General features: G+C 43.6%; 3 protein-coding genes across 22 annotated transcripts; 1 reads left to right on the forward strand and 2 right to left on the reverse strand.

The window, feature by feature from the left end:
• Positions 1–19,710: 19,710 nt before the first annotated feature.
• Positions 19,711–25,002, reverse strand: LOC103633197 (uncharacterized). 16 transcript variants are annotated; one of them, XM_020546337.3, is made up of 7 exons: positions 23,926–24,486; positions 23,710–23,850; positions 23,471–23,588; positions 23,312–23,368; positions 23,116–23,205; positions 20,676–22,668; positions 19,711–20,077 (listed from the first exon to the last, which is right to left on the reverse strand). In XM_020546337.3, the coding sequence occupies exon 6, from the start codon at positions 22,525–22,527 to the stop codon at positions 21,127–21,129; it is 1,401 nt and encodes a 466-aa protein (XP_020401926.1). In that variant the 5' UTR covers positions 22,528–22,668; positions 23,116–23,205; positions 23,312–23,368; positions 23,471–23,588; positions 23,710–23,850; positions 23,926–24,486; the 3' UTR covers positions 19,711–20,077; positions 20,676–21,126. The 16 variants fall into 16 exon arrangements, with proteins under 16 accessions (XP_020401926.1, XP_008653108.2, XP_035816622.1 ...); XM_008654886.4 differs by having other exon boundaries at positions 23,471–23,516; positions 23,926–24,445; XM_035960729.1 differs by having other exon boundaries at positions 19,711–20,461; positions 23,471–23,516; positions 23,926–24,445.
• LOC118471881 (transmembrane protein 135) lies at positions 24,506–38,128 on the forward strand. Of its 5 annotated transcripts, none has more exons than XM_035961089.1 (8): positions 24,506–25,079; positions 32,349–32,488; positions 32,669–32,768; positions 32,871–32,969; positions 33,072–33,419; positions 33,773–33,865; positions 33,944–34,150; positions 37,362–38,118. In XM_035961089.1, the coding sequence occupies exons 1-8, from the start codon at positions 24,675–24,677 to the stop codon at positions 37,626–37,628; spliced, it is 1,659 nt and encodes a 552-aa protein (XP_035816982.1). In that variant the 5' UTR covers positions 24,506–24,674; the 3' UTR covers positions 37,629–38,118. The 5 variants fall into 5 exon arrangements, with proteins under 5 accessions (XP_035816982.1, XP_035816983.1, XP_035816984.1 ...); XM_035961091.1 differs by having other exon boundaries at positions 24,887–25,079; positions 32,680–32,768; positions 37,362–38,128; XM_035961093.1 differs by having other exon boundaries at positions 24,943–25,079; positions 32,596–32,768.
• An 8,296-nt stretch (positions 38,129–46,424) lies between these two features.
• On the reverse strand, positions 46,425–48,448 carry LOC109940988 (bisdemethoxycurcumin synthase-like). The gene is made up of 2 exons (XM_035961094.1): positions 48,024–48,448; positions 46,425–47,889 (listed from the first exon to the last, which is right to left on the reverse strand). Exons 1-2 carry the CDS (start codon positions 48,211–48,213, stop codon positions 46,871–46,873), a joined length of 1,209 nt encoding a protein of 402 aa, XP_035816987.1. The 5' UTR covers positions 48,214–48,448; the 3' UTR covers positions 46,425–46,870.
• Between the last annotated feature and the right edge of the window lie 23,325 nt (positions 48,449–71,773).

A 71,773-nucleotide genomic window follows, 5' to 3' on the forward strand; every position in this document is an offset into this window, starting at 1 on the left:
AAGTATATTTAGCTCATTCCTAAGTTTGCTAAAGGTTTTCTCATCTAATGGCTTGGTAAAGATATCGGCTAATTGTTCTTTGGTGCTAACATAAGTAATCTCGATATCCCCCCTTTGTTGGTGATCCCTCAAAAAGTGATACCGAATGTCTATATGCTTAGTGCGGCTGTGTTCAACGGGATTATCCGCCATGCAGATTGCACTCTCATTGTCACATAGGAGAGGAACTTTGCTCAATTTATAGCCATAGTCCCTGAGGGTTTGCCTCATCCAAAATAATTGCGCACAGCAATGGCCTACGGCAATATACTCGGCTTCAGCGGTAGAAAGAGCTACTGAGTTTTGTTTCTTTGAAGCCCAAGACACCAGGGATCTTCCCAAAAACTGAAAAGTCCCTGATGTGCTCTTCCTATCAATTTTACACCCTACCCAATCATCATATGAATATCCTATTAAATCAAAGGTGGATCCCTTGGGGTACCAAAGTCCAAACTTAGGAGTATAAACTAAATATCTCATGATTCTTTTCACGGCCCTAAGGTGAACATCCTTAGGATCGGCTTGGAACCTTGCACACATGCATACGGAAAGCATAATATCCGGTCGAGATGCACATAAATAGAGTAGAGATCCTATCATCGACCGGTATACCTTTTGATCTACGGACTTACCTCCCGTGTCAAGGTCGAGGTGCCCATTTGTTCCCATGGGTGTCTTGATGGGCTTGACATCCTTCATTCCAAACTTGTTAAGTATGTCTTGAATGTACTTTGTTTGGCTGATGAAGGTGCCCTCTTGGAGTTGTTTGACTTGAAATCCTAGAAAGTACTTCAACTCCCCCATCATAGACATCTCGAATTTCTGAATCATGATCCTACTAAACACTTCACAAGTAGATTTGTTAGTAGACCCAAATATGATATCATCAACATAGATTTGGCAAACAAACAAATCTTTTGTAATGGTTTTAGTAAAGAGAGTAGGATCGACTTTTCCGACTTTGAAGCCATTAGTGATAAGAAAGTCTCGCAGGCATTCATACCATGCTCTTGGGGCTTGCTTGAGCCCATAAAGCGCCTTTGAGAGTTTATACACATGGTTAGGGTACTCACTATCTTCAAAGCTGGGAGGTTGCTCATCATAGACCTCTTCCTTGATTGGTCCATTGAGGAAGGCACTTTTTACGTCCATTTGATAAAGCTTAAAGCCATGGTAAGTAGCATAGACAAGTAATATACGCATTGACTCAAGCCTAGCTACGGGTGCATAGGTTTCACCGAAATCCAAACCTTCGACTTGTGAATAGCCCTTTGTGACACCCTAGGTGTCAGTTTTGGGTTATGACGGGAGATTTATCCTAATCTCGGATGCTCAGTGGAAATTTCTATTTCTCGCTCGCGTATGTCTCTGATTATCCAGACCATTCGTACACATATCACCGAATTCAGAGTTATTCAGTCTCACAGAAGACCGAATTCGGAGCCTGCTAAAACTTTTATTCTCGGAACGAATGCAAACTCGATAGTCAACCTCGAATTATAAATCTCATCTGAAGCTCATTAAATCAAACTCTTGACGGCTTTTATTTGATCTGAGCCCGAGTCTAATTCCTCGAACTTTGATCTATGTTCGACTATTTTATCCGGGTCCGTATTCTCAAACGGGATACTCAGTATGTCGTCCTCTAATCAATTCCTATCCGACTCGGCTTAATACCTCTGTGTCTGATCCGATTTCAAAAATCAACATCGGCGATGATTTTTAAATGTCGCGGTTTGTTACTTTCAATCATAAATCCGAAAGTCGGTCGTATCCCGAGACAATTTAATTTCGAATCATGCATAGTGAATTATTTTCGAGCAAAATCGAATTAGACTCTCGGCCGAATTAATCGCTCAATCTCCCGTTCGTCTTAACTCTAATTCGCTCTGTTCTCCGTAAAAACGAATTCCGCATGAGCATTTTTATTTCGGAAAATATTTAGCGCGGCTCGTTTGAGTGTTTTAGGCCAGCCCAGCCCAGTCCATTTGGCCCATTTGAAACCCTAACCCTAGGATTTCTTCTATAAATATGAGCCCTATCCCTTGCAAATTTGGAATTTTTTACTCCCATCCCTCAAATTTTTCTGCCGCCAACAGCAGCCTTCTCTTCCTCCCCACGCTCTCCTTCCTCCTCCTGCCGTGCAGCAGCAAGCACCTCCCTGGCTTCCCTTGCGCAGGGGCTTTCTTCTCCATGGGCGCTGGCCAAGATCACCCCATGGCGCTTGGCTCCCTGGAACACAGCAGCACGCTCTGCGCAGGGCCTTCCCATGGCTGTGAGCTCCCTTCTCCAGCTGCTCGGCGCCCCTCCCTGCGCAGCTCCTCCTAGCTAAGCGCCCTACCTGCTTCTTCTCCCGGCGAGTGGCTGCAGTAGGGGGCCGTCTCCTCCATGGCGCGGACGAACTCCCTCCCTGTTTGCAAGCAACAGCCCCTCCAGCTCCTTCCGTGGCGCCCAGTCTGCATGCACGACCGAGATCCATCGGTTCCTGTGTTCCCCATGGCTGAGCTCGCCCCATGGCCTTCGCTCCTTGGTTCTTCTTTCACGTACGCACCCTCTCCAACCTGCAGCACGTCCCCAAGCTCCATGTCGAGCCCCTTCTTCCACCTCTGGTTGGCCTCCTCTGCGCAGGGCGCCCCTATTCCCCTGCTCCATGCCAAAGCCTCTGCTCCTCTTCGCTCTACTGCGCAGTGCCCATGGTGCTTGCTAGGTGCTCGACGAAATGTGCAGCAACCCCGACGTCTTCGCGCGCTGCCGGCTCGCTGTTTTGTGGAGCCAATGGACAGCACGCCATGATGCCCGCCAGGTGTTTGCTGTTTTTGTGCAGCCCCAAACATCGACGTCGTTCACCCCGGTGAGACCGCGACGCTCCTTGTTCGATTCCGCATCGGGGTTATTTTCATATGATTAATTGTGTATGTGTGTTGTTTTGTTTTTGTTTGTGGAGGAGGGGAACCCGTGTTTTGTGAGAAGAAGGCAAGCCGCTCAACGCTCGTCGATGTGCGGAGCTATGCACAAATCGGAATCGCCATCGTTCGTGCAAACACCGATTGGGTTTGTTTATGGTGAGCCGATGCATGTCGCTCTCGATTGACTTGATTAATAAATTATATAGATGTGGTTAAAATGTTTTGGCGGTAGGTCGTAGTATGGTTGTGTTCATGATTTCGAGTTAGAGATTGGTGGTTGATGATTCGTATAAATTGGTCGATGTGGTGCATGTGTAAAAAATTGTATTGGTACGGATTGAAGTTTGTGTAGAGAAGAAAATGAAGTAGAAAAGAACTCGGATGTTTTTATATTTTGATAGGAAAAATATGCGATGCGTTGTTTAATGCAAAAACTAAGTTACAAAATGCGAATTATGTTTTGGGAAAGGCATCGATATGTGTCTATGTGAAAAGTGTATTCATTTTATGCAATGTGATGGGATTCATTATTTTATAGGGGGTATATTTATTGATGTGGGGAGTAGTTTAGAGAATGCTAGTTTGCGTGGAGGATGTATTGTTAAGACATGAGTGTCGGAGTTTATATACTAGTAGGTTACGCTACGTTGATCGGAGTGTCTCGAGTGCACGCCACAATATGGTTGTATGCGAGACTGGGTAAAATAAAGTGTGCTCGACATGAATGTTTAGTCGTAATAGTTAATAATTGGATTGGCTTAATTAGAGAGGTGGTGACATGCCAAAGTAGTCATCGCTTTCTCTATATTTATAAGTCGAGTTGTGTCGATGCGCATTGGGCGTTTGTTAAATTATGCTTCGCATATAGTGTATGGTTGTGCTCACAATTTCGAGTAGACACTTCAAGTAAATCAAGTAGGATCGTGATACAAGTTGTGTAATGGAGTTAGTTGTTTTAGGATAATCTTTGAAATGCTCTGTTCCCCTGATAAATATGTATGTGTTCATGATTTGGTAAGTAAGCACGTAATAGTTTTGAATTGGAGATTGGTGGTTTACGATTCGTACGATTTAGTCGGTGTGCGAATATACGTGCAAACATGTATGTTTACAAAAATGTTGTAGTGAATGATATGTCTCGGATTCCGATAATAATGGGCAAGCCGACGTGTATGTTGTATAGCGACCTAGGTTATTGCTCTGGTTAATCAACTTGTTAGATGGCTTTGGTTATGTTCGTAGTCACGATGATTTGATTGTTGTAGTCTTAATGCGTATGGTTATGGTCGCGGATGAAAAGTAATAGTGCTCATGTGATGTCTAAGTGAAATGCAAATTATTGGGTGAAAAGCGTTTCAATATTTATTATCGTAGAGAATGCGTTGTTAATTAAGTATGGTACTTCTAGTGCTCGAAATGACACGGATAAAAATTTAGTAAGTCTACTTGTTAGTTCTACCTTGGTTATGTTAACTCTAACAAATGGTAAAGCGTTAGAATAATCCAAGTCTCTAGAACGCGACAATTCTTGAATTGTATAGAAGCTGAAATTTATTGATTATTGTTTTAGACTGCACACACTGTTTTCGTTGTTCTGTTTGTTTGATGAATTAAATCATGTGTTATGTATAAAAGTCATATAGAAGAGTTCTAGATAACCTTAATATCTTGCTTATACTAAAATTTGACAGCCATAAACCTGATCGTTTAGGAGTTATGCTTTTTACAAATTCAGTAACTCAATCTGTCCAAATTCTGTACAGATTTTAGAAACTACATTGTTTGCCTAATTTAATGTTACAATTAGTTCATGGTCGTTATAAGAAAGTTGTATATAACCTTATTATCTTACTTGTGTTAAAATTGGACAGCCATAAGTCTGATCGTTTAGAAGTTGTGCTTTTCATAAATTCAGTAACTGAATCTGTCCAATTTCTGTATAAATTTCAGAGTTTGAATTGTTTGCTTACGTTAATGTTACAATCTGTTCATAGTCATTATAAGAAAGTTGTAGATGCTTTTCTTATCTTGCTTGTGTTAAAATTTCATAACCATAGGTCTGATAGTGTGAGAGTCATGAATTTTACAAACTGGTTGCTGTGTTCTGTCCACTGTCAGAATAGATTTTGAAAACTGTAATGTTTGATTTGATTAAACCTAGAATCACTTCTTGGTGATTATTAAAGTTGTGTAGTGCTTTTTCCAAGCTTTCCAAAAAGTCTTTGATCACTCTTTTCGGTGGTCTGAAGATTAAGTTATGGATGTTTAAAGTGTGAAGACTGAATCTGTCCAGTTCTGGACAGCACAGCCTTCATAGTGTATTTTACACTTGATACATATTAAACCAGCTATGAATGATTATAAATAATTTGTAGAACATTTAACTAGCTTTCCATAAAGTCTAAGATAACTTTGTTTGGATGTCTGAATCTTTAGTTGTGAATTTTTGAAGTTGCAAGTCTGAATCTGTCCAAATCTGGACAGAGCTGTTGTATTAGCACGTTTTGACATTGCTAAGTGTTGAATCATATTGTGATGACAATACCAAAGTTGTAGAGCACTTTTTAAGCTTTCCAGAAAGTTCTAGTTTGCTATTTTTGGATTAATATTTGAAAAGTTATGATTAAAACAAGTAACTGTTGTATTGCTGTCCAAAAATCTGCAAGTGCTCATTTGATGGTTGAGTTCACCCTTTTGGCTAAAAATGCTTAGTTAGCACTTAACAGACATAGACTTGTAATGTCTAAACTTAGGTTAACATGCGTTCCATGATTAATGTGCTTGCTTGAGTAGTTGGTTGTGGATAGGAATTCCTCCTCTGTTAAACTTGTGCTTGGGATGCTTTTGTGTGATAAATAGAAGAACAAATGAAAAGTCGTAGCAAATTAAATAAATGCTCGTACTTATGGGGTCGTATTTGCATTGCGTAAATATACAAAATGTTTGTCGTCTTTTAGTGGTGTTAATGTTGTGCGCTCGATGATATGTAGTTAGCTAACGCTAGTGTGTGTGGTTGCTTATGATGTCTCGCTACTTAGTGTTTAATTCGCTGACATGTACTTAAAGTATCTTGTGCTATTTCATTATATTCATACATATGCATCTTGCATCTCATTTAGCACCAAGAGATGAAGATCGTGCAAATGATGTGGTGCCAACCACAGGATGCAGTTGGTGGATGACCTGAAGAATGATGGACATGACCAGTGGATGCTCGCCAAGCGAGTACCCCCCAGCAAACACTATCTAAGTGTTAAATTGAAGGCAAGCCCCGGTTTTATGCATAACCGTTATATATGCTATTTTACTGCACTTAATGTTTGTAGGCTTGTATTGTGCACTTAAGTATAGGAGTTGCCTGAAACCCTAGTTGCATGAACTCAGGATTCCTTTTGAGATGGATACTAGTATGCTAGGTCGAGTAGCTGCTTTACTAATTAGGGATCTCGGTAGAAGTCGAGTGATTTTTCTAGCACTCGCGTGAGGTCGGGAATTGGTTGTATCCATTTTTTATAACAGAATGATGATAGTCTGTGGACATGGATCCATGGGGATGCGTGGTCTACGAGATGAAATTGGAATGAGGATTAACGTGCAGATACCTGTGTCAAGCGTTTGAACGTACTAAGCACATGCCGAGAAATATGGTAAATCGATAAGCCTAGTACCTGAGTGAACCTGGCAGCAGACTTTACCCCTCACGCGACCTGAGATGTGGTCTCCCATTCCGGTTATGGTGGGTACAAGTGCGGTCACTGCACGACGACAGTCGGGGTCAGTGAGGCATTGTACGCCAAGGCGATGAGCTCTGTTTTGTTGACGGGGAATCGATGGGTACGATTGATATGTGTGGGGACGGAGTGCCTCGCCACGTCGTGTGTTTAGATTTACCTTGCAAGGATAAAAACTCGATTCGAATCGTCTGCTTCTCGCAGCTAATGAGACTGCTTGATCCATTGTACTGCATTGAGTAATAAGTGGAAATGAGTTGATTGGCAAAATATGTTGGTTGCTAAAATGCTTGATATCATGTATGATTAGCTAGATACACATTTAGTCTTAAGAGAATCACACTAAAACTTGAAAAGCTAAAACTTGATTTTAGACTCAGCTAGTGCTTTTGGCAAACCAAACCCCCTCAGCCAAACAGTTGCATGTCTATAGGTAGAGGAGTAGACTCCTCACACCGGGTAAGTCTAGCTGAGTATTAGTATACTCAGCCTTGCTTGTGGCATAATTTTGCAGGTACCTCCTTGTTTTGGTTGACGGTGTGACTTGGCCTCCATCCCTGCCACCGGGATAGACGGTCGAGTGGGTTACTGCTTCCGCAGGAGAGGACCAGGAGGAGTAGCGTGGCCAGGCTTCACCATGTTACTCGGTTTTCTCCGTTAGTTATTTTCGCTGCCTTAAAATTTATGATTAATATTTCTGAAACTCCGATAATGTAATCATTACTAATACTTATTAAAATTGTGGTATTATGCTTTATTGTATTTCTCTGTGCCTCACCTTCGAGTGAGCTAGTGGTATTCGATCCTGGATAAGTGGCTTTATCGGACTAGATCCGAGTGACTGACGTGTTATTCCTATTTAAGTGTGGTTTTGCCTTCAAGGCGGGACTCGGGCACTTAAGTTGGAATAATTCGGGCAGTTCCGCCACACCCTTGGCCACAAGTCAGGCTTTGTTCCTTGTCACCACACCATGCTTATCTTGCTTGTTGCGGAATACCCATTTGGTACCTACAACATTTTGGTTAGGACGTGGAGCAAAATGCCATACCTCATTCCTCGTGAAGTTGTTGAGCTCCTCTTGCATTTCCAACACACATTCCGAGTTTCTTAGTGCATCCTCCACCCTGTATGGCTCAATAGAGGACACAAAAGAGTAATGTTCACAAAAATGAGCGACTCGAGATCGAGTGGTTAGCCCCTTATGAATGTCACCGAGAATTGAGTTCACGGGGTGATCTCTTTGAATCGCTTGGTGGACTCTTGGGTGTGGCGGTCTTTGAGCCTGATCATCTTCCTTGTCTTGATTAACTTCATCTCCCCCTTGATCATTGTCCTCCTCTTGAGGTGGCTCATTGAAGCGCCCCAATCCTCTGGGACTCAAATGTGATACAATTACTAGTCCAGGAAGCTAGTAAACACATTTATACATCAGATGATTACAGATCTGCTTAAACAAGACAAGCCTATAAAGGTGGCGATCAACTTTAAGAGTTGGTCCACAACTCGGGACATATCATCAGAGTGGGGCTGAAGCAGCCCGATATACGCAGCGAAGCAATTCAGCGGTCCAACAGCCACATGCAAGGTTGGGAACAGTCGTAACTCTTACCCGATCTCCTTTTTCTGAAAAACAACAAATAAGCAAGGGTGAGTACAAACGTACTCAGCACCCCACCTTCACCCGCGGAATAGGGAAATCAGATATAATGCATGGAATATGTGAAGCTCAGGATATTTTACAGAAACAACAATATTTTATGCAGGGTTGTTTTGTAAAACATTTTGTATTTTTTCAAAGCGCATCCTCTCCCAAAGGAGCAGGAAGTTTTTCAATATTAGAACAATATCCCCTGGACTAAACCATCCAGGTATCTTAGCAGTTTCCCACTGGTTTTCATTTTCAAAAACAGCTACTGGACTTCCTGTCCACCATAGCTCACGGCTCAACCGCCGGACCTTTTAAAAAACCATTTTTCTCAAACGCACCCTTTTTTGAAAACAAAACACTAATTGCCATACCACACCAGACTCGTCCATTCCTGTGAACACGGACTATTCGAATAGGTTTTCAAACTCTGCGCAGAGGTGTACACTTTACCCACTAGTCCGGTTTCTGCGATCTCACCGTTGTGAGACCCGAATGCCGAATCTCTTTCTTTCCTCGCACGTCCTAACCTTAACGGTTATACCGGAAGGAGTCAGGCCACCGCCATGTCCAAACCGGACAAAACATTCCCCCTCCTTATCCTCCCGGTGCTCCCCAGCCTTCATAACCCTGGGGTTGGACCGTACGAGTTCAGATTGAGTGACTGCCCACACAGTCTCGAGTGGTTGTACTTATCATGAGTACAGGTTACCCTTGAAGCCTGGAACCAGCTACAGAAGAAACCAGTCCAGCCGCTCAGTCAAAAGGACCGACCGTGAGAATCAAAGCACTGCCCCTGAGTCAAAGTAAACAGGAAAAGAGGACAGAAGGAGTTATTACCATACAGAGAGGCAAAGATTCTTGGAACCAGAGACCACAAATATCAGGGTCATTGACCCCACCACTCACCCGTGCCCCCGCACGCGTGCCCGCCTCCATGCGCACTACCACCACGGCACCGCCCCACGCCCCCTTTGCAGCGCACTACCACCGCCCCCACACCCCCTTTGCAGCGCACTACCGCCGCCCACCCCCTTTTGCAACGCACCCACCACCATTACCGCCAGAAACACCATCCCCCTCCATCGCACCTGCTGCCTCGTGTCATCTGCTCCGTCACTGCCACTCCACACCCGAGCACCACCTCGCATACCACTCGCCTATAAACCCCCCCACCAGCTCCCTCAATCCCGACGTAGCTCAAAGCAAAACACACTCCAGATAAATCCCCTCTGCCAATTCGCAAGCAACTCCATTTTCCACTCCCTCGCCCCTAAGATCACAATGCTTGGTGATTCTTGGGTTGAAGACTGTTGCACATGGTTCATAGTCTTCGGTTTCCTCCTTTGTATGATGGTAATACTCTTTGATAGAATCCTCCAGTGGAAAGAGCAAAGAGAAAGAAAGGGTCAGTGAAAAGAAGATAGTGAAGAGAAGATGAGAAGAAGGTTGCCCCAGAATCAACCCTGTGTCAGTCATCTCTCCGCAGCCTGCTCAAGCAGCAACAGCAGAAGAAGGCCCCGTAACACCCTTGTTATGAGGTACTTGAAGGAGTTCAACTCCCCAAGATTCAAGAGTTCCACCCTCATTCTTTTTAAGTGGGGTAGTATTCGAGTAAGGTTCCTGTTGTGGAGAAAAAGAAGAAGGCCTACAACAAGCTTGTCGAGGACCAGATCACCGAAGCTTATAAGTTTCTGGATGAGAAGTGGTCACCCAAGTTTTGTTGATGAAGCACCAGAAGACCAATCAAGGAAGGAATCCATGTGGGAGTTCGCAAGAGAAAGGTTTGCGTGTTGGCATTGATGCTTCTTCAATAAGCTAGCTGCCAAGCGAAACCTAGAAGCCTGAAGATGATCTTGAGTAGCCAAAACCAGCGTTTGCAATCAGCAACCGGATGCCCCTCAAAGGCCAAATTTTGTTGAAGCTCTATCTCCTCGAAGAGTCTGCAAAGTGAAGATATGTAGTTGAAGTAAAGCTATACCCATAACCCTTCTAAGCCAAATCTCGAGGACGAGATTCCTTTTAAGTGGGGTAGATTTGTAGCATCCCAAAAATTCAAATCCTGAAATTTTCTCAAACTTGCTCTAAATTCAAAATGAATTTCAAATTTAATTTCAAAATGTTTGTTTGCGAGTTGATATCAACAAATAAAGTATAGTGGTCTATATTCTCTCTAAAATCCTCCTCAAAATATCCTACAAATATTTCCCCAGTGATCCCCCTCAAATTGTTTACAGAAATACTGCCCAGATATTTCCCTAGTGATCCTCTTCAAGTTCTTTCCAGAAATACTGCCCAAATATTCCACCGATATATCTCCGGGTATTTTCCTCTTGAGAAATACCTTCAGAATCATTTTTCAAGTCCCCACAAATATTTTCTTCATAACTTTCCTCATGCTCATACGTATATGTATGCCTCCGGTGTCATACAGTGAGCTCTACAAGCTAATCTCACTTATACAAGACAAATACATGCTAATCTCCCACTAATCATCTCATCCTCCCACTAATCCTCTCATCCCTCCCCCTAATCCCCCACCATGGCTATAAATAGAGGGGCAAGGGCCTCCTCTCATCCCACCCCAAGCCATTTCATGGCAACTCTCTTCCCCCCCACACACACACCCACTCCATGTTCCACACACGCACACACTAGCACAAGGATCGTTCGATCGTTCGTCCCCTGTTCTTAGTTTGTTCGTTCGTTCGTCCGATCGTTCGATCGTTCGTCCGATCGTTCATGGTTCGTTCGTCCGTTCGTTCGATCGTTCGTTCGTTCGTTCGTCCAAATAATCTTTTTCCTACCGTTATGCTGCCGAAATTCCGATCGTTCGTTCGTTCGATCATTCGATCGTTCATCGTTCGTTCATAGTTCCTATTCATCGTTCGTTCATAGTCCCTATTCATCGTTCTTCCAGATAATCTTTGTCCTGCCGTTATGCTGCCGAAATTCCGATCGTTCGTTCGTCCGATCACTCGATCGTTCGTCCGTTCGTTCATCCAAATAATCTTTTTCCTACCGTTATGCTGCCAAAATTCTGATCGTTCGTTCGTTCGATCATTCGATCGTTCATCGTTCGTTCATAGTTCCTATTCATCGTTCATACGACTATTCACCATCACTATTCACCGTTACTATTCATCATTACTATTCACTAACACTATTTACCATCGTTACTATTCAGCGTTACTATTCGTCATTGTTACTATTCATCATCGTTACTGCTCATCGATGATATCTAGTAACTTTTTCGTCGTCACTATTCATCGTTACTATTCATCGTTACTATTCAGCGATTAGCCGATCACCCCAAATTTCAACTACTCATACATCATGTTGTCCAGTCCACCTAAGACTAGCCAGACCCATATTCCAGTCATACGAACTCCGGTAACTGTGATTTTCCTTCCAGTGGGAACTTCCCATCTGGTCACCCATCCTAGGTTTCTCCAAGTTGAGCACGCTTAACTTTAAGATTCCTTCGAACCAGGCTTCCAAACTCTGATTCCAATAATTCTTGTTTCTAGATTTTTATCAAACTATTCCCTATCCAACCATGTCATCCCTTAACCATGGTCCATATTCCAGAAAACTCCCAAAATACTCTTGTCCCGTATTCTGCCTATAACTCTCCTATTCATACTAAGTCAGACGATTCATTTCGTCACTATTCTCACCAACAGTGAACTTCACTGTGCTACACCACATACACCCAGCTATAAATACACCCAGCTACCCTCTCCCTCTCCACACACACTCAACACCCTCAGCCAAGAAAAACACCCCACCCACTCAATTACTCCGCTCTGCCGGCTACACGCATAGTGTCGCCTCGCCTCCAGTCCACCCTCCTGGTAAGCACCTCCGCTCCACCACCAGTAATATCACAACACCATATGACACAGATTCTACTCAAGACTCTACCCATCCATATATCGCTATTCTGATCACTATACTAAATATTTGTTGGTATACTTGCTGGTTTGTATGTTTGCTTGTTCATGTTACATAGTTATCGGAGCGTTCGTGTCGTCTCGTGGAGGCCAGATCCGCAAGTCTACGCTAGGCGGTGGAGCCAGAAGCCAGTTCCGCGAGCTCCCCTTCCCCCTTCGCCGAATAAGCACGGCAAGCTCACTGGATCCCTTTGATGCATAAATTACCTATGATTTTTCAACCACAACCCTCAGCCTGTTATTTTATGCATGATATGATTTTGAGACAAGTTATTATAGCCACCCAGCCGCTTGCCGCAATCAATCCCTAAGATATATGTTCCAAATGATTTGAGAACAGGTGTGAGTTTTCAAAAGAAAATGCTTTTAAAAATGTGTGTGATGAAGGGTTTTCACCCTTATCACCTTGTGAGTGGGATAATCAGGGACTCCCTGGTTTAGGGGAGGGCCTAAGGTGTTGGCTCAGCTGGTTTAGGCGTGAGCAGAAGGATTGTCCCCTCATATAAGGACCGATTTGTCATCTTCACTACCTGTACTCTTTAATAGTACAACCACTCGAGACTGTGTGGGCAGTCACTCAATCTGAACTCGTACGGTCCAACCCTAGGGTTATGAAGGCTGGGGAGCACCGGGAGGATAAGGAGGGGGAAAGTTTTGTCCGGTTTGGACATGGTGGTGGCCTGACTCCTTCCGGATAACCGTTAAGGTTAGGACGTGCGGGGAAAGAAAGAGAGTCGGATTCGGGTCTCATTGGCCATGGGATCGCAGAGCCGAACTAGTGGGTAAAGTGTACCCCTCTGCGCAGAGTTCAAACCTATTCGAATAGTCTGTGTCCACAGGAATGGACGAGTCTGGTATGGTATGGCAATTAATGTTTTGTTTTCCAAAAAAAGAGATGGTTTTGAGAAAAGTGGTTTTTAAAAGATTCGGCGGTTGAGCCGTGAGCTATGGTGGACGGGAAGTCCAGTAGCTGTTTTTGAAAATGAAAACCAGTGAGAACTGCTGAGATACCTGGATGGTTTAGTCTAGGGGATTTTATTATAATACTGAAAAACTTCCTGCTCCTTTTGGAGAGGATGCGCTTTGCAAAAATACAAAAAGTTTTTCAAAACAACTCTTCATAAAATATTGTTGTTTCTGCAAAATATCCTGAGCTCCACATATTCCATGCATTATATCTGATTTCCCCATTCCGCGGGTGAAGGTGGGCTGCTGAGTACGTTTGTACTCACCCTTGCTTATTTGTTGTTTTTCAGAAAAAGGAGATCGGGTAAGAGTTACGACTGTTCCCAACCTTGCCTGTGGCTGTTGGACCGCTGATTTGCTTCGCTGCGTATATCGGGCTGCTTCAGCCCCACTCTGATGATATGTCCCGAGTTGTGGACCAACTCTTAAAGTTGTTCGCCACCTTTATAGGTTTGTCTCGTTTAAGCAGATCTGGAACTATCTGATGTATAAATGTGTTTACTAGCCTCCTGGGACTAGTAATTGTATCACATTTGAGTCCCAGAGGATTGGGGACGCTTCAGATATGAATTGGCTTATATGTTCGTGTGTGCTTTTCCCACCTTCACTAGAAAAATTAGAGAAGTCTGGTATTCTAGTTCCCTGTGGATACGGCACGGTGTCGAATCGATGGCTATAAGGCTTCCGATACGATTGCCCTGTACCTGACACACTTACACCGAGTTTGTCCCTAAACACCCCATCTACTTCGTCTCTGATCCTCTCCGCCATGTCTGGCGACCATCCATTGAGTTTGTGGGTGGAAATCTCAGGTTGCCTGACATCACTATGTCGGCTTTCCTCCCAGGGATGTTTGAGGTGTGTGTTAGGTGTCCTATTAATGTCACCAGCTCCTGCCCTATACCTCTCAGGCTCTCTTGTGGCCGAACAGTATTCAACCCTATGTCCATGAGGTGGTATGGTATGATTATAATGCGTTGCTGGTGGGGCACCATAATGTTGCTGCGATGAATGTGGAAAATGTGCATATTGCGCAGCTCTCGGCTCTGCGTACGCATATCCAGACGGTCTAGCGTAAGAGGCCGGATGGTCCGCGACCTGTCCAAACGACCCGAAGGTATATCCGGATTGTCCAGCCGTATATGGTGCTACGTGGGTAGTCTCGTACCCAGACCGTCTATCGTAAAGAACTGGACGGTCTGCGATCGGTGCGAATGGTCCAGGGCTGTACCCGGATCAATCGGTCATATATGGTGCGACTTGGGCAGTCTGCGCGTGGACTCGTGTAGAGTCAGATGGTCCGGCATAATACGTCGACTGGTTCATGCCATATCCGGACGGTCCGACGTAAGATGGCGGACGGTCCGCAACATATCCGGATGGTCCAGCATGATGCACCGGACGGTCCGTGATGGGGCTGAATTGTTCGGGGTTGTACCTTGATGGTCCGGCCATGTACGGTGCGACCTGAGCATTTTGTGTGCGGGCCTGCATCGGGTCGGACGGTCCGGCAAAATACGCCGGACGGTCCGCGGTATAACCGGACTGTTTGAGATGATGCTCGGACGGTCCGGCCGCGTCCAGTACTTGTCGCGTGCCTAGTGGTTGCGGCTGTGATGGTGACACGAAAGCGTGCATCGGCATACCATATGATGGCTGGGTCAAGGGTGACCCGTTTATAGCCGATGTGTTTGATGCGGGTGGCTCTGTATTAGACTCTCGCGATGGAAAGCTAGGAGCAGCTGATTTCTCGTATTCACGTAGATGCATTTTAATAGATTCACCTACATATTGCTTTAACTGATCTCCTCGTTGATCCATGAAAGTCGTAAGAGATAGATCTGGAGTACTTACAGCGGGACCCTGAAGTGGAGGTAGGAGAGATTCCATATCGATGTCCCCTTGACGGATGATCTTCTGGTGGCGATCCACCGTGAAGTGTGACAAGTACTTTTTCGCCGCCTCCTTGCGCCGTTCGGAGAGTTTATGCAGCAGTTCCGCCTCTTCCTTGTCGCGTTGTTCGTTCAATTGCCGCATCACCTCCTTCTCATCGCGCATTACAAGGTCTTCAAAGGGTCTTTGGTCATCAGTCATGAAAGGGAATTAGGCTTACACCTAGTTCCTAAATAATTTTGGTGGTTGAATTGCCCAACACAAATAATTGGACTAACCAGTTTGCTCTAGATTATATGTTCTACAGGTGCCAAAGGTTCATCTACAACTATACTAAATCGACTGTCCGAAATACCGTAGATTATTCCGGACAGGAGAAGCTTTTTGGAAAAACAGACCAAGCGCGGACCGTCCGGGACCTTGCGGCGGACCGTCCGCAACACCAGGATGACCCTCAGACAGAACCAATGCAAAAATCCAAGTCTGCACTACGGACCGTCCGGCCTCAGGCGCGGACCGTCCGGTAGGTGAGGAACCGAAAACCCGAAGGTGACGGGTTCGGAAAAATGAATTATAGCGTCCTCGCGGACCGTCCGGGGTGCACGACCGGACCGTCCGGGGTGCACGACCGGACCGTCCGGGGTGCACGACCGGACCGTCCGCGACTGGCTTTATCTGACATCTGACGACGCATTAAATGCAATATAGCCGTTGATATAGCCGTTACTGCTAACCGTTGCGTTTTCAGCCGTTGATCTACAGGCGCGGACCGTCCGGGCCAGGCAGGCGGACCGTCCGCGGTCGACAGAATGGAGCAACGGCTAGGAAGTGGTTGGTGGCTATAAATACAACCCCAACCACCTCCATTCACTTAACCCAAGCATTCCAACCTTCAACATTCAATACAAGAGCTAGCAATCCATTCCAAGACACATTCAAAGCCTCCATCTCTCCAAGTTTCACAATTGAGAAAAGAGATCATTAGTGATTAGTGACTTGAGAGAGAAAGTGATCCGTGTGTTATTTGTCGCTCTTGTCGCTTGGCTTTTGCAATCGTGCTTTCTTTCAATCTTTCTTGCGATCAACTCAATCGTACCAAGGCAAGAGACACCAATTGTGTGGTGGTCCTTGCGGGGAAGTTTGTTCCCGTTTGATTGAGAAGAGAAAGCTCACTCGGTCCGAGGGACCGTTTGAGAGAGGGAAAGGGTTGAAAAAGACCCGGCCTTTGTGGCCTCCTCAACGGGGAGTAGGTTTGCGAGAACCGAACCTCGGTAAAACAAATCCGTGTGTCACACTTCTTATTTGCTTACGATTTGTTTTCCACCCTCTCTCGCGCACTCGATCATATTTCTAACACTAACCCGGCTTGTAGTTGTGATTAATTTTGTAAATTTCAGTTTCGCCCTATTCACCCCCCCTCTAGGCGACTATCAAGCCGGGAGCGCCTCCATGGCCGGTTTGATGATGTTGGTGGTGGAGATCTTGGTGTGATCCTTAGAACCGGCCATCTATGGGCCGATTTTTAGCAGGTCTAGACACCTAGTCCCCCGCGGAGTCGCCAAAAGTATATTGACACCTTTTTCGGGCGCCAAACACCCAACAAGAACCGGCGGCGGTGCTCTCTGTACAGGCACGGACGGTCCGCAGCCAGGGGCCGAACGGTCCGTGACCTGGCGCAGGGCTAGGGTTCCCTGCCTGACGGCCGGACGGTCCGCGCGTGCGCAGGGGCAGCAGAAGATCGCCGGCGGCGCCTGGATCTCGCTCCCGGGAGGGACCCCGTCGGGGAGGAGAGATCCTAGGAGTTGTCTAGGCTCGGGCAGACCGACCTAGACTCCTCTAATCGACGTAGAGTCGAAGAGAAGCGGAGAATTTGGGGATTGAGAGGCTAAACTAGAACTAGGCTAGAACTACTCCTAAGGATAAATGTAAATTGTATTGATTGAAGGTTCGATTGATGGGGGCTCAATCGACCGTAGCCCTTCATCTATATAAAGGAGGATGTCTGGATCCGCTTCGAACCGGTTTCCGAGTTAATTCCACGGTTTTAGGTAACAAATCTCGCGAGAAACTAGGAATCGTAACTGTCTCTACGCACGCGCGGACCGTCTGCGCCGCCACCGCGGACAGTCCGGACCGCGGACCGTCCGGCCTCAGGGCTGGACCGTCCGCAAGGCCTTTTTGGGCTTCCAACAATATTTTATAAAATCAATTCAATGGGATCATATTTTTGATGTGGTGTCTAGATAAATTAATGTTGTTTCTAGCGATAGGACCTCTCTTATGTCTTATTCTTGATTATCGTGGTTTCACCCAAACATACTTCCTCCTAACCAAAATATAATTCGATTTAGAAGAAACAAACATTAATTAATTAATATATAAATATAGTTTGTATGTATGAATATATTCATTATCATTCGAATAAATGAATAAATATGTACATAGAAAAGAACGCTAGAAATAACTATGTTTTGAAACTGAGAGAGTGGTACTTTAGCTTGTCACCGCACACTCAACACGAGATTACATTTAATGACCGATGACTAACAATCCACCACCAAAATCTACGGCATATTTGATTGTCTAGGACTAGTTGCTACCCCTCCGTTCCCAAATATAATTTATTTCAGATTAAATATAGAGCGATGCTATACATACGACCGAAACGTACGATTCATATACGACTCGGCTCCATAGACTACTCGATGGTTAAGATCACATTCAATCAATGGTAGATTTTTGCTGGTCGTACATCGGTCGGATTAATCTGGTCGTACACATAAATAAATGTGAACGAAAAAAAAGAGCTAGAAAAAACTATATTTTTTTAGAACGGAAGGAGTACTTTAAATCAAAAACAACTAATCAGCTAAAGTTTTAGCCGACTAGTTTCGTGGTGTGGTATTTGAATCTCTGACTAAAAACAGATTCATGGACCCCCATTGCTCAAATTTGCTGATTCACCTAATAGATTCATAGACACCTGTGACCTGCTGTTCAATTTGGTTGATTCACCAGATATGTTCTTGGACACCTAATTTTCACATTGGTTGACTCACCTGGTGCGTGTAATTTAGGGCACGGACTAAAAATTAGTTCACCTATTAGTCTGCATATTTATGTGAATACTAGTTGTTAGTATCCAAAGTTCCAACACACAACTGCTAGTTAATGGATCGTCGTAATTCCTTGACGTGTAACTGACTTGGATTAAAAAAAACAAGGAAAAATCACAAAATCTGCAGGTAGGAAGTCAGCAGCTCAGCACGATTGAATGTACACTACTATGTCCAACACCCTTGTGGTACTACACTGCAGCTCAATGAGTTGGGAGAAATCAATTGCGTTACACAGATACAGCTAAGCTGCTGGCCACCAAAACGGTTACATGAAGAAAAAAAAAGAATCGATCCAGCCATAGTTGCACATAGGGCTTGTTTGGTTTGTGGCTAACTGTGTCCCACTTTGCCTAAGGTTAGTCGTTCGAATTGAATAACTAACCTTACGCAGAAAAGTTAGACAAAGTGTGGCAATTGGGGTAACGAACCAAACATGCCCATAATGCCTACTTATGCTACAACTGTATTTTGGTAAGGCGTAAACAATTGGATTGCGTTCGCAGAGACAATGGATGGTCGTGGTTTCTGTGAGCTTCATCGACAGCAGAGTGCAAGCTTACATATCGCCAATACACCGAGTGGAAAATGATCAAAAGTGGGCCTTGTTAGTGCAGTTACCAAATTCAGAGCGTCAGACACTCCGACTAAAGGATAATCCTTGTCATACATCACTCGTTTGTGTGACGGAGATCAGCCATACCTGCCCTCCACTTTTGCATGCATCCCTCGCCCTTTGAAACTTTCATGCAGCTGCAACCACTGCTTGAATCTCTCCCACATCATCTCGCCCTTTGAAACTACAGAGTGGTCAGAGAAGTAGGTGCAATTATAGGCAACCACTGCTTTGGTGCAACTAGGATCAAGATAAGGACTCACTCTCCTAGCAAACCAGGAATGGCTCTGACATACAATACCCTCTGCTGCGCTGACAGTTAAAGTGTATAGAGCAACAAAGTCACGCTTGGAGTGCGCACAACACACAACCATCGAAGATGCAAAGCCCGTTGACCTGCGAACCCATTTGATGAAATCGCTGGAACAACATTAGCCAGCATTAAGAACAACATTAGCCAGCACTACAAGATTTCTGTTAAACATCAGGAACATGGTGTGCGGACCACCACATAAAGCCACACGTTCGGACCTTATCACTAGAGACGTTTATCTTTGACATAATACGAGGCACACGTGATTGCACTTATTCTACCACTATGCCAATGGCTTAGTGGGATATGCTGATCAGAGGTTAGTTCATAAGTTTGGCTGCAATGGTGCCTCCATTTTCGATTACACAATAGCTCAAGTTTAGCTCTCTCAGCTATTGCTACTTTGCTAGAGACTGGAAATTAATTCCAACTACAAAAGTTTTGCAGTTAAGTACTGATCTACTAATTCTCAATTTGTTCTCATGTCATTTCTCAGGATTTTGTTAAGAGGCAAACAAGAGAACCACATTTTACAGTGAGGTACTGAGCATATATCAAACAGCAAGTCAACACAAAATACTACAGCATTTTCCAGCAAATTGAGAAGTCTCTAGCACCTGGACTTGTACGGTTGTACCTTATAAACTCTCAGGGATCATTCATATATCACCATTCTGGACTGAGTTTTTAAGGAGAATATCTCTGCTTTTATGGAAAGCAAATGTTTACAGAGTTCAACAGATTGGGGACACAAGTTCACCAAACAAGCACAAAAGGGATCGACTAAAAGACATTATCCTATTGCAGATCCAGCAGTCATATTTCTCCAACATCCGTCTCCAGGATAGTGCTAGGAGAGAACTCCTTCAACCAATTCAGAATTTGTTGCACCACTCTGGAATGAATTGTGAACCAGATAGAGAAGTGAACCAGAAAGAACATCTGACATATGATATTGAGAATTATCTTTCAACTATTACATAATTTACTTGCTTTTCTAAGGATACCCTGCATGTATCAAAACTATGTGCTGTAACATTTAGGTATCATCTGAAATAGCATTTGGCACCAGACTTATATTGTTTAAGTGATTGTTCATCATCTATGAATCATAATTTACAGGTATAAATATTCATGCCAACTACATAACTACAATAGACGCTTACATTTAGATGAATGTGACTGAGTGGAATATGGAACTAATGCCTGCTCTAACATGATGTTTCCATACCAGTTGTTACCATCGGTTTGAAGCAAACAAGCTTTACACACCTCTCACCTAGAGAACAAGTTAGCACCAATTTTGGATTATTTGAAGTTTCAAGTTTCAATACTAGACATCAAAATTTTCTGAAATAAATGGTTATAACATGCCATGCAGAACAAATAACAAACTACAAGAAGAAACAGATTCAAGAGAGAACAAATGGCTGGTTTTAAAACTAAGCAACTTAATCAAAGGAAGAGGAGTGATGTAAAGATAAGTGATTTACCATAGTTCTCAACTGCAATAAGGTGAGGTTGATATCCATGCATCACTGTGCAATATCCAAGCCAAATATCAGATCCGATAGAGCATCCAGTAGCTCTCCAATACCATCCCTCATCCCCATAAAACTGTCATATTGGGGGAGATGAGGCAATTCCATTGCTCCAACAGCTCCCCAATAGCTCTCCCTTTTTTTGGTGGTCACCAAAACAAATCTCCCATCTCCCCTCAAATAAAAGGGGAGTTGCATCTCCCTCTATAGGTGTTGGGACCACAACAACTGTCGTCATCTTCTTCCTCCCACATCCTCTATTCTGACATGTGGGTCCCATGTATTGGGAAAGATTATTGGTAATCTACTATAGAGTCTCCCCAATATTCCAAAAAAAGCACTATTGGTGACCACCAATACCATTTTATTAGGGATGAATTATTGGTGAGCTGCTAGACATGCTCTAAGTGCCCATCGCCGACATTTCCTTCCTCAACTTCTCGACCATCTCATAATTTTCAGACTTCTCATAAGCACTAATAAATGCATAGTACACCTCGCTGCCAGCAGTGAATCCTTTTCCAGCCATCTCTGCTTGGAGTCTGATTGCCACCTCCACCTTCCCTCCATCACAAAACCCCATAATCAACACCTCGTAACTCCTCCGGGTTGGCACAAATTCTTCCCTCTTCATCTCCTCTCGCAAAACACTCAAGCCATCCTCAACCCTCCCATTTTGACATAATCCATCCAGCAATTCCTCAACAACCTCTGGCGCCAACCCAAACCCCTTCCTTTTCATGTCTGCACGCACAAGCATTGCTGCCTCGACATCCCGTGCCATACAATGCCCTCTGACCAACCATTCGAACGTCGTGGCACTTGAATCAATCCCACCCATCAACATATTTTTAAACATCTCCTCTGCCACCCCTACCTCCCCAGAATGGCAATACCCACTAATCATTGTGTTGTACGCAGTTATATCAGGCTGGATCCCTTCCTGAATCATCTCATCCCATAGTGTTCGCGCCTTATCCACATGCCCGCCATTGCAGTACCCAGACATCCTGATGCTGTAGGTGCACACGTTGTGCTTGCAGGAATATTTGTCCATTTCCTGGAGCACAATCTTGAATTCATCACACTTGCCTTCGCGGTGGAAAGCAAGGAGGAGGGAATTGAAGGTGTGAACAGTCGGCAGGAGGAGGTGATTGCTCCGTGGACTTGGATGCGTGTAGATTTGATGATACATGTCGAGGGCCGCGGTGGCGGAAGGGAGTGAACGAAGAAGAGCTGCCGCAGTGGAGGGGAGCGGCCGTGCGCCGGCAGCGAGGATGCGGCGGGCGACGGAGGCCGCAGCGAGGACGTCGCGGCGGGAGCGAAGGTAGGCGAGGAGGAGGAGGTCGAAGATGAATGGGGCGGAGGCAAAGCAGCGGTAGGTGGCAGCGAGGGCATTGAAGATCTGGGCCGGTGAGCAGTGGCGGGAGGCAGAGGCAAGGATGGAGAGGGCAGGGCCCCGAAGGCGGGAGGCCGCCGCGACGTGGGCTGCGGCGGCAGAGAAGACGAGAGGGGGAGGGGAGCGGGAGGGAAGGAGGCGGCGGATGGCGAAGGCATGGAAGCGGAGCACGGTGTGCGGTCGGTGGCGGAGGAGGAGGAGCACGCCGGCGGCGGCGGAGGCCAGGAAGGGGGAGGGGACGGGGACCGAAGAGAGGTGGGACCACTTGGACTTGGTGCGGTGGGAGGTGAGCGCAGTGGCTGCAGCGACTGCGTATGGATGGCCAGCGTCAACGAAGAACTGGGACGAGGGGTCAGCGGTGGGGTCTCGGCAGCGTGTGCCGGTGGCGCCGCCACCGACGTCCATGGAGAACTCTCTGGTTTGTGTTGTGCGTTGGTTTTCTAGTTCTACACTAAAAAAGGCAGCGCGCTATCGGGTGCTGTGCACCTTTGTCCTGTAGTGTGTATCCGGAACTGGTATATTTAGTTGAGCCTTCCAATGTTGAAACTGAAACAAACAAATGAAGGGATCACTTAGGATGCTAGTAATAGGTAAAGTTCAATTAGAATCATGCCAGTGTTGAATCCTGTACAGTGCCGTGTGAATCATTTATCTAACGTGGGTAGGTAGAGAACAACAGTAACAGATAAACAAAAATGCCAAAATTGCACACTTATACATAGAAAACACAAGATAAAGGCAAGCAAGTGTAATAAGGCAAACAAATACAAATGCAGATTAAGCGCACAACAACGTTAGTACTTTACAGCAATGGTTATCTTTTATTCTCAGAAACATGAGATAACCAAATGATAGTCAGGAAGGCCATTAATGCATGGTAATAGTAGAACTAATGTAACCAACGAAGCAATCAAAATCATTTTAACAAGTCGCATATCCTAGAGATCGTCACAGCACCAAGCAGATGGTTCATCAGATAAGGAAAATCAGTACCTCAGTCTATACTCTATAGCATGGGTTTGGCACTTTATCTTTTTCTAGAAGCCTATCCATTGCTTCTGGAGACATTCTCTTGTGGAAGATCTGCAGCATGACCATTTATTTACTATGTTATCAGTTTCAATTCTATAAATATGTATTGAAATTAAAATATTATATTTCTTGATGTTATTATAGAGCATGTACATACCAAGATTCTAGCACTCCCGAATTCACAAACCTTGACTTGGTGGGAAAGAGGATCCACCTATCAAAGAACAAAAAAAAAGGTCAACATTTTCCAAGTGAACATCATGAACCACGATGTAGTAATACTGAACATGATTAAAAATTGGTACTGAACACTTACACTTGAACAGAGCACTGAATGACTGAACGGCGGATTTGATACATGACTACATGTATATGCACATATAAGTTCTAATTTACAGCGAACAATTCAAAATTAAGCAAAGATTTAATATGTTCTGCAGCAAATAAATATAAATAAGCATGTTGAGAGATACGTTAACAAAATAAGAGGAATTTACCATTGCTAATGTTAATGACATAAGTGGTACTAAAAATCTGAAATTAATATGCCAGTACTTTTTTTCTCGTGGAAACTGGAGAGGAGAGGTGGACTACGCGATGTGATCCAATCTTCCAATCCAAACTACTAACCATCCGATCATCCAATCATATAATCCAAACTATAAACCCTTCCTCGTTCCTCCTTCCTCTGCTACTCTGTGTGGAGGATGGAGAGGGTCAGAGGGATAAATGGGGGAGGGCCGAGGCGGGGGCGTCGCTGTTGCTGCGTACCTCAAAGCGTTCTGTGGGATCATGTCATACCGCTGGAACGCTCGTTGCTTCCTGAGCTGTTGGTCGATGTAGCAGAGAGGAGGTGGCGCGGCCGCAGAGGAGGTGGAGAGGGGCGGCGCGCGGTCGCGGAGGAGGCGGCCCTGGCGGCGGCGGCGCGGAGGCTTCGCGCAGTCGAGGAGGTGCGCGTGGGAGCCGGCGGAGGGATGGCGCGGCAGCCGGCAGAGCCGCGTCGGGGCTGGCGGAGCTGCGCGCTTCGGCGGCGGGAGTTGGGAGGGAGAGGCAGAGGGAGGAAGCGAGGCTGGTCGGGCCGGTGGCGGAGCAGGCGAGCGGGGCGACGGCAAAGAGGCGAGGGCGGCGGCGTAGGCTTGTGGAGGCGAGGAGGCGGGCGACCGCGTGTGGAAACCAGAGAGCGGTGGATCCGGAGGGAGGCGGCGCCGGAGGGAGTGGACACCGCACCGTTCACAGCTGGATCGAAGAAAGATTTCGGGTCCGTTGCCGTGCCGTGCCAGTAGCCAGTGCCGGGGTACAGTCCGTACTCCGTAACGACCCCGCCACCTCTTTCCCCTAGTTTTGTTAGCCATCATCATCAAAGAATTTCAAGTCGCAAAGCGCGACGTCCGACGAGAGAGAGCGGCCTCAGAACAGGAGCGAAGGGATCCGCCAGAGTCCCCCTGAGTCCAACCAAGCTCGGTCCGGCCCAGTCCCAGGCCCAGGCCCAGGCCCGAGCGGTAGCCTGTAGGTCGCCGGCGATGCCGTTCCTGTCGACGCCGTCGTTCGACCTATCCGCCGGCGCAGAGCCAACCCTGGGCCCGCGCTCAGCGGCCCCGCCGCCTCCACCCACGGCGGCCGCGCATCATCAGCCGCCGGTGTCCGAGGCGGCGGCCCGGCGGCTTCGGGAGGCGGAGGAGCGGCTGCGGGAAGCCATCGAGGAGCTACACCGGCACCAGGGCGGTGGCGTTAAGGGAGATGGGGACGAGCAGCGGGAGGGAGAGCGGGGGTGCGGTCACGACGGGGAGTCATGCGCGGCGCACGCCGCGGGGAACCTGTGCCAGAGCTTCCTGCTTTCGTACGGTGTCCGCGTCGGCATCGGCATCCTCCTCCGCGCCTTCAAGCTCGTGCGCCGCAGGTCCTATGGCTCGCTCCTCGACCTTAAGGTACTCCTCCTGTTACTTCGCATCGTGGCGTAATTAGATCGGCTGGGATGACAGATTAATCGGCTGCCGGAATTCAGTTGAGAGCTTGGGATTGGATATGCAAATTCACTACCCTTGGTTTCATTGGTTGATTTGAGTAGAATTGGCGATTTTGCACGCTGATGAAAATGTCATGAGAAGGAATTGAGCGAAGGACAGATTCATGCTCACATGCTGCTACTGCTGATGTTACAGCTTTCGCTTTCTCAATTCTTATTAGATTGGACTATCGGTGATAATGAACTGACAAAATTTAAAATATTTGAGCCAGCTGTTGCAGCATTTGTAGTGCATATTCTAGTAGCCAGTACATGCCAGAGCAGAATTGGTTGCTTTGACTGATATATGTCTGCATAATGTTTCCTAGTATGCATTGCTTTGGTCTATTTCGTGCCATGAGGCTGTCCGCGCCCCATTCCAAACAAATACTGTTCGGCCACTACTATCTGACCTACTGGTTCATTGTTTACAAATACTATCCCACAACTAATGTCTCTCCATGTCCATGTTTCGTTATTTAATTAAGTATATACTCATCTCTATAGACTATATCTATATCTATCTACTATATTAAAGCACCAGTTTTCCTGGTTCCTTGTTTTCCATCGTCGTTGTGCTCCCCACATTTAAATAAATAAATAATGCTAAAATTATGCACGAATTCACCATGGCTGTTGTTGGGGACTTGTTCTCAAATGCTAAGAGTTAAGAACAAGGCAACATAAAAAGTGTTAAGTGTTAAAGTCCTTCGTCCTTCGAAGCATTATGTCCCTTCGGGAAATAATGAGTTTCGGACGAAGGTCATAAGAGACATACCTTCGTAAACATAACAAGTAATGACGAAGGATTCATATAAAGCATGAAATATAATATAAGCATCATCATAGAATCATTTCTATTTTATTAACATGGAAAAATAGAAATGATTTCAAATTACAAATGTACCTTCGGTCCTGAGAGAAGGTAAAAAGTACAAGCGTGACGCAAAAGCAAATGCCAAGTCAGTGTGAACAGTACGGGGATACTGTTCACCTATTTATAGACACGGGACACAGCCCTTACAAAATTACATTTATGCCCTTTACATCTGACAATAACTCTATAGTAATCCATCGAGGTCCGAATAGCCTTTTCATCTTTAAGTCGGTTTCCTTTCCTGCCACCATGCCGAAGCTTTTCTGCTCACAGCTTCGGTGCTGTATCAACCTTCGTATGCTTTGAGCTTCTCCCTCTGTGATACCGATTCGAGTCCGAAGATACCTGTTTGCACATTATACTCCAGAAACACTATTAAATCATGTTTTTGAGGACCTTCGGACGCCGAAGGTCCCCAACAGTAGCCCCTCGCAATATTAATTTGTTTGAAATAATAAATTCAGATTGTGATATGAACGAAGGCTTTATGCCGAATGTCCGAAAAAACACCTTCCCTTTGCTAGAATAGCAACATTCAATGACAAGTGGGGTCTTTCAACTTTCAACGCATCAAGCGTATAAATACGGCCATACCGCAAACTTATTTTGCACGCTTTCTGGCCAACCACTCCTGCTCACTGATTTTTTAGCTCTTGTGCACTGTGATCTGCTAAGCTTTTAGCTTTGAAGCTTCGGCTTTGAAAACAGTTCGCATCGGCCGCGTTATATTGAACCAGCTTCGGTGCCTGAGTTTACCGGAGAGACTTCTTCGGCCACCGAAGCTGAAAAACCAGCCGAGCCAACTTTGCTGGCAGAAGTCGCAGAAACAGCCGAAATACCAACGAAGACAAAATTGGAGCAATCAAAAATTTTGTTACCGGAAACGAAAGAGAAGGCCGAAGCGCCATTCACAGAAAAAATGGAAGAGGTAAAGGAAGCAACCGAGGACTCCAAAACATCAGAAGTTTTGAGTCCTTCAGCAATTATTGGGACATCAAAAAATGAAAAAGTGCCAGCTGCAACTCCGAAGAGAAAAAGAATGGCTAATGTGCTAGATGTACTGGAAACGATCATATCTTCGAGCACACCTCCGAAGAAGTCTGCTATTACTTTTGAAACAACAGCTGAAATTTCTGGTTCTGCAGCTCCAGAGCAAGAAATTGAAGCCGAAGCTGGGCCCTCAGAGCCCACAAAGGCAAAAACCTTGGAAAGTGAGGCAGAAAAAATAACAAAGCCAACTTTTGCTGAAGAAACTGGTGTTGTTACCCCCGAAGCATCCCCCAAAATTCGTGATTATATTTTTCGTCATGCTTCGGGGAAAAAATTATCAGAAAAAGAAGAACAAGAGGCCCAACACTATGCCCAAAGGTTGAAATATCCAAAGGGGGCGTTGATATTTAATGGCAGTGGAGAAGAAGATTTCTTGTATTGCCTCCCCGACAGCAAGGAAATTTCTGTCTGTCGGGAGATGAGCAGAAGCTTCGGATTCCCAACTTTAGAAGACGGACTTTCGGTGCTGTCAAAGAACGATCTGGCTGACAGCCTAGCTTACAACAGTTTAAAGGTGCGACAAATAGAATTCTTATATTTTTGTTGGGTTCAAGATTTTTCGTTTGTTTAAAACTATTGACACAGACATATTCCTGTCTGCAGGGCCTGATTCTCAGCAATGCCCTCAGAGCACAGAAAGATGCTGAGGACGAAGGATGTACTATAGCCCTGAGCAACCTTCGTTCCGAAGTAATTGAACTAAGGAACGAAGGTCTCGAAAAAGACAAAATATTGCATTCCTTAATAAATAAAATAAAAGAAGACGAAGCTATTTTCAAAGGTCAGGCCGAAGCTCAGAAGCGTGAAATTGAAAACCTTCGTAAACAATTAGCCAGAGCTAAAGAGGAATGCATACTTGAAGAAACAAGGCGAGAACTCAGCGACCAATGGGCAAATCATTTAGAAGAAACTGTTAAAGAGCTTCGGTCAGCCAAGAAGAAATGCTTCGAGAAATCTATGGAGTGTGTCAAGAAAATAAAAACTAGCTTCGCCAGCGTTGGCGCACTTTCGCAAGAAGAAAACTTTATAAGAGGTAACCCCGAAGGTCCCCTGGAATGGATCAATCATGAGGCGGAGGCCTTTGAAGAAATTTTAAATAGTCGCGGAGACATCTGCGCTTTTTCTGGTGCCAGAGGGATTGCCACCATTTTGGAGGGGAAAGGATGTGAACATGTAAAGATTTTATCGCGGTCCGAAGCCACCTTGTCCACTGAAGATATAAAAGATCCTTCAGCCGAAGCTAGCGCGGTTGGGGGAAAATTTTTCACCGACATCTGGGACAACGGTGGTAGAGAAATGGCCCAAGAAATCATTCAGAAAAGCGAGAAAGGGATTCATGAGGCTAGAAAAGTAGCCGAGGCTGCTGAGAAAAACGCAGAGCCTGAAGGGCAAATAGGTACTAACGAATAGTTTTCATTGCGTTATAACTTTTAATTTTATAGTTCGTTCGCGATCTGTAATAGTGATGTAATAATATTCCGTCCTCACTCAGATCCTACTAAAGCATCTTCGGGCCCTCAGCCTAAAGATGACGACGAAATTAAAAAGATGGCCGAAGCTATCATGGATCAGGTTGTCGATCGACTGCTGAACGAAGCTGCAGAGATAGTACTTAGGGAAGACTAAGTGCTATTGCAAAAAACATTTGATATATGATTTGTGTAATATTCTGTAATCCTGTATGTAATATACTTGTTTTATGATTCAATTCTTTACGATGCATGAAACTTTAAACACGTACCATTTTTGAGTCTTCGACGAAAAAACACCTTCCCTTCTTTTCATGCTTCGTGAAGAAGAATTTATCATTTATCACGACAATATCCATAGTGTTCTGATAAGAAATATCCAAGCTTCGTAAAAATAATCCCCAAAGCTATGCCTCGAAGATCAATATTGTTTCTCCCTGTAACTTGGCATGATTTGCCCTTTCTCAAAGCATTTTCCGAAGATCGATAACATGCCCCCTTCTTGTGCCACATGCAGCATGATGTATGATGATTATGCTATGCAAAATGATGTGATGATGTTATGTTATGCAAAATGATATTTTGTGCCGAAGATACGCACATTCCTGCAATGGAGCACAATCTTTTGTATCAATACTGACTTTTTCATTATAAGCCTCCCTTAGGAGCTTCTTCGCCTTTTACTTCAGCGGAATCAGCGTTTATTTTTCGCTGTAAGTTCTGCATCCCCTTAGGAACGTCTTTGGAACTTCTTCGCCTTTTACTTTTGGCGGTATCAGCGTTGACTTTTCGCTGTAAGTTCTGCATTCCCTTAGGAACGTCTTTGGAACTTCTTCGCCTTTTACTTTCGGCGGTATTTAGCTCTGCATTCCCTTAGGAACGACTTTGGAGCAGAAAACCTACGCTGCGCTCCCTTAGGAACGACTTCTTGTAGCTTCGGCAAGCTTACTCTGCGTCCCTTAGAACGACTTTTTGTAGCTTCGGCAAGCTTACTCTGCGTCCCTTAGAACGACTTTTTCCTTGCTCCGAAAAATACATATCGTGGTGGAGGCAAGCTTATTCGCCCTTCTCTTGCAAATTCTTACAATTTGAACCTGTGAAAAAGATTTACTTTCCTCGTGGCAAACGACAAAACCATTACATGAAGTTTAAAAAGTATTCTTTATTACATGAAAAATGAAACTTGAATAGAGAAGACTTCTATCAAAGTAGGATACTTATCAATAGATGTGCTTTGACTCTGGCACAGTGCTATTAACTGTGCGAGCTTCGGACTGTTCTCTGAAATCCCGTTGATTTTGAGTATATTGGCCCCCTTCTGGCTGCTGGCCTTGTTGTAGCGGTGGTGGAGGCGGAGGTTGCTGCCAGGAAGCCTGAGGCTGACTCGCCGAAGCAACAGAAGCTGCAGGGTGATTGCCTACATATTCTGGGATGTAAGGCGAATGATACGAAGCAGTGTGCATGACCTGCTTCGGCTGAGCCTGTTGCGCGGCAGCTTCGGCTATCTCTTTTTGCTTCTGAATGGTAACATGGCACATCCTGGTAGTATGACCTTTGTTTTCACCACAGAATAAGCAAAATATTCTTCTGGGTTGATCCCCGAATCTTCCGCCGAAGCCCCTGGCGCCTCTGCCTCTTGGAGCTGGTGGTCGGAAGGAGCTTTGCTGTTGCCCCGAAGCCTGTGAGGAGTACTGTGGCCTTTGCTGCTGGCTCCCCTTATCATCATTTTGATTGGAATTATGAATTGATCTGACATGCCTCGGATAGAATCTTCCTCCGAAGCCCCTGGTCATCTCAGAAAATCTGAAGGCCTCCTCCCTTCTTTGGCGAAAATCATTGTCAGCTCGAATATATTCATCCATCTTCTGGAGCAGCTTCTCCAGCGTTTGTGGTGGCTTCCTGGCAAAATACTGCGCTGATGGCCCTGGCCGAAGCCCCTTGATCATGTCCTCAATGACAATCTCATTGGGCACTGTCGGCGCCTGTGCTCTTAAACGCAGAAACCTTCGGACATATGCCTGAAGGTATTCTTCGTGGTCCTGGGTGCACTGGAAAAGGGCCTGAGCAGTGACCGGCTTTGTTTGAAACCCTTGGAAACTAGTTATGAGCATATCTTTCAGTTTCTGCCAAGAAGTGATTGTCCCTGGCCGAAGAGAAGAGTACCAGGTCTGAGCAACACTTCTGATGGCCATGACGAAGGATTTTGCCATGACTGCCGTATTGCCACCGTATGAAGATATTGTTGCCTCGTAGCTCATTAGGAATTGCTTCGGGTCTGAGTGACCGTCATATATGGGAAGCTGAGGTGGCTTGTAAGTCTGTGGCCAAGGTGTAGCCTGCAATTCTGTTGAAAGAGGAGAAGCATCATCAAAAGCAAAGTTTCCATGATGGAGATTTTCATACCAGTCGTCCTCATTGCGGAAATTTTCCTGATGAAGCTCTCTGCGTGGAGGCCTTCGGGTTTGATCATCTTGAACGAAATGACGGACCTCTTCCGAAGCTTCATCTATCTGTCTCTGAAGATCAGCTAGACGAGCCATCTTTTCCTTCCTGCGCTGAACTTGTTGCTGAAGGATCTCCAAATTTTGAATTTCCTGATCAAGATCATCATCCGGAGGTGTTGGACTGACAGCCTTCCTTTTCTGGCTTCGGGCTTCTCTAAGAGAAATAACATCCTGATTGGGATCCAGCGACTGCAGTGTGCCAGCTCCTGTTGTTGAAGCCTTCTTCGGCGGCATGACGAAGGTGACGCTCGCCGAAGGTATTCAAAGCTCAAGAAATGGAAGTGAGTTCACCGGAGGTGGGCGCCAATGTTGGGGACTTGTTCTCAAATGCTAAGAGTTAAGAACAAGGCAACATAAAAAGTGTTAAGTGTTAAAGTCCTTCGTCCTTCGAAGCATTATGTCCCTTCGGGAAATAATGAGTTTCGGACGAAGGTCATAAGAGACATACCTTCGTAAACATAACAAGTAATGACGAAGGATTCATATAAAGCATGAAATATAATATAAGCATCATCATAGAATCATTTCTATTTTATTAACATGGAAAAATAGAAATGATTTCAAATTACAAATGTACCTTCGGTCCTGAGAGAAGGTAAAAAGTACAAGCGTGACGCAAAAGCAAATGCCAAGTCAGCGTGAACAGTACGGGGATACTGTTCACCTATTTATAGACACGGGACACAGCCCTTACAAAATTACATTTATGCCCTTTACATCTGACAATAACTCTATAGTAATCCATCGAGGTCCGAATAGCCTTTTCATCTTTAAGTCGGTTTCCTTTCCTGCCACCATGCCGAAGCTTTTCTGCTCACAGCTTCGGTGCTGTATCAACCTTCGTATGCTTTGAGCTTCTCCCTCTGTGATACCGATTCGAGTCCGAAGATACCTGTTTGCACATTATACTCCAGAAACACTATTAAATCATGTTTTTGAGGACCTTCGGACGCCGAAGGTCCCCAACAGCTGTTGGCTTTAAACCCCACATTCATACCCACCTAGCAACAGAACACACACACATCTGTGTGTTTTATATTCTGTACCTAATTATAAATGGAAATCAAAACAACGTACAAGCACTTTGCTAGTTTGAATAAAAAGGACAGACCTAGTGTCGGAGTCTCCCACATGAGTGGGGTATAGGGAATGGATAAACAGAGCAAGCCTTCCCTCCGCAAATGCGGAGAGGCTGCTTCGAACCCGTGACCTAGTGGCACAGCGAGACAACTCTTACCATAGCACTAGGCCTGCCCATCTATATACTCATCTGAATACATTCTGATTTACAGCAACTGGTTTCGGAGAAAGATCTTATAGTAAGAGAGGAAGCTTGCCGGGTAGGGTTGCTTTTTGGCGGATTCACTGGATCATATCATGCACTTCGATGTTTCCTTAGGAGATTTAGGAAAAAGGAGACACCATTCAATGCGTAAGTGCCTATATGCTATGACTCCTTGCCTATATTTTCAATGCAGAGCTCTGGTTTTTTAGAAGTTTTTTTTAAGTATGTACCTAACCTTGGTTAGTCACTAATAGGTCGATACTAGGCTATTTTCTATATTTTTCTCAAATCATATCCATGACTCAACTGAAGGGCGTGATGGAGCAGAATATTAGCAGGTTCGGTGGCAGGATTGGCCATACTAGCACTGGATGATTCAAGTAGGAGGCGTACTCTATCTTTATATCTTCTAGCAAGGCTCGCTCAGGTCATTAACAGCTAAACAGTTTGTTCATATGGAGAAAATGGATAGAACTATAGAAGACCAATTATACATGAAGTATTGATTCATTACTGCTTAATATTGCAGTGTGCATATAATTCTGCAAAATCTAAGAACAAATTTCATTTTTGGGGAAGCCATTGGAGACATGGAGATGCATTGCTTTTTTCATTAGCATGTGCCCAGGTAACAAAATGAAGCTACCTAACACTATAGTTTGCTTTTTATATGAATATGATTCTTTTATGTTGGGAAAGGATTGTGTAATCACCAGGATTCTGTTTCCAGGTTATGTATGCTTTTGTTATGAGGCCTGAAAGCTTACCTAAGTCGTACCAAGAATTTATCCTTAAGACAGGACCAGTAGCAGAACCTGTCTACAAGGTTGTCAAAGAATGCTGCAGAGGTGGTCCTGTGGATCTAACTGCCCTCTCAGCCCATTTATCAAACAAGAGGAATCCGGATTTGATAAATTTAACAACAAATCCATCCATTATCCCATGTTCTGTGATCCACCCTGACAGAGCATCATGCTTGGCTCAAAATGTTAATGTTGTTTCATCAACATTCAAGAAGACATTCCCTCTATATTTCTCATTGACATTTGTGCCCTTTGTTGTCCTACGTCTTCAAAAGGTAATTGACTACTTTATTTCTTTATCCTGTTTAAGATTCAGCTACTGATATGTCCTTGCTATTATTTGTGTGCAACTTATTTCTCTCCAACATAACTATGCCTCAAGCAGAAACCTACCTCGACATGATTACAGTTATTTTGTGCCACTACCTTTTCACCGTGCTTGCATAACATGCTTGAAATATGTTACATTCAATATGCTTGCACCATTTTTTCCTGTCAATGGAAATATTTTCCCAAGTGCTAACAACTAAACAAAACTAGTATAGTATAGCCGTTTTCCATATGTAGTCTTGCTTACTGCTGATGTATGCGCCACTAACTCATGCAATCCTTTTAATAAAAACGTTAGTTCTTGGAATCGCCAACGACAACTTGTTGGCGTGCTCTTGTGGGTGCAGTTCGCTCCACCACCTTTTTGTCTGCCTTCGTCACTGTATTCCAGGTACTCAGTGCATAGCAGCATATGTTACTTCACCCGTAATTATTTCATGGTTCTGATAGTGTTCTTGCATGGTGGTAGGCTGCTATATGTTTGCACCGAAAAGTTGCGAACAAAGACCACAAACTTGTGTATTGGTTTGCTGGTTTGATGTCGGGTCTTTCAATTCTTTTGGAAAAGAAAGCTAGAAGGGCTGAGCTAGCCCTCTATGTGCTTCCACGTGCTGGAGATTCCCTATGGTATATATTGATCAACCGCCACCTGCTCCCAAATATTAAAAATGCTGAGGTATTCCCCACTCACTTTGCAATCTGTTTTCTGGTTATTTAGTTTTATTCAGTGTAATCCAAGAGGTAAAGCGAACAAAATTATGTTGCTTGCTATTATGACCACAAAGAATCGTAGTACAAAATCTTGTTTGAAGCAGTTATGGGCAGTGTGCTCCTCAGCTATGAGCCAAGTAGTGTGTCATTGGCTCATTGCTACAGAGGATGAATAATGCTTAAAGCACCCCAAGGCACAATTAGTTGTAACTTGTAATCTTCTTTTGGTTTATGCTTCAAAATCTGTGCAATTCACTAATGGTGGATCAAGGTGCACTTTTGTAGGCTGGTAGCTTTAGATAGTGATTTATTGTTCAGCAATAGTTCCTCAGTGGTGTTCGAATGTCAAGATCCAATTGAATGTTAGTTGGATGTAGGGGCACAATGGCATGGTTATTGCTTCACGGTTACTTGTTGACCACCTTGTTGAGTTTTTTTTTTAATTTGCCATTAACTTCAATTTTTTACAAATATAGAGTTCAAGGAAGCGTAACATTTAAATGTGACGAAATCTTATACAATGATGCAAAAATGTGCATCAAGTAGGGTTCAAATTCTGCACGTGCTGGTGGTTTGTTTTTTAAAACCAGATGGCTCTTTCTGTTATAAGCCTATGCATGTGTCCTTGTATCCGGTCTTATATATAGAGTTCTTGTACAGTCTCAATCCTGTATCAGTGTATATATTCGGACCTAGTGCCCTCATTTTGAATATGAGTGCTATTCATAACATGATACACAAAGCCAAAAAATAGGGTTATAGTTATTCCTCTCTCTCTCTCTCTCTCTTTCCCTAATCATTCCTTTCACATCACTTGGTGGCTCTGTCTCGTCACCTTGTGGTTGTGCACACCTTCGTAGTTGGCTTCTTTGGCTTGGCGACACTCATCTCTGTGACCGCTCGCCGAGTTCGCCCGTTGGCTCCGACGACATATATAATGATGCTCGCTTTTGTCTATTTGCCTATCGCTTGTGTGCCTGCCAGCCGATGCACCTCGCAATCGCCCGCTTTTATCGGTTGGCTTGCCCACCTCACGCTCAAGCAAGCTGCCACCCAATGATCGACATTATATATTTTCTACAGATGATTTTTCTCGCCACATGGATTTACTTTATGAAATATCGTAGTGAGGCTTTTTTTATCGAACACGCATGAGAGTTGTGTATCATTATATTAAGAAGAATAAAACAAATACAAAACATACCAACAGAGGGGAAAGGTCCCAAAACATCCACAGCACACTCACACCTACTGCCTATTGGGATCCCCACCATTGCTGGCTCCAAACTAGGAGCAGCAGCAGGAAGCACGCCAACAGCACAAGCAGACATCCCTACACCTAGCCGAAACTAAACTGTAGGATTCTGCACTTGAAGGAAAGAAAACCCCTTAGCAGCAACTAACGACCACAATAAGTCTTCGTCTTTGGCCACAAACTGTAGTGAGGCTTTATCCATCTATACGATCTTCTCTGCTATGGTTTGCACACATTTCAATAGTTCTATTCGTGTCTTTTGTGCTAACTCTGCTGGAGAATATCTTTCTTAGACTTCGTTGGGTTCTTTCTGAGCAAGGTACTCTTGGTCAGTTTTTCTGTCCCGGTGCATGCTTAGAACGGTGTTTTCGAGCGTAAGCATAGTCATCTTCTTGAGACTGCTTGTGCTCTCATGTTCGCCTCATCTGCCCCCCTCACTTTTTAGGCTGAGGTTTTCTCTATTACCACCTATCTCATTAACATTATCTTTCTGGTACTCTTGCTCAGTTTTCTTGTCCTGATGTATGCTCAGAATGGTGTTTTCGAGCATAAGCATCATCATGTTCTTGAGATTGCTTGTGCTCTCATGATCACGCATGTGTTCCCTCTCACTTCTAGTTGAGGTTGTCTCTACTGCTACCTATCTCATTAGCTACCTATCTCATTAACATTCAGCCTGCTGTCTAGGGTGGTGTTCCTTTTGACCATCTTTGTGGCTACGTGTGTGCCTACTCCAGCTTTTGTATTTTTGGGTGAATGTGGTAGTTTCTTGCATCACATGAGCGCACTAAGTTGACTGCTTAGTCAGCTTAGTGTGTTTTTCTTGGGAATAGTGCTGAGCACAAGGGATATCGATGTTGGGATCCGGCTGCTCGATGGATGCAGATGTCTTGGAATGTGGTTTTCGATGAGTCTCGTCCTTTTTACCCTCGTTCTTCTACTGTTTTCTCAACATCTTTTGTTGATCCACTTTCTTGCTTGTTTGTTGCTATGGCCTGTGTGCCGATTTCCTGCTCAGCGCCTCCTGTTGTACCTTCTTCTGTGTATTCTTCGGAGTCTTCGGTCTTCTTTGGAGTCTTCGGTTGTGGTTCTAGACTACACCGTGAAGCCTCGTGTGACACGGGTCTATACACGACATCGTCTCTCGAATGTTTCTGCTATGCCATCTTCTGATGTGCTCAATCATTCTGATGCTTCAGCTTCTCTTGTTGGATCATCTTCTCCTATTGAGCCATCCTCACCTAGCGATTCTTCACCTGAGTCGCTTCTTCTTCATAGCCATGAATCTTGTCAACCTATTCATCTGTATGGTTTTGGACCAGTTACTGCGCAAGGTTTTCCTGTACTGTTCTTTCTAATTATCTTGATGCTATTCTTCATCCAGAATGGTAGCTTGTGATGGCTAAGGAAATTGCTGCGCTTGAGCGTACCAGCATGTGGGATCTTGTTCCTTATCCTCATATTCATCCTATTGCATGTAAATGAGTTCATCAGTTTTTCTCTTAAGCATTATAAAGCTCGTGCTGTTGCTCGTGGTTTGCAACAGAGCATGGCCATGATTATGATAATTTGGGGTTGAGGGTGGGTTGGTTGGATAGATGGCTATGCATCTAACACTTTCATGTTTGAATTATTCTAGCATGATCTAGACCCTGACGAGTACGAACAAAAACTCGGAGCTGACTGTTTTTTTCCCAAAATGACGCAGACCATATTAATTATTTTTGGCCTTGCTGTTGGCAATACAAAGTTAGGGGTCTGAACTTTTGATGTTAGTGCTTTGAAGTATATCTTGTATATGTTAATTTATTTTCTTTGCAAACTTTTCATTTTCAATATAAAGTCTCTCTTAGCATCCTGGATCTACCGACCTAGCATGCGCCATCATTTTTCAAAAACAGTAACTTGGTAGTGTTTGCAGGTGGCTCTTTTCTGCATGTGCATGGGAGGAATCATGTATTTTCTGGAGTACGAGCCAGACACAATGGCTCCATTCCTCAGAGGGCTCATCAGGCGCTTCCTGGCAAGCAAGATCAGCAATCCAAGCCCCCCGCCTCCCAATCGGAATGCCTCCTACTCGTACCTTCAGACGCTGAATGCTCTGGAGCAATCAAGAACCCAACCAGGGGTGGATAACGGACTGACGACATCGGAGAAATACAACCTCGAATCAATTCCTGGACTTTAGAGACCTCATCTGTGGTATTAGTAAATTGGGTCTTGTAGCTTGGGGAAGATCACGAAAACTCGAACACCCATTACATGTGCCATCCTGTGATGGGTTTATACTCTGTTATACGTGTTTGTCTTGAGTGCAAAATAAATGGATAAGCAGAGATGGTTTGTGCGGGAGTATGGACTGATACGAAGCAATTTGCTCGTTCTTGTACATGCCCAAGTCCACAAGGTCAGGATTTGAATCGGTCACCAGGGGCACGAAGGTATTTTTTTCGTTGCATCACAACGTCGAAGACATGATCCTGAATTCCTGACAAACCGAAAGGTCGCCCCGAGCAGCCTCGCAAGGGTGTGCCGAAGCTCTTGCAATTTCGTTTTTATCCCTTTTTAATTTTGTTGTGATTTTACCTCTGTTCTACAAACGAAGCTCAGTCGTATTCTTGTGTTGTTACAGTTGACAATGTTAAATCTGATATGAAAAAACAAAAATTTGCACACAATTTATTACTATTTTACTCGTCATTGTATTACGTATTTGCGATTTTACTCCCGTAGGATGCACCGTACAGAATAGGAGGGTCGTTTGGATCTTTCGCATATTATATTTTCATATTTTTATTTTTCTAATCACTAATTATGATTTTTCACTTTTAAAATGGATGCATAAAATCATAAAGTAGCTTCGCTTTTAAAATGGATGCATAAAATCATAAAGTTAAAAACAGAAGATAAAATCACAATGGCAAGCCCAACGAAGAATACAATCACAATTAACCCCTTTTTATTTATGAAAATGGTAACGTAAGTTTTTAAAATTATTGCATTGCGAAGGAATACGTTTCACAAATATACAAATACACTTATATTTCCATATGATCAACCTATAAAACTTTAGGGTATGTTTGGTTCCACTAGACTAAAGTTTAGTGATATCATATAGAATGTTTGGATGTGGATGACAGCGGGGTAAGATACCTGGTAGGCACACAATGCCACACCTATACCTACCAGAGAGAGAGAAAATACCCCATTACCTATATCCACTATCCATCAAAGGTACAAAATCACTCCATACCCACCACGAATAGCGAGTACCCAATTGAATACTCGTACCCACCAATATTCTATTAGACATGATCATTTTAATCGCAAAAGTGAGTATCAAATATAATAGATTGAAGCCCCATACCTCATCAATAATGAAAAATATTAAAATAGCATATCATCTTTTTTGTTGAGTATGATAAATTCATCAACCCCAATATGTCATAGTTTAGCGGGAGGTTTTACACAATTTCGCACAAGGAAATAGGGTTAAGGTTTTGGAATTTTCTTTTATAGAGAACATTTCTAATAATCCAGACCCACATGTCATAGGTTAACATGTTTTCTATAAGTAGCGGTACAGGGTAAGAGAGAACATACACATGTTCATCATACTTGATGGGTATGGTAAATGACCTAATAAAATACCCGTAGGCATAAAAAATCGACGTACTCATGCCCTAATAGGGTGTTTACCCATCAGGTTTCGGATACTTATTGTCATCTCTAGTTTGGACGATAATCATGAGTACTAAATATAGCTTAATTATAAACCTAATTAAATAGATGAAAACTAAATAGCGAGACAAATTTATTAAAACTAAGTAAGCATATATTTAATATTTATATTTAATATCTAAACATCTGATATGACACGGACTAAACTTTAGTTGGGAAAATCAAACATCCCTCGCTTGGATATGCATGGTTGACCTGTTCACATCAGTTCCCAGCGGCATATCGGGGGGCCATAGGTTCGTATCAATACTAAAAACAATGTTTAAACAATATCTGGAGACCCACTAACACCAATGGTTAGCTATAGCTCAGTTCCTGATGAATCCTATGTTATGGTAGTTTTCGTTAGGATATGTACAACCCGAGTTGTTGGAACAGTTTTCTAAATATAAGAGATAACTAAGAAACTGTAAGATACAACTCTGAGTCTATAGGTAACAAATAGAGTCAAGACACAATATATATATATATATATATATATATATATATATATATATATATATATATATATATATATATATATATATATATATACACACTAGGTGAACGCCCGTGCGTTGCTACGGAGTAAACATGTTATAATAACATATATTAAAATTTAAAGGTACCATCATACTAATTACCATTTTATGTTTTTGTTATCATCTTTCAAATGTTAAGAATTTTACATACCTTAAAAACCTTACACATCGAACAAATCCATCACGTGCAGTAAAATGCAATGCACCTGGACGAAGGATTATAAATTTCGAAGCCACTGGCTGTTTCATAGTTAAGCTATCTCCAACAGATCTCCTATCTCGTCCACTATTTCATCCTCTATTTTAAACTTCACTCTGCAAACAGAGTCAAACAATGTCATCTACAGTTTTACATCCCCTATTTTACACTACCCGTTGGAGACTGTGTAGATTTTTGGGAAAGGATTATGCTGCTAACTGACCAAACTCAGCACTCTGAACAATTGAGGTCGATGAGCACATGGGCGAGCGTAAGTGCGGTGGCGACGAGCATGATCCTCATGCAAACCGTTCTGAGTGTGTTCTGGGTCGTGTTGCGCATCTTGTGTTGGCATTTGAGAATACATGTGTCTTGTGTTTGCTAGAGTGAAAGGGAGAAATGGGGGTATTTTTCTTTGGCAAAGAGAGTTTGTAATTGCACTGGTGCAAGATGAATGTGTTTTTTGTTCATAAACTGGTAACCACAACAAACCAGATGGAGCTGGTTAAGCTTTCTATAAATGCCAGGCTGAGGTTTAGCCTTGTTCAAAAATACAAGATAAATTATGACATAGAATTCCATCATTAATTACTATACCATGGAACATTCCTAAATCCTTCTTAGAGGCACGGGAGCTTCAAATGTCAATGTTTTCACACAGAAGCTACAAAGTGGCTATAGGAAAAGAGCCTTCATCTAAGAAACATAGACTGAAATCCCAGGAACCACTAACTTCATAAGGCCCAAAAGGACCATTTTCTCCTGAAGATAATAGCTTCACATAATTCATCATAAAACTCATCAATTTAGCATCCTCTAGGCTGCAAGATTCCTTTAATAGTTGAGTGTTTCATATATCTTTATTATCTATTTGCCAAGCATCATCTTCAAGCAAAATTTGAAATGCCTTAATCCCCGATGACCACCTACCTGCGGATCAACAAAACATCTTGTCAGCCAGTAAATCAATAGCTGAGCGCCAGCAGAGATACACTTGCAGATGCAAATTTAACTATAAACTAAGTGCCAGAGGAGGTTCCTAGATCTAGCGTTGTACATCTCCTCGGTCTCGACAGTGATGAGGGCTTCACCTGGGTGAGCATTCAGAGCAGTAATGGCCTTGAGGTGCAGTGGTGGATGTGCCATGTGCCTGGGAGGCCCCGCACCAGCATGATGGTTTGCCACTATAGTTTTTCATGTAAAAAGAATTAAGATATGCAGTTTTATTCACATTTGCACTCCGGCAAAGCAAGCTAATTATACCACACAAACCTGATAGGGGTTTTGTAGTGATTCTAGTTAATTTCAAGGAGAATTTAGATCAATAGCCAAACAGTTTCACTCATTCTTGCCAAGTGATTCTATTTTCAATGGACAAACATTTCTAGAGAGAATCAGGATCGATAACGTTTCAAGGAGAATATAGATCCATAAAAAGCACTCTTGGACAGAATCACACTTTATTCATGTTTAAAATCTCGAAAACTTGGGATTTAAAAAGATTTTGAAAAAACTTTAATGTTTAGTTCATGAATCATTTAATGTAAGAACAAAATTGAATCAATTAAATGATATTCGATTGAACGATGAACTATTTATAGTTCATGCCTAATTACCTATGCAAAATTCTAGTATTAATGGTAGAACAGACAGAGGTGGATGGCTCCTGCTTTTTTTAAAAATATTCATAAAAGAAACTTCCTGAAAGATTCTTATGTCCGTTACTGCTAGTGTTTGGATGACATACAAAACTTGTTCGGGTTTAATCTTCTGCAAATTTGGATGCAATTGGGTGATTGCAATCTGGAGGGGTTTAGCATAAGGCTGATGTTTTGCTCCAAAGAACAGACTACCTCCAAATGATTAAAAAACCCAGTTCATACATAATTAATATAAAGAAGCCTACTAAGTTGTGAAATTGCTGATCTCCTGTTCTTCTCACATCAACCCTCATCTACCCCCCTCCAAGCTGTATGTCTAACCAATTTCTACTTCCTACAACACCAGAGGTTTAGTTTTTCCCATCAGGTTTCATTTGTCATATAAATAAACTATGAATCATCAAACAAGACAGTATCAATGCAGGTGAGGTGAGTGCCAGTTAAGTAAATTCCCTTAAATCTGTGTCCTAAGTGCCGGTACTGTTCTGGAATAAACTAAACAGTGAAGAACCGTTAAACTATCAGTATAAACAGTTCTCTTTAAGTAAATTCCCTTAAATTTGTGTCCTAAGTGTCGGTACTGTTCTGGAATAAACTAAACAGTGAAGAAGCAATAAAATATCAGTCTAAACAGTTTTCTTTTCTTTCCCTGGATATTCAGATAGCACTCTCCACATGTTGCGGGCCAGTATATGCCATGATTATGAGTTTCTGACTCAGCTTCCTACGTCGTTGTAGTTGTGGCAGGTAAACTGTGGGTTATTTGCTGCCAATAAAAGAATCAGTTGCCATAAAACAACCTGATCAACAGACAAGAACGCCCTGCTCAGAGATGGTATGTTTAGCACTGGAACATCATTTGAACTGGTAGTTGATCATTAAAAGAATGTATCGAAACAATTCGTTTATCAAGAAGGATGAATCATTGCAGAATTGATCAGCCACTGAATCCGGAAATGAAAAAATATATGTAATTCTGTGGTTTCTTATTGAGCAGAAGAGCTATGTTACCTTTACTGGGAAAGTCCCCGGTGGGAACTTGGTGGTGAGCAGCACGCGGAGCCAGCGCACGGCGCACACACGACAGGCCAGGATGTCCAGCAACGACAAGAATTTGTCGACGCTCAGGGGGAAGTCCTCCGTGAGCCACACCGACTGCCGCAACGTCTTCACCATCTCCTCCTCCTTCCACTTGGCTCCACCCATCGTCGTCGTCCCTAGGTGACGGCCGAAGATACCGTCCTCGCCGCGCCTCACCGATGCACATGACAGCAGCCGCCGCGGCACGTCCACACCGTTCCTCCGCCTCTGTGGGGTCCCCAAGTGCGAAGGCAGCCCCGCCACGCTGCGTCGGTCGGATCGAGGGCGAGGCTAGCGTGGTGTTGGGTGCGGGGGCATCGTGTCTAGTCGTCCCCCGTGGCAACAATTTTGGTGTTGCCGAGCTCCCGCATCATGAGTGCCTCCTGTGATGCGAGGATAGCGGCGTGTTAGTAACAACAGTGATTATGAAGGGCATCGTGAGTAACAACACAGTAAACAATGATTATGAATCAAGCTAGTAGATATATAGGGTGAACCAAGAACCGTCAAGTATGAGCATGTTTCCAGGGATAGCCAAATGTTATCAAATCCTTGTACAATAAAAACATACAAATCAAACGAGTAGATATTATGTGCGAACCTGTATGGCATACTTTTTGGTGTTCTCTGACTCACGCTTGTTGTGGCAAGGCCACGCTTGTTGTAGGACTTTATCCTTCATATCTTTAAACTCTTTATCTTTAGACTTCAATGATCCATCTTTCTCAAGAAGCAGCTTCAAAAGGTCCTCCTTTGATAGGTCTAGGTCTTCTGAATCTGAATCAGAAAATGCAATTCGTTTAGTTCTCCTCTTCCCGTTAGACTTGGATACATAATCAAGTGAACCTGCTTCCTATGCCTTCTCGGTTCTAGGCACATTATTGGCTTCACTTGAAGCTTCAGTACTTGCTCCAACACTTCTATTAACCTCATCATATCTGTGTTTGTTTGTAAAATGCATAGTTAAGTTTACTCTAAATTAAACATATATTTGCAAAATGCATACAGAAACAGATGGATGAAACAAAAAATCATAGCTAAAATGAAAAGGTTGCCATTTACTGCTACCCAGCATATTTCGGATGCCTCAAGGTCAGGCTCACCTCACCTGTCAGTGACAAAAGTTAGCATGACTTCGACTGCAGAGAAATCGATCCCTACTCACCCAAGAAGCTGAGTACTACCGATTTTAGGTTGGTCTGCATGAAGATAGAAGGAGGTTGTGCAAAACAAAATATATATCCATAATTTAATTTAGCAAACATTGTTACTAAGCTCTATGTAGATTGTGCACGGAGCTGACGAATGTACAGCTAGGGCAACAACGTGAGAGAAGACACCGACTGTTCATCCACCATGAAAAGACCATCATAAAATCATCCCCTTAAATCATCCTTTGCCTCAAGAATCAAGAAATTATTACGCAACATCTCCATTCCATCGGTATGGCATGTACCAATGATCTTTAGAAGCATTCTTACTCCGCCGTCTTTCCATGAAGGCGTCAAGCTTTCCTGCCTCCTACGAGTAATGAACACAAATTGTAAGAACCAAGACAAATATCCAGCATTCAAAAAGAACCCCTAATAAACCTTGTAAGCTTTACCTTGAGCTCATTGTACTTGTTCATCAGCTTGCTTTCACGAAGTTCAGCTGGTTAAGGAAAGAAAAGGGGAGTAACGATCAGGTTGAGGAACAAGTAGTAACCATTTGATCAAATATAGACAGTAAAAGATAGAATGGACAATGGCAAATAATTTTTATTGGCGCAAGTGTGCACAGAAAAGTGATTACCCCTATCTTCAGAACTTGGTCTATGTCTCTTATCACGAAACGAACGATGCCTGGTATCTCTTATAGGGGAATACCTCCCATGGGGTGTGTGTCTTCTCTCAGACCTGATTCTAAAGTCATGATATCTATAATAATCCCTTCTCCCTACAAACAGGAAGGTGGAAGATTTACCCAAAAACATTATGCCATTAAACAACAAAAGTTAGATGGAGCTGCATAGATACAAGGCAACACAGAAACACATTAAGCTTACCACAATCTTGAGCCATATGGTTATTCAATTAGCTACAAGAATTAGAGGGTCCACAATAACACTAAACCATAGACCATAAACATAGATGAGCCATTGAAGGTGGAAGGGTCGTCAGGGCGGTGGTCTCCCGACGTGGGTCACGCGGTGGGATCCTAGCGCTTGCGGCATCCCCTCTGCCGCCGGCTATCCCAGCGCCGTCCATCGTCCCCAGCACCGCACGCTGAGAGGAGGGCCAAGAAGAGGTCGCTGCTGCGTCAGACTCCGTCGCAGACCTTCATGACATACCGCACCAGTGCCACGACAACGGCAAGCAACAGACAACGAGGGATCAAGAATCGGAGCACCCATCGAGAAAGCAGAGCAAGAGGAGTAGACGAGAAACAAAAAAGGGGAAATCGTCACCTCTTGCGCTCGACCTTGTGGGGGACGAGGTAGGCGGAGCTGTAGGCGCCCGGTCGATCTGCTCCACCACCTCGGCGTCCATCGCTCCATCGCTCGTTCGGGGTCGATCTGCTCCACAACCTCGTACTTCTTTGGCGGCGACGACCCCATCTAGGAGGTGAGGAAAGAGGGGTGGGAGACGGCAATGTCGGTGGCGGCGTCGACGAAGGCGGGGCGGTTGGGGAGCAGAGCGAGCTGGCGGCGACGCTCTAGTTGGGGGGAGGGGGAGCGCCTGCCTGTCTAGGGTTTCGAGAGCCAGTGCTATGGAGAAGCAGGCAGGCACACGGAGGATGGGTCACCGCCGTCGTGGTCGCCTCAGTCGTGTGAGGCGACAAACCTCCTCCCTCCGCGGCGCGGCCCGGCGCCACCGGCCCCGTACCAGCAGCGCCATCGACGGCACCACGACGGGCGCCACCAGTACCAGCAAAAGGGCCACCGCCGAGGACGACTCTACCTCCTCCTCCATTGGCGCACGGGCGACTCCAGTGGGTAGGGCTGGGGCAGGGATCCGGATCTGGCAGCGCAACGAGGGGGGAGAGGAGGAGGTGGCGTAGGGGCGCGGACGCGCGGTGCGAGATCAGGGGCGCGGACGCGCGGAGGCAGAACACTCTATTGTGCACGCCTACACTCCGTTCTTAAGGAGTAGTATATATATATATATATAAAGAGACGGGTAGAAATGGGGTCTCTTGTTTTTTTCACTTAGTCCTTTAGAGTCCTCTCAAAAGACCTCTCATTTAATTGGGATTTACATGCGCTTTACGGTGATTGCAGCGAAAGTTTGATTCACTACGGTAAAAGATAAAATTTTCAACGACCAAAGCCGTCGAAAATAAATCCTAAACTGTCGGACATAACTTATGTCTGACGGCCAAAGACTTATATCCTACGACACCTGTCACTCGGTCGTAACGGGTCGAAAATAACGTTATTTTCGACAGCCGCCGTCGGAAATAGCTTATGTCCAACGGCCGCAAAGGGTCGTCGACATTTACCTAAGGTAACGGTCGTAACGGCCAAAGGTGGGTCCCGCAGGTCTTATGTCGGACAACCCTTTGTTAAGCCATCAGATATAAGCCTTTCTTATGTCCGACGACCCTTGATGGCCTTCGGACTTAATTCATTATTATGTCTCACGTCTTAATAAAGCCGTTGAACATAATACTATTCAGCAGGGGCAAAAAAAACGCTATTTTTTGTCCATTTTTAATATTACCGAAAACACAGCTTTCATATATACATAGATTTCATATACAACCACTGAGCCACGCATTCGCATTCACATTCAATTACATTCACAAACATTAATTCACATTCTCAAACATGAACTCACATTCACAAACACATTACAACAAGTCTTTAACATCAACAAATAGTTCCAACATCCGTTACACATAGTATTTTCATAGTTCGACATTCACATAATATCGTCGTAATTCGACATGTAAATGGTCTTTGACATCAACATTGACATAGTTTCAAATCAAACACAGTTGGAGAACTGTCACACATATTTGTCACCTGGTTGGTTGGAGTTGTAGCAATATTGCTCAACAGTTTCTCTCACTGCCGGTACTGTATTTGTAACTAGATAAAGTTTAACAGTTGTTTATGTAGTTGAATTTATTATAGGCTGAAGTCAAGAATAGTGACATAGTCGGAATATGTTGACCAAGTAACATGCATGCAATGATGCAATCCTGATCCAAGTTCCAACACAAATTGGTCACGTCCACCTTTTCATGCCTCACCTAGTTTCGTCTCGGCTGGGGTGCCTGATCGGTGGAGCACCATCGTCTCGACGGTGAGCCCGGGTCCAAACGCCACCATGACCCCCCACTCTGCAGGCGCCCCCTCCTCTTCCCCATTCGTCATCCGGCGGCGCAGCTCGTCGAGCACGAAGATCACCGTGACGCCGAACATGTTCCCGTACTCGCTGAGGACACGTCTGCTCGCCGCCAGCTTCTCAGGCTTGAGCTTGAGCACGGCGTCGACCTGGTCCAGGATCGCCGACGAGCCCGGGTGCACGTCCCAGAACAGGTCGTTCCATCCGGCGCCGACGCCGAGCGGCGCAAAAGCGTCCGTGAGACAGCGCTCGATGTGGTCGCCGATGAGTACGGGGACCTGCCTGGTGGAGATGTTGCCGCCGTAGCCACCCTTGGTGAGGTGCATGGTGATGACGCCCTCGGAGTCCGGTATGACGGTCTGCGCGGCGGACACGATCTCGAACAGCGGGCGCTCGGCCGGGGCCGCCGGGTCGGCGCCGACGACGACGGCTCCCGCGCCGTCGCCGAACAGGCCCTGGTTGACGAGCGTCTGGAAACAGCCCTCCTCGGGCCCGTCAAAGAGCAGGACGGTGATCTCGGCGCAGGCGACGAGCACGCGCGCGCCGCGGTTGTTCTCGGCCAGGTCCCTGGCGAGGCGCAGCGCGGCGGCGCCCGCGGAGCAGCCGTTGAGGTAGAGCATGGTGCGGCGCACGGTCGGGCGGAGGCCCAGGAGCGAGACCAGCTGGAAGTCGACGCCCGGGATGTGCGCGCCGGAGTTGGTGGCGACGACGAGGTGCGTGACGTCGGCGGCCGGGCGGCCCCACTCGGCGATGGCCTTCCTGCAGGCCTGCGCGGCGAGCTCCGGGACGGCGGTCTTGACGATGTCCAGCCGCGCGTCGAGGGACGGCGAGGAGCGGTCCAGGAACTCCGGGTGCGCGCTCAGCAGCTCCTCGGTGTGGTGCAGGTAGCGCTTCTGCACGCCCAGCTTCTGGCCTGGTGGGTACGTACGTACGTAGAAATCACAATCACGTAAACTATACTACTAGTTATTGGCAACATCATCATCGACAGTGAAAGCAAATCCAGATAATTAATTAAGCTGGCTGAGGTTCCATGCGCATGCTTACAAACTCTCTTGAACTTTTCCTTGAGGCCAGTGAGGTGGTCGCTCTTGGTGGCGCGGAAGTAGAAGTCGGGGAACTCGTCCTGGGGCACGCAGTTCGCCGGGTTGGCCGTGCCGATGGCGAGCACGGCTGCGGGGCCGTCGGCACGCTGTGCGCGGCAGATCTCGCGGACGTTGGCCCAAGCGCTTCCCATGGTTGCTACAAAGCTACTCTGCTAGTACTTGGTAGGAGAGGAGTACAACTTGCTAGTGCTACAAGAAGCTAGGCAGCTAGCAGAGCTGTTGATGAAAGACACGAACGTGGTGCATCGTCTATATACCGCAAGCAAGAAGCCAAATTTGGTGTTGCCATACAGGGCTGCTGAGCTACGGGAAGTGTAAAGATGCAGTGCAGGGGACAGCCAGGACCCGTGTGCATTCATTTGCCATGCGACGACGGCTAAGAGACGTGACGTGGTCAATACATATACAGTTGCGGTGCGAGTCAACTTTTACGCCTATGCTATTAATACTGGGCCCCCCTCGCGTAGTCGTGTGTACTGTTCGTAGCGTCTAAGGTTGTCTCCAGCAATATTCTCTAAAATTCATCCTCTAAAGAAATATTCTCTATCCTTTGCAGAACACTCTAAAGGATTTCATTCTCTATATCTTCATCGACTCCAGCAGCGTCCTCTAAAATTCATCCTCTATATCTCATCCACTTTAATATGCCAACTTAACAAACTGAATATATTATTTTACTAAATCAGAACCGTCGTTTTTTTGCTTCGCAACGACTGGAGCATTTTGTCCAGAACCTTGCGCGCGATATCCCACCACCTTCGCTATGGCTACAGTTTGAACCACCTCACGCCATGGTTGTAGCTTGGAGCACCTTGCGTCATGGCTTCAGCTAGAGAAGTAAGTCGGGGAACTCGTCCTGGGGCACGCAGTTCGCCGGGTGCATTCATTTGCCCACTAGATCAGGTGGCGCCCTTCGGGCGCCCTATCCAGCATAGGGAAAATCCCACTTCGTGCGCCTTATCTAGCACAAGGGGAAATCAGCACGAAGGGAGGAAATCTGAGAAGCTAGGGTTTGACAGAGGAGGAGGAGGAGCCCTTTCCATCTTCACGAAACTAAGGGGTTTTTTTGCAAGATGTTCACGAGGATCTGAGCGAGCATTGGCAGGCCACGCGCGCTATGCTGAAGGTCGTCCGTAGCGTGGAGTGCGGAGGAGGCCTCAAATTCCCGTAACTTTTAATACTTTAGATGCGACGACGGCTAAGAGACGTGACGTGGTCAATTACATATACAGTTGCGGTGCGAGTCAACTTTTACGCCTATGCTATTAATACTGGCCCTCGCGTAGTCGTATGTACTGTTGGTAGGGTCTAACCAAGGATTAACCAATACCCCATCATATATAAACAGTAAGATTAAATATGATTGTGTGCTATTGAAACGTATGAACATTGCATTAGTATATGTATACAGGTGGGGTGCAGTTTGTTATTAAGGGTCCTATAAACATCTTCGAGAAATAAATATGACATATTTTTAGATAAGTGCATGTACAACTCTGATACGGTGGTTCGATTTTCTAAATACAAGAAATAATTAAAAGATTGTATAATATAACCCTAACGCTCTAGTTTATATATATAGTTAAGAGACAATATGTATAGAAATTCATATAGAGTCGGATTTTTCATAAAGAGACCGTACGTCTCTTGTGTTTGTTTCAATTATCCTCTAAAAACCTCTGAAAAAATTCTATATTAAATATGGTTATATATGCCCTAAGTAAAGTTACCGAGCGTCTAATTGTCCTCTGTCACTCAAGGAATAACATGTTATTTCTGCACGAAAAAAGAATAACAAGTTAAATCTTCGAACAAAACTAGAAAAAAGTGGGTTCCCTTCTCAACCAAAGACCTTTGACCTAGACAAAGCGGTTGAAAGGATAACCGATAACATATTAAATCTTCAAATAAAAAATATAGAAAAAACGAGCTATATTTTTCAAGTTAAGACCTTCGGCCTAGATAAATGTGTTCCACCACAAAAAAATAATTAATTGATGGCGATGTTGGGATACGATCCGGATTCTAACATAAGTCTTGCGAGAACGTATGAAGAGCCTGTGATTCTAGTTTAGCAAATTTGTTTTCTTGTTAAACTAGATTTCATCCGACATATATCTTTACTACTATAAAGTACTATAAAGTACTAGCTTTTCTGATTTTCACCGCCGTTACTTTTGCTAAAAAGTCCTTATTCTTCTTTCTTTACTCCGTCGTGTGCAGATTTGTTTCTCAACCCATATATCCCTGACGTTCGCTTAACAAACGGAGAAAAGCACATAGAAGGGTATTCTTATCTGCGAGCAATCAAGGCCATCTAAATGCCCATAGGTAGTGTTGGAGGCCATTGGTTCTGTCCTCTTAGGATTTATTGGCCCGACTTTTGCTATTGTTATAGGTGAAATGCTTGATGTGTTCTACTATAGGAACCCCAATGAAATTAAGAAAACCAAGCTATATGTGTTGATCTATATTGACACAGGTTTAAATATACATGCCAAACAGTACTCGGATTTAAATAGCATCTCCATCTCAATTTCATATTTATTTTGTGCCCTACTAAATGGGCACTGCCATTAAGTGCCAAAATTATCAGAAAATCTTATCAAATCACAGTAGCTTAATGTTCTGATTTATGTTTAGCAAAAGAAGAAAACCCAGCTCCATTTGGAAATAGTTATTTCATGGTAATCGGCTATGAATAAGTGCTTGGGTACCACCAACTACCAATGGTCCTGACAGCTTTATCAAATCCTGAATTTGTGCTTTTATTATTACCATTGCTAATGCATCCAAAATGCACAGATAAATGGAAATCAAGAGTCTAACCTGATGTTACCTGATACAATGAGTTTTCGACTTTTCATATGGTTAATCATCTAATTCTCATTGTGTTACTATGTTTAGGTTGATTATTTGAACCTAAAAATCAATCAAAGATTGATTTTTACAAGAAGACAAAAGTATGATGGATTCAACGATTGGATGGCAGTAAAAATTAGCCCTTAAGCTGTTGTAAAAACTTTATTTTTTGGTTACAAAACTATCATGATTCTTCTGTGTTTTCATACCCTTTGAAAATTTTAGGTGAATATGATTATGTATATTTGGGAGATCTTTTCATAGTGATACGTTTATATTAGGAATGCTCTGTAACCTTAGAGATTTGTTATTTTTGTTGCCTCAAACATGGAAGATAAAAGACTACAAGGTATTTAGGAAGCCTGGATTTCACATGTTGTACAAGAATGTGAAACTTCTCAGTTATGGACATTTGATCCAACTCATCGACTTTCAGGATAATAAAGTCGTATTATGTGTTTGAAGTCAAAGCAGGTTGTGGTTATTCATGTTTGTTCAAAGTCGGTGGTCTTGATATTTGTTTGAAGATGACCGTGGTGGCCCTTGTTTGCCGCTCGTGCTTGTTTTGGTGCATAAGGTCCTAATGGAGAATTCGTCTTTTCACCATGGAGCTTTATGTACTCTGCCAGTTTGCTGACGTTGTTGCTTTGGCAATTATCTGTGTGAACAGAATGCCGAAACAACGTTTGTTGGCTTTAATAAACTATCACCTTATGGGAAGCATTAAAGTTGTGTCTACACTTGCAATGATGTGATGAGCTCAAGCCGTTGGATGGTTGTAGAACTTTAGGTGATCTAGGCAAGTCATGAATATGGCCTTCAAAATCAAAGTTGCTTGTTGCTATCCTGCGAAAAGCGGACATACCACATGATCTGTCCTTTTTATCCAAAAGTGCAAACTGCAGAGCAATAAACATATACCGCGTGTTTGGTAGACCGGATGAATAGAGAAACTGCACCCGCAGAGTTATAAAGTAGTGTTTGTTTGGTTAGCTTCTCTATGCATCCCGGCTCTACTCATGCAAAGAAGCGACCGCAGCCAGGCTGCCGAGCGAAGCTCACGGCGAGCGTACGCGCCCAGCCAGGCTCAGCGCATGCAGCGGCACGTATACCGAGGTATGTTTTTAGTTAGATTTTTTGTTATATCTTCTAATTAAAAGATTTAATCACCGAACAAATTTCATATTTGTGTCCCTAACATTTTTTCGATCAAAACTAGACCATATATGCTATATAATATTTAAATATTTATTTGTGCACTCTTCACTAGTACATGTTTTGATACATACAACCAAACACTGTCTCAATACAGCCAGATTCAATTGAGTCAAGTAACCAAACATTAAACCTTTGCATACACTCAACCAGGCTATATATAGCCTGACTAACTGATGCGAGCCAGGCGGACCAGTGAAACGAACCAATCACGTGGATACTGATTACAGAAAGAACCCTTTGGCTGCAGTGACCAGTGGGCTCCTAATTATTAACAGTTCTAGATGAAAGCGTGCTAATAGCATTATGTTATTGCAAAAGTAAATGGAAATGAACTGTTGCAACCATGTATCTACTATATAAAGCACTAGTTTTTCCGGTTCCACGATCTCTATAGTCGTCGTGTTTTCCCACATTTAAATGGTAAAAAGCTAAAATTATACACAAATGGAGATTTGAACCATGGTTGACTCACATTCATACCAACCTAGACAACAGAACACAGATGTCTTTGTGTTTTATATTCTACATTTACAAAATAGAAACTGTAGTAACATACGAGCACTTTGCTACTATACATATTATAAGTTGGTTGGGAAGATATATAACTCATTGTATTTTATGCATTCTCTAAACTCTCCTCGTATAGTGAAGATTGTTGGTTGGTGTATGTGGTTTCTTCACAAGGATTTCCCATGTAAAATTTTTTATATAGAGGATACATACATCATCTTAGCCATACCACTTCGTTTAGAGACAACATCTTTTGGTATGATACCCTAATTCAAAGTGAAAGGGAAATGATCTTAATCCATTTTATATATTGCTTTTGGTGCTTGATTACCATTACATTCATATGGACAAAATAGTTTGCTAAGTCGTTGATTCACAGGTTCATAAGTCATCATTTGAGTTCCTAAGTCAGAAATAGCTCAAATCTAGCCTAAATGAGGTAAAACTTGGAACAGAAGAACTAGTAGTAGTTCTATTCTTTGGATAAGTTCTAAATACCCCCAAAGAATCTATTTGATACATCTAGAGAGGTTGGAAAGCTCAGATTCAACATTTCACCCTTTTGGAGCTAGTTTGAGTCAAACTAGTAATTACTGCAGTTTTTCCCACTTCGCCCCAATGTCTATTTTAGGAGTTGGGGTTATAAATACACCCCCATTCTGCACTTTGAAGACACAAGAGCTAGGCATTTACTCCTATCCACTAGAGCAACACTTCAATAGAGACCAAAGCCTCGCAAGTGCCACAAAAGAGAGTATCAAGCAAGAAATAGCTACTTGTGTGCGTTGTGCGATAGATACTTGTGAGAATACTTGAGAAGAAAGTGTATTCTGCCTCTTGTGATCATTTGAGCGTGGTGTTTTGACTCTCATTCATTGAAAAGCTAGTGAGAGCCTCCTTATCTTTATGGAAGGCCTTGCGAAGACTTCGGTCTTTTTATTGACAAAGAAGTAACACCCAACTAGTCTTGATGAATCCTTGGTTCTATCCTTATTAGGTAATGAAGTTGATGAATCCTTGGTTCTGTCTGCGGCTGGTACTTGTGGTGGTATCCTGTTGGCTTGGAAGAGCTCTGTGTGCAAGGTTTTTTCAGACAAGGATTGACAATTTTTCAGTTTCAGCGCAATTTCAGCAAGAAGGGAGATCAGCGTGGTGGCTCACTGGGGTTTACGGCCCCTAATCAGATGATCTCAAAATACAATTTCTGCAGGAGCTTCAGATGATCCGTTCTGCTTGCATTGGCCCTTGGATAATTGGCGGTGATTTCAATCTTATATATCAAGCAGGTGATAAGAACAATGATAATCTGAACAGGGCAATGATGGGAAGGTTTAGGCGGCTGCTTAATGATCTGCAATTAAAGGAATTACCTCTGTTGGGTAGAAAATATACTTGATCAAATGATCGGGCTTACCCTACTCTAGTTCGCCTGGATCGGGTCTTCTGTACAGCAGACTGGGATGATGGTTTCCCTAATTGTGTTCTTCAAAGCTCTGCCTCTTTAATTTCAGATCACTGCCCTCTTTTATTGGGTCTGAATGAGCTCACTCAAGGAAAGAGGAGATTCCATTTTGAGAGTTTTTGGACCAGATTGGAGGGTTTCTTGGAGGTTGTTGAGGGCTCTTGGTCCCAACCTGTAGGTGTAGTTTGTCCCCTTCAGATTTTCGCTGCCAAGCTGCAGAGATTATCTAAACAATTGCAGGCCTGGAGTCATATAAAAGTGGGCAATATTAAGCAGCAACTCCTTATGGCCAAAGAAATTCTTCACAGGCTCGAAATTGAGAGGGATTCTAGAAGTCTGTCCCCAGCTGAAGAATGGCTTCGTCGTAAATTAAAACATCATATTTTGGCATTGGCATCCTTGGAGAGAACTGTAGCCCGTCTGAGGAGTGGTTTACTGTGGCTGAAAGAGGGTGACGCCAATACCTCATATTTTCATCAACATGCCAGGTATAAGAAGAGAAAAAACTTCATTGGGAAGTTGAAGGTCGGGGACAGATTATTGTTCGAGCAGGAAGATAAAAAAGAGGCAGTGTGGGATTTCTATAATCATCTTCTTGGGACAGTTCATTGCAGGGACTCTACTCTAAATCTAGATGCCTTCCATAGGCCGGCCTTGAATTTACTTGATCTAGATCAGAATTTCAGTGAGGAGGAGGTCTGGAATACTATCAAGGCCCTGCCATCTGACAAAGCCCCTGGGCCTGATGGCTATACTGGGAGATTCTATAAAAAGGCTTGGCCAGTTATTAAGGGTGATCTTATGACAGCTATTAACAGATTGCTTCTTGGGGATATTTCTAAATTTCATCTCCTTAATTCAGCTTATGTGACCTTACTACCTAAAAAGAAGGAGGCTTTGGAAGTTAAAGATTTTAGGCCAATAAGTCTGATTCACAGTTTTGCAAAAATCATAACTAAGCTGTTGGCCACCAGACTTGCGCCAAGGATTCCTGTGCTGGTGTCAAAAAATCAAAGTGCGTTTGTGAAGGGTAGAAGCATCCATGAGAATTTTATTTCAGTTCAGCAGACTGCAAGGGCTATTCATAGGCAAAAGGTGCCCCGTATCCTGCTGAAACTGGATATTGGAAAAGCTTTTGATTCGGTTTCTTGGTCCTTCTTGTTTGAAATTTTCAGGCATTTGGGTTTTGGTCCTGTTTGGTGCAGCATCATTTCCAAATTGTTGTACTCTTCTTCAACAAGAGTACTTGTGAATGGGGAACCTGGGGAGATTATCAAGCATCATAGAGGGCTTAGACAGGGGGACCCCTTGTCCCCTATGCTTTTCATCCTAGTAATGGATGCCTTGGATTCACTTATTTTAAAGGCACAAGAAAGGGGTCTGTTGCTGCCTGTATTAAGACATGGAATTGGTCAACGGATTTCCCTGTATGCTGATGATGTTGTACTTTTCTTACAGCCTAGCAGAAGAGAGATCACACTAATCAAGGAGATTCTAAGGATTTTTGGGGAGGCCTCAGGCCTTAAAACCAATGTCAGTAAATGCAGCATGACTCCTATCCAATGTAATGATCCATGTGTTGATGAGGCACAATCCTTATTCCCTTGCAACATTGTTGGATTTCCTTGCAAATATTTGGGGCTTCCTCTTTCTGTTAAGAAAATGCCTAGAAGTGCGTTTTTGGAAGTTATTGATAAAGTTGCTAATAAGCTGCCAGGCTGGAAGGCTCCTTTAATGAACCAAGCTGGAAGATTAATACTTGTCAGATCTGTCCTCACTGCCATCCCTATTTATCACCTTATTGCGATTCCCTGCCCTAAATGGGTGGTCAAGGCTATCGACAAAATCAGAAGGGGTTTTTTGTGGAAGGGCAGAAAAGATGTAAGAGGTGGCCATTGTCTTGTGGGTGGAATAAGGTCTGTAAACCCCTAAGTATGGGGGGTTTGGGAATTCACAATCTTGAAATTCTTGGTTGGGCTTTGAATCTGAGGTGGCTGTGGCTCAAGAAAACTCAACCAGACAGGCCTTGGGCTGAGTTTGAGTTACAAGTCCATCCTAATGTTACTGCCATGTTCTCAGCCTCAGTTTGCTCCATAGTGGGGGATGGTGTTAGTACACTGTTTTGGACTGACCGCTGGTTGCATGGCCAATGTATCTCAGAAATTGCCCCTTCCCTGTTAAATAGAGTTCCAATTCGATTGAGAAAAAGGAAAACAGTTCAGCAAGCTCTCAGGGACAACAGTTGGGTTGGTGACATCTCTGGCAGCTTACCGACAGAAGTGATTGTTGATTTCTTAATAATTTGGGATTTAACTCAAGATATTCATTTGCAACCTGGAGTACCTGATGCTTTTCCGTTGGCTTCCAGGTGCTTCAGGGGAGTACTATGCTAAAACAGCCTACCAACGTTTCTTGGCTTGTTCTATGGAATTTGAGCCAAGTAAAAGGATATGCAAGAGTTGGGCGCCCCTAAGTGCAAATTCTTCATTTGGCTTGCTTCCCTTAATAGATGCTGGACAGCGGACCGTCTAGCTCGTAGAGGTCTTGACCACCCGGTGAAATGCGTTCTATGCGATCAGCAGCAGGAGACAATTCAGCACATCTTGGTCTCTTGTGTCTTCTCCAGGAATTTATGGTGGCAGATCTTATGCAAAGTGGGGCTGCAGCTTGTGGCACCAGGGCTGGAGACATCAATTTTCCAGGATTGGTGGAGTATGGCTGAAGGTCTTGTGCCATCTTTGCATAGGAAAGGGTTCAACACTTTGGTTATTCTCGTGGCTTGGTGGATCTGGAAGCACATAAATGCTTGTGTTTTTGATGGTGTCTCCCCAAACACGAATACAGTTCTGCAACAGATTCAGGAGGATGCCAGGCTTTGGGAGATGGCAGGTGCTAAGGCTCTGAGAAGGCTGTGGCCTTAAATTAGGGGCTTGGTTCACTTCCCCCCCTTTGTTTGTTCCTTCTTTTTCTTCCTTTTTCTCCTTTATTTTCTGTTTTTTCTCTCTTTTTACCCCTTTTTTGTATAGCTATTGTTCTTGGTCTTCTTTAGACCTTCTCTCTACTTAATATAATGATGCGCAGTTCTCCTGCGTGTTCGAGAAAAAAAACTAGTCTTGGTGATCGTTTGAGAGAGTAAATGGTTGGAAGAAACACATCCTTAGTAGACTCTTCAATGGGGACGTAGGTTCTTTGTGGAACTGAACCTCAGTAAACAAATTGCCCGTGTCTCTTGTGATTGCTTTGTTTGTCCTCTCCCTCTCTAAGTTCTCTTGCGCTATTCTTTGTTGATACTACTTCATGTTGCTTAGGGACATATTCTCATTTGAAGAAACAACTCTTTGCAAGAAATAACTTGTATTCATACTCCTTATCTAAGTTATCTTGCATTATTATTTTTGATATTACTTTGTGTGGCTTCAAGATAAAGTCTCATTCTGAGAAGCAACTTATTGCAAGAGAGAACTTGTTTTTCCATCATCTTCTCATCTAAGTTCTCTTGCGATAATCGCTATAGATATTCCTTTGTGTTGCTTCGAGATAATCTCGCATTTTTAGAAGCAACACTTTTGCAAGAAAAGAACTTAAAGATATACTTTGATTATTGTTCTTCTTGTTCTAACTGGTAGCTAGGGGATCAAGTTTTGTTTTAAAGATATAAATTTCAAGTTTCGCCTAATCACCCTCTCTCTAGGCGAATATCAAAAAGGGCTGGTCAGGTGGTAGAGGTAGCACGGGCCATGCACAAAAAATCAACATGTCATCAACTTTGTTTTTTTTATCTTTAACACATATTAAAAAACTAACTCTAAAAATAACCTCAATCCCTCTCTCTCTCTCTCTTCCTCTCTTCTCCCTCCTTTGTCCAATGTTGCTGTCAGCCATCGTTGTCGTCTGCCACTGCTCGTCCTAGCTTGTCGGAGGCCCTATCTGCTACCGGTGTGTGTGGTGGGAGTCAGCCCTAAGATTTTTGGACACAACCTCCCTCCCTCAATCCCCTCCACTTCCTCTTTGTCTCGACCTCAAGGCCATCATTGTTGCTCGTTGTCAGCCAACCCTCTTTAATCGCTCCCCTAAGGTTCGTGGCAGACTACGACCTTAAGGGTTTCCATAGGACCAACTACCTAGCAAGGAGATGGGTTGCTCACAGAGTTGTCTAAATACACAAAATAAGATGGCATGTTCTCCAAGACAAAGGCTACTGACCTTGTTGGACTAAAGGAAAGACTATTTCTATAACAGGATTAGAACTCTTATTTCTTAGATGACTAGGACTCAACTTGTACGTCTACCCTCTCAACTATATAAATAGAGACATCACACCCCCTTTATAATGGACAACACATCATAATTCAACATAAGGCAGCATGCCTAACTGGACGTAGGGTATTATGATATTGAGTAGGATATTGATGTATTTGTATTCATAATCGAGTTTGGCTTACGTTAAAGCACATTAATTCCTACTCTGGGTAACCCCATAGCAGGATTGCTAGTAACAAGACAACTAGCATGCCAAGTAGGGTCATAGGCCAAAAAATGATCAAAAGCTTGGTGGATCTCATCATGTTCCCAAAGAGATCAACCTCCATGTTTGTCTCTTATATGTATATGACGAACAACACCATCACTCTTCATGGATGCTTCATCGAGATCTGACCTATACGTGGAAACATCTCAACCTAAATGAGTCCTACTCGGCCACAACGATTAAGCTGATGCTCGAGGGATCTCAAGCCCAAAAACACCAGGATCACACATTGATTCTTCAACTCAGCCACAAATCAAGTTAAGATGCTTTTAATAATTATCTTTATTTCTCTAACACGTTCTTTACTTGTTTGACCAAGCACCAACAAACATGTGATTTTGGTACAACATTTGATGGGAATTACCCTCTAAGGGTTATTGAAAGTCGCCTAGAGGGGGGGGTGGATAGGCGGAAACTTAAATTTGCAACTTTAAACACACTACAAGCCGGGGTTAGCGTTAGAATAAATTCCAAATGCGGGAGAGAGGGGAAAACAAACCAACCAAGAAAGTAAAGCGGATGACACGGTGATTTGTTTTACCGAGGTTCGGTTCCAAGGAACCTAGTCCCCGTTGAGGTGGTCACAAAGACCAGGTCTCTTTCAACCCTTTCCCTCTCTCAAACGGTCACTTAGACCGAGTGAGCTTTCTCCTTAATCAAACGGGTCACTTAGACCCCACAAGGACCACCACACACTTGGTGTCTCTTGCTTTGATTACAAGTCACTTAGAGAACAAGAATGAGGAATAAGAAAGCCAACCAAGCAACAAAGAAACACAAGAAATGATTCTCTCACAAGTCCTAAAGACTAGAATTGAATTGGGGACTTTGATCGGATCGAAGGATTTGATTTGTGTCTTGGAGTGTTGTGTTTTGCTCTTGTATTGAATGGAGTGTGATGAATGCTTGGATGGTTGGAGTGGAGGTGGTTGTGGGGTATTTATAGCCCCCAACCACCAATTCAACCGTTGGGGCAGGCTGTTGTCGATGGGCGCACCAGAGACTGTCCGGTGCGCCAGCCACGTCACCTAACCGTTAGGGTTCTAGCGGTTTCGACCATTGAAGCTTTGTCTTCTTGTGGCACCGAACATGTACTGTTCACTATCCGGTGCGCCTCTAGCAACTGCTCTGACTTCTGCGCGAACTGTCCGCACTGTAGCTTTGCAGGCGACCGTTGCAGCCGACCGTTGCGCTGGCTAGCCATTGCTCCGCTGGTGCACCGGATAGTCCGGTGAATTATAGCGGAGCGCGGCATCAGAAACCCGAAGGTGAAGAGTTTGAAGTCGTACGGCCCTGGTGCACCGGACACAGTCCGGTGGCACACCGGACAGTCCGGTGCGCCAGACCAGGGTTCTCTTCGGTTTCTTTTGCTCCTTTCTTTTGAACCCTAACTTTGATCTTTTATTGGTTTGTGTTGAACCTTTATGCACCTGTAGAATATATAATCTAGAGCAAACTAGTTAGTCCAATTATTTGTGTTGGGCATTCAACCACCAAAATCATTTAAAGGAAAAGGTTAAACCCTATTTCCCTTTCAATCTCCACCTCTTTGGTGATTGATGCCAACACAAACCAAAGCAAATATATAAGTGCAGAATTGAACTTTTTGCATAAGGTAAGTGCATAGGTTGCTTGGAATTAAACCAATATTTTACTTCTACTAGATATGCATGGTTAGTTTCTTTTATTTAACATTTTGGACCACTTGTTTTGTTTTTGCAAATTCTTTTGGAAAATCTTTTCAAAGTCTTTTTGTAGATAGTCAAGGCATATGAATATGATTTCAAGAAGCATTTTCAAGTTTTGAAATTTTCTCCCCCTGTTTCAAATGCTTTTCCTTTGACTTAAACAAAACTCCCCCTTAATGAAATTCTCCTCTTAGCTTTCAAGAGGGTTTTAATAGATATCAATTGGAACTTATACTTGGGATGCTTTTGAAAATGTATTGAAAATCAACATACCAATTTTGAAATATATCAACTAAGAATTTTCATCATAAGATACCAATTGAAAGGACAAACATAAATCATCATTTCGAAAAATTTTGGAAGTTTGGTGGTGCGGTCCTTTTGCTTTGGGCTAATACTCTCTCCCCCTTTGGCATTAATCGCCAAAAACGGAGTCTTTTGAGAGCCCTTTTTACTTTCTCCCCCATTGGTACAAGTAAATATGAGTGAAAGATTATACCAATTAGAGAGTGATGTGGAGTGATGGCGAAGGGTAAATGATACCGATAGAGTGGAGCGGAAGCCTTGTCTTCGTCGAAGACTCCATTTCCCTTTCAATCTACGACTTATCATAGAAATACACTTGAAAACACATTAGTCGTAGACATAAAAGAGATATGATCAAAGGTACATAAATGAGCTATGGGTGCAAAGTTTCAGTCAAAGTTCCGAGAATCAAGTATATTTAGCTCATTCCTAAGTTTGCTAAAGGTTTTCTCATCTAATGGCTTGGTAAAGATATCGGCTAATTGTTCTTTGGTGCTAACATAAGTAATCTCGATATCCCCCCTTTGTTGGTGATCCCTCAAAAAGTGATACCGAATGTCTATATGCTTAGTGCGGCTGTGTTCAACGGGATTATCCGCCATGCAGATTGCACTCTCATTGTCACATAGGAGAGGAACTTTGCTCAATTTATAGCCATAGTCCCTGAGGGTTTGCCTCATCCAAAATAATTGCGCACAGCAATGGCCTACGGCAATATACTCGGCTTCAGCGGTAGAAAGAGCTACTGAGTTTTGTTTCTTTGAAGCCCAAGACACCAGGGATCTTCCCAAAAACTGAAAAGTCCCTGATGTGCTCTTCCTATCAATTTTACACCCTACCCAATCATCATATGAATATCCTATTAAATCAAAGGTGGATCCCTTGGGGTACCAAAGTCCAAACTTAGGAGTATAAACTAAATATCTCATGATTCTTTTCACGGCCCTAAGGTGAACATCCTTAGGATCGGCTTGGAACCTTGCACACATGCATACGGAAAGCATAATATCCGGTCGAGATGCACATAAATAGAGTAGAGATCCTATCATCGACCGGTATACCTTTTGATCTACGGACTTACCTCCCGTGTCAAGGTCGAGGTGCCCATTTGTTCCCATGGGTGTCTTGATGGGCTTGACATCCTTCATTCCAAACTTGTTAAGTATGTCTTGAATGTACTTTGTTTGGCTGATGAAGGTGCCCTCTTGGAGTTGTTTGACTTGAAATCCTAGAAAGTACTTCAACTCCCCCATCATAGACATCTCGAATTTCTGAATCATGATCCTACTAAACACTTCACAAGTAGATTTGTTAGTAGACCCAAATATGATATCATCAACATAGATTTGGCAAACAAACAAATCTTTTGTAATGGTTTTAGTAAAGAGAGTAGGATCGACTTTTCCGACTTTGAAGCCATTAGTGATAAGAAAGTCTCGCAGGCATTCATACCATGCTCTTGGGGCTTGCTTGAGCCCATAAAGCGCCTTTGAGAGTTTATACACATGGTTAGGGTACTCACTATCTTCAAAGCTGGGAGGTTGCTCATCATAGACCTCTTCCTTGATTGGTCCATTGAGGAAGGCACTTTTTACGTCCATTTGATAAAGCTTAAAGCCATGGTAAGTAGCATAGACAAGTAATATACGCATTGACTCAAGCCTAGCTACGGGTGCATAGGTTTCACCGAAATCCAAACCTTCGACTTGTGAATAGCCCTTTGTGACACCCTAGGTGTCAGTTTTGGGTTATGACGGGAGATTTATCCTAATCTCGGATGCTCAGTGGAAATTTCTATTTCTCGCTCGCGTATGTCTCTGATTATCCAGACCATTCGTACACATATCACCGAATTCAGAGTTATTCAGTCTCACAGAAGACCGAATTCGGAGCTTGCTAAAACTTTTATTCTCGGAACGAATGCAAACTCGATAGTCAACCTCGAATTATAAATCTCATCTGAAGCTCATTAAATCAAACTCTTGACGGCTTTTATTTGATCTGAGCCCGAGTCTAATTCCTCGAACTTTGATCTATGTTCGACTATTTTATCCGGGTCCGTATTCTCAAACGGGATACTCAGTATGTCGTCCTCTAATCAATTCCTATCCGACTCGGCTTAATACCTCTGTGTCTGATCCGATTTCAAAAATCAACATCGGCGATGATTTTTAAATGTCGCGGTTTGTTACTTTCAATCATAAATCCGAAAGTCGGTCGTATCCCGAGACAATTTAATTTCGAATCATGCATAGTGAATTATTTTCGAGCAAAATCGAATTAGACTCTCGGCCGAATTAATCGCTCAATCTCCCGTTCGTCTTAACTCTAATTCGCTCTGTTCTCCGTAAAAACGAATTCCGCATGAGCATTTTTATTTCGGAAAATATTTAGCGCGGCTCGTTTGAGTGTTTTAGGCCAGCCCAGCCCAGTCCATTTGGCCCATTTGAAACCCTAACCCTAGGATTTCTTCTATAAATATGAGCCCTATCCCTTGCAAATTTGGAATTTTTTACTCCCATCCCTCAAATTTTTCTGCCGCCAACAGCAGCCTTCTCTTCCTCCCCACGCTCTCCTTCCTCCTCCTGCCGTGCAGCAGCAAGCACCTCCCTGGCTTCCCTTGCGCAGGGGCTTTCTTCTCCATGGGCGCTGGCCAAGATCACCCCATGGCGCTTGGCTCCCTGGAACACAGCAGCACGCTCTGCGCAGGGCCTTCCCATGGCTGTGAGCTCCCTTCTCCAGCTGCTCGGCGCCCCTCCCTGCGCAGCTCCTCCTAGCTAAGCGCCCTACCTGCTTCTTCTCCCGGCGAGTGGCTGCAGTAGGGGGCCGTCTCCTCCATGGCGCGGACGAACTCCCTCCCTGTTTGCAAGCAACAGCCCCTCCAGCTCCTTCCGTGGCGCCCAGTCTGCATGCACGACCGAGATCCATCGGTTCCTGTGTTCCCCATGGCTGAGCTCGCCCCATGGCCTTCGCTCCTTGGTTCTTCTTTCACGTACGCACCCTCTCCAACCTGCAGCACGTCCCCAAGCTCCATGTCGAGCCCCTTCTTCCACCTCTGGTTGGCCTCCTCTGCGCAGGGCGCCCCTATTCCCCTGCTCCATGCCAAAGCCTCTGCTCCTCTTCGCTCTACTGCGCAGTGCCCATGGTGCTTGCTAGGTGCTCGACGAAATGTGCAGCAACCCCGACGTCTTCGCGCGCTGCCGGCTCGCTGTTTTGTGGAGCCAATGGACAGCACGCCATGATGCCCGCCAGGTGTTTGCTGTTTTTGTGCAGCCCCAAACATCGACGTCGTTCACCCCGGTGAGACCGCGACGCTCCTTGTTCGATTCCGCATCGGGGTTATTTTCATATGATTAATTGTGTATGTGTGTTGTTTTGTTTTTGTTTGTGGAGGAGGGGAACCCGTGTTTTGTGAGAAGAAGGCAAGCCGCTCAACGCTCGTCGATGTGCGGAGCTATGCACAAATCGGAATCGCCATCGTTCGTGCAAACACCGATTGGGTTTGTTTATGGTGAGCCGATGCATGTCGCTCTCGATTGACTTGATTAATAAATTATATAGATGTGGTTAAAATGTTTTGGCGGTAGGTCGTAGTATGGTTGTGTTCATGATTTCGAGTTAGAGATTGGTGGTTGATGATTCGTATAAATTGGTCGATGTGGTGCATGTGTAAAAAATTGTATTGGTACGGATTGAAGTTTGTGTAGAGAAGAAAATGAAGTAGAAAAGAACTCGGATGTTTTTATATTTTGATAGGAAAAATATGCGATGCGTTGTTTAATGCAAAAACTAAGTTACAAAATGCGAATTATGTTTTGGGAAAGGCATCGATATGTGTCTATGTGAAAAGTGTATTCATTTTATGCAATGTGATGGGATTCATTATTTTATAGGGGGTATATTTATTGATGTGGGGAGTAGTTTAGAGAATGCTAGTTTGCGTGGAGGATGTATTGTTAAGACATGAGTGTCGGAGTTCATATACTAGTAGGTTACGCTACGTTGATCGGAGTGTCTCGAGTGCACGCCACAATATGGTTGTATGCGAGACTGGGTAAAATAAAGTGTGCTCGACATGAATGTTTAGTCGTAATAGTTAATAATTGGATTGGCTTAATTAGAGAGGTGGTGACATGCCAAAGTAGTCATCGCTTTCTCTATATTTATAAGTCGAGTTGTGTCGATGCGCATTGGGCGTTTGTTAAATTATGCTTCGCATATAGTGTATGGTTGTGCTCACAATTTCGAGTAGACACTTCAAGTAAATCAAGTAGGATCGTGATACAAGTTGTGTAATGGAGTTAGTTGTTTTAGGATAATCTTTGAAATGCTCTGTTCCCCTGATAAATATGTATGTGTTCATGATTTGGTAAGTAAGCACGTAATAGTTTTGAATTGGAGATTGGTGGTTTACGATTCGTACGATTTAGTCGGTGTGCGAATATACGTGCAAACATGTATGTTTACAAAAATGTTGTAGTGAATGATATGTCTCGGATTCCGATAATAATGGGCAAGCCGACGTGTATGTTGTATAGCGACCTAGGTTATTGCTCTGGTTAATCAACTTGTTAGATGGCTTTGGTTATGTTCGTAGTCACGATGATTTGATTGTTGTAGTCTTAATGCGTATGGTTATGGTCGCGGATGAAAAGTAATAGTGCTCATGTGATGTCTAAGTGAAATGCAAATTATTGGGTGAAAAGCGTTTCAATATTTATTATCGTAGAGAATGCGTTGTTAATTAAGTATGGTACTTCTAGTGCTCGAAATGACACGGATAAAAATTTAGTAAGTCTACTTGTTAGTTCTACCTTGGTTATGTTAACTCTAACAAATGGTAAAGCGTTAGAATAATCCAAGTCTCTAGAACGCGACAATTCTTGAATTGTATAGAAGCTGAAATTTATTGATTATTGTTTTAGACTGCACACACTGTTTTCGTTGTTCTGTTTGTTTGATGAATTAAATCATGTGTTATGTATAAAAGTCATATAGAAGAGTTCTAGATAACCTTAATATCTTGCTTATACTAAAATTTGACAGCCATAAACCTGATCGTTTAGGAGTTATGCTTTTTACAAATTCAGTAACTCAATCTGTCCAAATTCTGTACAGATTTTAGAAACTACATTGTTTGCCTAATTTAATGTTACAATTAGTTCATGGTCGTTATAAGAAAGTTGTATATAACCTTATTATCTTACTTGTGTTAAAATTGGACAGCCATAAGTCTGATCGTTTAGAAGTTGTGCTTTTCATAAATTCAGTAACTGAATCTGTCCAATTTCTGTATAAATTTCAGAGTTTGAATTGTTTGCTTACGTTAATGTTACAATCTGTTCATAGTCATTATAAGAAAGTTGTAGATGCTTTTCTTATCTTGCTTGTGTTAAAATTTCATAACCATAGGTCTGATAGTGTGAGAGTCATGAATTTTACAAACTGGTTGCTGTGTTCTGTCCACTGTCAGAATAGATTTTGAAAACTGTAATGTTTGATTTGATTAAACCTAGAATCACTTCTTGGTGATTATTAAAGTTGTGTAGTGCTTTTTCCAAGCTTTCCAAAAAGTCTTTGATCACTCTTTTCGGTGGTCTGAAGATTAAGTTATGGATGTTTAAAGTGTGAAGACTGAATCTGTCCAGTTCTGGACAGCACAGCCTTCATAGTGTATTTTACACTTGATACATATTAAACCAGCTATGAATGATTATAAATAATTTGTAGAACATTTAACTAGCTTTCCATAAAGTCTAAGATAACTTTGTTTGGATGTCTGAATCTTTAGTTGTGAATTTTTGAAGTTGCAAGTCTGAATCTGTCCAAATCTGGACAGAGCTGTTGTATTAGCACGTTTTGACATTGCTAAGTGTTGAATCATATTGTGATGACAATACCAAAGTTGTAGAGCACTTTTTAAGCTTTCCAGAAAGTTCTAGTTTGCTATTTTTGGATTAATATTTGAAAAGTTATGATTAAAACAAGTAACTGTTGTATTACTGTCCAAAAATCTGCAAGTGCTCATTTGATGGTTGAGTTCACCCTTTTGGCTAAAAATGCTTAGTTAGCACTTAACAGACATAGACTTGTAATGTCTAAACTTAGGTTAACATGCGTTCCATGATTAATGTGCTTGCTTGAGTAGTTGGTTGTGGATAGGAATTCCTCCTCTGTTAAACTTGTGCTTGGGATGCTTTTGTGTGATAAATAGAAGAACAAATGAAAAGTTGTAGCAAATTAAATAAATGCTCGTACTTATGGGGTCGTATTTGCATTGCGTAAATATACAAAATGTTTGTTGTCTTTTAGTGGTGTTAATGTTGTGCGCTCGATGATATGTAGTTAGCTAACGCTAGTGTGTGTGGTTGCTTATGATGTCTCGCTACTTAGTGTTTAATTCGCTGACATGTACTTAAAGTATCTTGTGCTATTTCATTATATTCATACATATGCATCTTGCATCTCATTTAGCACCAAGAGATGAAGATCGTGCAAATGATGTGGTGCCAACCACAGGATGCAGTTGGTGGATGACCTGAAGAATGATGGACATGACCAGTGGATGCTCGCCAAGCGAGTACCCCCCAGCAAACACTATCTAAGTGTTAAATTGAAGGCAAGCCCCGGTTTTATGCATAACCGTTATATATGCTATTTTACTGCACTTAATGTTTGTAGGCTTGTATTGTGCACTTAAGTATAGGAGTTGCCTGAAACCCTAGTTGCATGAACTCAGGATTCCTTTTGAGATGGATACTAGTATGCTAGGTCGAGTAGCTGTTTTACTAATTAGGGATCTCGGTAGAAGTCGAGTGATTTTTCTAGCACTCGCGTGAGGTCGGGAATTGGTTGTATCCATTTTTTATAACAGAATGATGATAGTCTGTGGACATGGATCCATGGGGATGCGTGGTCTACGAGATGAAATTGGAATGAGGATTAACGTGCAGATACCTGTGTCAAGCGTTTGAACGTACTAAGCACATGCCGAGAAATATGGTAAATCGATAAGCCTAGTACCTGAGTGAACCTGGCAGCAGACTTTACCCCTCACGCGACCTGAGATGTGGTCTCCCATTCCGGTTATGGTGGGTACAAGTGCGGTCACTGCACGACGACAGTCGGGGTCAGTGAGGCATTGTACGCCAAGGCGATGAGCTCTGTTTTGTTGACGGGGAATCGATGGGTACGATTGATATGTGTGGGGACGGAGTGCCTCGCCACGTCGTGTGTTTAGATTTACCTTGCAAGGATAAAAACTCGATTCGAATCGTCTGCTTCTCGCAGCTAATGAGACTGCTTGATCCATTGTACTGCATTGAGTAATAAGTGGAAATGAGTTGATTGGCAAAATATGTTGGTTGCTAAAATGCTTGATATCATGTATGATTAGCTAGATACACATTTAGTCTTAAGAGAATCACACTAAAACTTGAAAAGCTAAAACTTGATTTTAGACTCAGCTAGTGCTTTTGGCAAACCAAACCCCCTCAGCCAAACAGTTGCATGTCTATAGGTAGAGGAGTAGACTCCTCACACCGGGTAAGTCTAGCTGAGTATTAGTATACTCAGCCTTGCTTGTGGCATAATTTTGCAGGTACCTCCTTGTTTTGGTTGACGGTGTGACTTGGCCTCCATCCCTGCCACCGGGATAGACGGTCGAGTGGGTTACTGCTTCCGCAGGAGAGGACCAGGAGGAGTAGCGTGGCCAGGCTTCACCATGTTACTCGGTTTTCTCCGTTAGTTATTTTCGCTGCCTTAAAATTTATGATTAATATTTCTGAAACTCCGATAATGTAATCATTACTAATACTTATTAAAATTGTGGTATTATGCTTTATTGTATTTCTCTGTGCCTCACCTTCGAGTGAGCTAGTGGTATTCGATCCTGGATAAGTGGCTTTATCGGACTAGATCCGAGTGACTGACGTGTTATTCCTATTTAAGTGTGGTTTTGCCTTCAAGGCGGGACTCGGGCACTTAAGTTGGAATAATTCGGGCAGTTCCGCCACACCCTTGGCCACAAGTCAGGCTTTGTTCCTTGTCACCACACCATGCTTATCTTGCTTGTTGCGGAATACCCATTTGGTACCTACAACATTTTGGTTAGGACGTGGAGCAAAATGCCATACCTCATTCCTCGTGAAGTTGTTGAGCTCCTCTTGCATTTCCAACACACATTCCGAGTTTCTTAGTGCATCCTCCACCCTGTATGGCTCAATAGAGGACACAAAAGAGTAATGTTCACAAAAATGAGCGACTCGAGATCGAGTGGTTAGCCCCTTATGAATGTCACCGAGAATTGAGTTCACGGGGTGATCTCTTTGAATCGCTTGGTGGACTCTTGGGTGTGGCGGTCTTTGAGCCTGATCATCTTCCTTGTCTTGATTAACTTCATCTCCCCCTTGATCATTGTCCTCCTCTTGAGGTGGCTCATTGAAGCGCCCCAATCCTCTGGGACTCAAATGTGATACAATTACTAGTCCAGGAAGCTAGTAAACACATTTATACATCAGATGATTACAGATCTGCTTAAACAAGACAAGCCTATAAAGGTGGCGATCAACTTTAAGAGTTGGTCCACAACTCGGGACATATCATCAGAGTGGGGCTGAAGCAGCCCGATATACGCAGCGAAGCAATTCAGCGGTCCAACAGCCACATGCAAGGTTGGGAACAGTCGTAACTCTTACCCGATCTCCTTTTTCTGAAAAACAACAAATAAGCAAGGGTGAGTACAAACGTACTCAGCACCCCACCTTCACCCGCGGAATAGGGAAATCAGATATAATGCATGGAATATGTGAAGCTCAGGATATTTTACAGAAACAACAATATTTTATGCAGGGTTGTTTTGTAAAACATTTTGTATTTTTTCAAAGCGCATCCTCTCCCAAAGGAGCAGGAAGTTTTTCAATATTAGAACAATATCCCCTGGACTAAACCATCCAGGTATCTTAGCAGTTTCCCACTGGTTTTCATTTTCAAAAACAGCTACTGGACTTCCTGTCCACCATAGCTCACGGCTCAACCGCCGGACCTTTTAAAAAACCATTTTTCTCAAACGCACCCTTTTTTGAAAACAAAACACTAATTGCCATACCACACCAGACTCGTCCATTCCTGTGAACACGGACTATTCGAATAGGTTTTCAAACTCTGCGCAGAGGTGTACACTTTACCCACTAGTCCGGTTTCTGCGATCTCACCGTTGTGAGACCCGAATGCCGAATCTCTTTCTTTCCTCGCACGTCCTAACCTTAACGGTTATACCGGAAGGAGTCAGGCCACCGCCATGTCCAAACCGGACAAAACATTCCCCCTCCTTATCCTCCCGGTGCTCCCCAGCCTTCATAACCCTGGGGTTGGACCGTACGAGTTCAGATTGAGTGACTGCCCACACAGTCTCGAGTGGTTGTACTTATCATGAGTACAGGTAGTGAAGGATGACAAATCGGTCCTTATGTGAGGAGACAATCCTTCTGCTCACACCTAAACCAGCTGAGCCATCACCTTAGGCCCTCCCCTAAACCAGGGAGTCCCTGATCATCCCTACTCAAAGGTGATAAGGGTGAAAACCCTTCATCATACACCTTTTGAAAAACATTTTCTTTTGAAAACTCACACCTTTTCTCAAATCATTTGTAACAAATATATCAGGGATTGATTGCGGCAAGCGGTTGGGTGGCCATAATAACTTGTCTCAAAATCATATCATGCATAAAATAACAGGCTGAGGGTTGTGGTTGAAAACATAGGTAATTTATGCATCAAAGGGATCCAGTGAGCTTGTCGTGCTTATCCAGCGAAGGGGGAAGAGGAGCTCACGGAACTGGCTTCTAGCTCCACTGTCTGGCGTAGACTTGCAGATCTGGCCTCCACGAGACGTCACGAACGCTCCGATAACTATGCAACATGAACAAACAAACATACAAACCAACAAGTATACCAACAAATATTTAGTATAGTGGTTAGATATATGGATGGGTAGAGTCGTGAGTAGAATCTGTGTCATGTGGTGTTGAGATACTGCTAGTGGTGGAGCGAAGGTGCTTACCAGGAGGGTGGACTGGAGACGAAGCGACACTATGCGTGTAGCCGGTAGAGCAGAGTAACTGAGTGGGTGGGGTGTTTGCCTTGGCTGAGGGTGTTGAGTGTGTGGAGTGGGAGAGGGTAGCTGGGTGTATTTATAGCTGGGTGTATGTGGTGTAGCACAGTGAAGTTCACTGTTGGTGAGAATAGTGACGAATGAATCGTCTGACTTAATATGAACAGGAGAGTTATAGGCAGAATATGAGACAAGAGTATTTTGGGAGTTTTCTGGAATATGAACCATGGTTAAGGGATGACATGGTTGGATAGGGAATAGTTTGACAAGAATTTTAGAAACAAGAATGACTGAAATCTGAGTTTGGATGGAGGAGTTTTGTATTTTATAATCATAGGGAGAAAAAGAAAAGGAAAGGAATATTCTAGAATTTGAATATTTAGAGATATTGGGAAAATAAAAAATACATGTATTTTTGAGCGGGGTGCGAGGAATTATTTTTGGGCTTTTCTTGGGCAGAGGTTTATGTTGGTGGAAACTGTTCCTACCTACTGTGTCACATTAGACAGCAGTGAGGCGGGACCCAAATAGCTGGAATGTTGTGGTATTCTGGTCCTAGTGGGCTGTGGTATCTTGGGCCAAGTTTTATAGGATTGAAGACGTATCCATACAAACTTGGTTTGCCTTTCTTTTTGGAAGTCTGGCTTGAAAGAATTCCAAAGTTAAGCGTGCTCAACTTGGAGAAATCTAGGATGGGTGGCCAGATGGGAAGTTCCCTACTGGAATGAAAATCACAGTCACCGGAGTTCGTATGACTGGAATATGAGTCTGGCTGGTCTTAGGTGGACTGGACAACATGATGGATGAGTAGTTGAAATTTGGGGTGATCAGATGATTGATGAATAGTAACAATGAATAGTAATAGTGAATAGTGATGGTGAATAGTTTGTATGAACGAACGCTGTACGGTGAATAGTGACGATGAACGATGAATAGGAACTATGAACGAACGATGAACGATCGAATGATCGAACGAACGAACGATCGGAATTTCGGCAGCATAACG

Source organism: Zea mays, chromosome 7 (assembly GCF_902167145.1).
Source record: "Zea mays cultivar B73 chromosome 7, Zm-B73-REFERENCE-NAM-5.0, whole genome shotgun sequence".
In the NCBI taxonomy this organism is placed as follows: Eukaryota; Viridiplantae; Streptophyta; class Magnoliopsida; order Poales; family Poaceae; genus Zea; species Zea mays.

Coding starts and splice junctions, on each gene's coding strand:
- LOC103633197 (XM_008654882.3), bottom strand. CDS start 22,527: ATGGACGTCGGTGGCGGCGCCACCGGCACACGCTGCCGAGACCCCACC.
- LOC118471881 (XM_035961089.1), top strand. CDS start 24,675: ATGCCGTTCCTGTCGACGCCGTCGTTCGACCTATCCGCCGGCGCAGAG. Junction 25,080..32,348: donor GCTCGCTCCTCGACCTTAAG/GTACTCCTCCTG, acceptor TCTGATTTACAG/CAACTGGTTTCGGAGAAAGA. Junction 32,970..33,071: donor TTTCATTAGCATGTGCCCAG/GTAACAAAATGA, acceptor TTCTGTTTCCAG/GTTATGTATGCTTTTGTTAT.
- LOC109940988 (XM_035961094.1), bottom strand. CDS start 48,213: ATGGGAAGCGCTTGGGCCAACGTCCGCGAGATCTGCCGCGCACAGCGT. Junction 47,890..48,023: donor GGAAAAGTTCAAGAGAGTTT/GTAAGCATGCGC, acceptor CGTACCCACCAG/GCCAGAAGCTGGGCGTGCAG.